The sequence below is a fragment of the Triticum aestivum genome, chromosome 5B, assembly GCF_018294505.1.
Source record: "Triticum aestivum cultivar Chinese Spring chromosome 5B, IWGSC CS RefSeq v2.1, whole genome shotgun sequence".
Taxonomy (NCBI): Eukaryota; Viridiplantae; Streptophyta; class Magnoliopsida; order Poales; family Poaceae; genus Triticum; species Triticum aestivum.
The window spans coordinates 83,427,465-83,498,964 of NC_057807.1; the positions used below are offsets into that span (position 1 = coordinate 83,427,465).

The 71,500-nt window shown below is 47.5% G+C and overlaps 4 protein-coding genes and 1 pseudogene across 6 annotated transcripts in view; all 5 read right to left on the reverse strand.

The window, feature by feature from the left end:
• The window catches only part of LOC123115741 (chaperone protein DnaJ), a 1,763-nt gene extending 1,229 nt beyond the window's left edge, over window positions 1–534 (reverse strand). The window contains exons 1-2 of the mRNA XM_044536839.1: window positions 159–534; window positions 1–2 (exon numbers count right to left, since the gene is read on the reverse strand). The exon at window positions 1–2 is cut by the window's left edge and continues 89 nt beyond it. Coding sequence (XP_044392774.1) covers window positions 1–2; window positions 159–272 — 116 coding nt within the window. The 5' untranslated portion in view covers window positions 273–534. The remainder of the gene's footprint in view (window positions 3–158) is intronic.
• A 21,039-nt stretch (window positions 535–21,573) lies between these two features.
• On the reverse strand, window positions 21,574–29,860 carry LOC123110529 (tRNA(His) guanylyltransferase 2). Of its 3 annotated transcripts, none has more exons than XM_044531068.1 (15): window positions 29,637–29,860; window positions 27,012–27,144; window positions 26,167–26,298; window positions 25,950–25,994; window positions 25,657–25,826; window positions 25,290–25,375; window positions 25,091–25,198; window positions 24,728–24,845; window positions 24,530–24,659; window positions 24,297–24,428; window positions 23,981–24,025; window positions 23,736–23,905; window positions 23,371–23,456; window positions 23,176–23,283; window positions 21,574–21,937 (listed from the first exon to the last, which is right to left on the reverse strand). In XM_044531068.1, the coding sequence occupies exons 2-15, from the start codon at window positions 27,116–27,118 to the stop codon at window positions 21,836–21,838; spliced, it is 1,539 nt and encodes a 512-aa protein (XP_044387003.1). In that variant the 5' UTR covers window positions 27,119–27,144; window positions 29,637–29,860; the 3' UTR covers window positions 21,574–21,835. The 3 variants fall into 3 exon arrangements, with proteins under 3 accessions (XP_044387003.1, XP_044387005.1, XP_044387004.1); XM_044531070.1 differs by having other exon boundaries at window positions 21,574–21,971; XM_044531069.1 differs by having other exon boundaries at window positions 27,012–27,168.
• On the reverse strand, window positions 28,160–28,663 carry LOC123114665 (uncharacterized; annotated as a pseudogene).
• Window positions 28,664–28,918, reverse strand: LOC123110530 (dehydration-responsive element-binding protein 1B-like). Its single transcript, XM_044531071.1, has one exon. The coding sequence runs from the start codon at window positions 28,916–28,918 to the stop codon at window positions 28,664–28,666; it is 255 nt and encodes an 84-aa protein (XP_044387006.1).
• Window positions 29,861–32,827: 2,967 nt separating the features above from the next.
• On the reverse strand, window positions 32,828–35,228 carry LOC123110531 (peroxisomal membrane protein PMP22). The gene is made up of 6 exons (XM_044531072.1): window positions 34,901–35,228; window positions 34,048–34,152; window positions 33,870–33,945; window positions 33,410–33,480; window positions 33,175–33,260; window positions 32,828–33,063 (listed from the first exon to the last, which is right to left on the reverse strand). The coding sequence occupies exons 1-6, from the start codon at window positions 35,069–35,071 to the stop codon at window positions 33,003–33,005; spliced, it is 570 nt and encodes a 189-aa protein (XP_044387007.1). The 5' UTR covers window positions 35,072–35,228; the 3' UTR covers window positions 32,828–33,002.
• Window positions 35,229–71,500: the final 36,272 nt, after the last annotated feature.

Here is a 71,500-nt window from a genome sequence, read left to right on the forward strand (position 1 = left end):
TTCTGTAACCCAGCACATTTATTTATCCAATTTAACCCGACAGTACGTCAAACAGAGGAGCCAAAAAACAGAGAAAAAAATATCATCTAGCATAGCAGAACAGAGGAGAGCAGAGCATATATAGGAGAGCAGAGGAGGAAAGAAGTCGACGAACGGACCATGGCCAGCTTCCTGTAGGCGCTGCGCAGCTCCGCGTCGGAGCAGTTGCTCGCAACGCCGAGCACGGCGTACAGGCCAACGCCGGCATCGCTCTTCTCTCCGCAGCCGGCCATTGCAAACCCTGGATGCTCAGTGCCTGCTTGTGTTGTGTGGGTGTGCCTCTCTCTCTCTCTCTCTCTCGCGGTTGCCTGCTGCAGCTAGCGCATGGCGGCTATCTTATAGGCACGACGAGGCAAGGGTGGCAGGTCGCCGACGGCGGGGGCCGGGGGGATGTATGTCTGTGTCTATGTCACCGTCCCGTCCGCCTCCTCACTTGCACCAGCAACCGAGCAGCAACTTGTGCTAGCCTAAGCTAGCCGCAGCTACAGTACCTCCGCCCCCCCCCCCCCCCCCCCCCCCCCCCCCCGGATATTTTCATCCGATGGCCTGGCCGATGGATGTGTGGCCTCGCTTACATCGGCATCGGCATCACTGCATCACCATGTGGCCATTGCTGTTTGTGGCTGTGGTGCGGTTGCTGTCGAGGAGCATCGAATGGTTCTATCTGGTGGGGGGACACCTGTTGCCGACTGGTTCGTCACTGCAGCTCAGTGATTTACTCAGGTGAGTGAGAGCGAGTGAGTGAGTGACCCGGTCCTAATTTGGGAACATGCAGCTGGCCCTCTTATGGAAAGAAGAATAAGATGGTAGTAGTATTTAAATTAGGTGAGCGGGGCGGGCACAAGTCAACGATGTCGGCATGGGGATGGGGGGTCCCTCCCTCCCTCCCAAGGTGCAACTGCAACGTATGGCAGGCCAGCACGTATGAATAGAAAACTACGATATACGTAGTTCAGGTTCACTGAACGTAGTGAGCGTACGTATGCATGCATGCATGTGTGTTGCGCCACCGACTTGCCCTCTTGGGCTCTTATCTTGGCTGCACTGCATATTAGTTTTACGTATTCTGACCGTGGGGGTACGTACGAGCATCTTCAACGAGCGCCTAAAAAGCTTCACATTCTAAAAAATCATTTTTTGGGTGCCGAACAGCTCCAGCAGAAAGATGTAGCACTATAAGTTTTTGGGCGCGCCCTGAAAAACGCTATCGCGCGCAGCATATTTTGGGCTCCGGATTGCGCGCGCTTCATAATTTGCACTGTGTGCTTTTTGGACGCACGTCTTTGGACGTCTGCTAAAGCAATGTTGGTCCCGGCGCACTAAAAGTGCTACAGTGACGCGCTATAACTTCTATTAGGCGCGGAATTTTTGTGCGGCCGTTGGAGATGCTCTAATATGTTTCTAATGAAGTACTAATGTCTAGGAAAAGTCATGAATCAGGTCAGGTACATAACTCGTATAGGTAAGGAGTTGATTAAGAAACACAAATCACCTCTTCACACTGAACCTGTGAGAGTGAACATCAGGGACGCACAGCCAGCCAGCAAATAAATACTCCCTCCGTCCGCAAATACTTGTCATCAAAATGAATAAAAGGAGATGTATCTAGATTTATTTTAGTTCTAGATACATCTCTTTTTATCCATCTTGATAACAAGTATTTTCGGATGGAGAGAGTACCAAACTGTAAGCAGCGATGCACAGGCGATCGAGGATGGAACAGTGCAGACGACAAGCAGCGCACCAGATAAGCAAAGAGGTTTAAATCCAGCACTCGAGTTGGGCCTAGGAGCCGTGAGATCGGGTAGTGGACCTGTGGGCCGTGTAATGGACTTGCGGTATATAAGCAAGCGTGTAAGCTGTGTTGAGCGACAAGTTTGAAATGAAAATATTCTAGCCTCCCGCTCTATTCTTATCCTCTCCTACTCTTTAACTCTCTCTTCCTCGTCTCCGATCCCTTGCTCCTCCACCTGCTGCTCCGGCTCGCCGCCGTCGAATACTGTCCGACCCTAGGTCGTGACAGTCTGGTATCAGAGCCGTCGCTCCTCTCCGCTGTGAATCGCCCGAGAAAAAAATTTCACCGACTCGTGCCCGGCAAATCCGAGGCGAAGGTTGCGGATCACCCCAGGGTTTGATCTGCGTAATCCCCGACCTGAGGTCGGCTGTTTCGGGGGAGATCGACCACGACGACATTCAAGCCAAATCCGCAATCGCGCTTCATCGCGGACGAGATGGGAGCGCTTCAGGAAAGGATGCTGAAGGAGTTTGCGGAGATTCGCGCTGCACAGGGCAAATTGGCCGCCGTCGACGGACTCAGCGCGCAGCTAGCGGCTCTCGACGCCAAGCTGACCGAGCAGTCCGCGCGTCTCGACTAGGTACAAGTCAAGGTCGATCTCTCCTGTAACACACTCAGACACGTGCGAAGCATTTTTCAGGCTATACCACATCCCAGACAGCTTCAAGGTCACATCCGCATCTCTGTACTTGTCAGATAATGCAACTCGTTGGTACCAAGCTTTCAAGCAGTCGGGTGAATTTCACACTTGGGGGCAGTTCTGTCAGGCAATACTGCTGGAATTCGATGTGGATGTGTACAGACAAAAGATGAAGGAGCTGATGCTGTTGAAACAAGTGGACACTGTCGAAGAGTACAAATAGAAGTTTCTACAGCTAGTTTACACAGTCAGGCTGTATGAGCCGACAATCAACGACACTTTTCTGGTTACTCACTTTGTGATGGGTCTCAAGGAGGAGCTCAGGGCAGCTGTGGAGTTTCAGATACCGGCTACGATTCAAGTGGTAGCGTTGTATGCTTCAGTGCAGGAGGGATTGCTACTTCGGTCAAAAAGTAACAAACCCAACTATACCAGAACGTCGTACAACAAGCCTGACACACGCTCTGGACTGGCAACTAGGGAATTGTGGAAAGCAAAGCAGTTAAAAGAGTATCACCATGCAAATGGCCTGTGCTACAAATGTGGTGATAAATTTGTGCCAGGACACACATGCAATCAGACAGAGACAAGGGGAGCACAGTTGAAGGCAGCAGAGCTAATTGACCCACATGAAATTATTTCTGATGCAGGGCTAGATGCTCTGGTTAGAGCAGATACAGAGGAATGTGCAATGATTTCAGCTACAGCACTGTCTGGTGCTGCCCACCCCAAAACAATTCAGCTTAGGGCACTGGTGGGCAACAAAGTGGTGTTGATTCTAGTGGACTCTGGCAGCACCCATACATTTGTGGACCAGACTCTGTTGGACAAGATTACTGTTACAGCAGAGAAGCTAGAACGTCCAAGACTAGTAAAAGTGGTTAATGGAGAGATCATCACCTGCACTGAAGTTGTGCCCCAGTTAACTTGGTGGATACAAGGCCACAGTTTCTGTAATTCCATGCAGCTATTACCATTAGGAGGCCATGACATTATATTAGGGACGGACTGGTTAGAACAGTGGGCCTAAAATGCCACTGGGCTGACAAATGGATTCAGTTCATGTATGAAGGACAGGAGGTCAAATTACAAGGGGTATTGCCCAAGAAACAAGACCAGATGAAGGAAATGAAGTGTGGGCTACAACACTGTTGAATCGCATAGTTATGGCACCTGTCACTGACATACCTCCTGTGGTACAACAAGTAATAGACAGAAACAAAGAGGTATTCCAGGAACCAAAGTCTCTCCCTCCTCACAGAGCCTTTGATCATACAATCAATCTGCTGCCAGATACAATACCTGTCAATTGCAGACCATAAAGATATTCCCCACAGTAGAAGGATGAAATAGAAAAGCAAGTCAAAGAGATGCTGGCTGCTGGACTAATAACACCAAGTATGAGTCCTTTTGCTGCTCCTGTGTTACTTTTCAAGAAGAAAGATGGCACATGGAGGTTTTGTGTAGATTACAGGAAGCTGAATGAGGTGACTATCAAAAAAAAGTTTCCTATGTCTGTCATTGATGAGATCTTGGATGGAGTAGGGGGAAGTAAACGGTTTTCTAAATTGGACCTCAAAGCTGGTTACCATTAAATAAGAATGAAGGAAGAGGATGAGTACAAAACAACTTTCAAGGCACAACATGGACAATTTCAGTTCAGGCTGGTCCCCTTTGGGTTAGCAACTACCCCAGGAACATTTCAGTGTGTAATGAACTTAATGTTTGCAGGGCCAAACAAGAAGTATGTGCTGGTGTTTATGGATGATATCCTGATATTCAGTCTCACACTAGAAGATCATTTGGAACATCTCAAGTCTGTATTTGACATTCTCAAGAAAAACCAGTTGTTTGTAAAAGAGTCTAAGTGTGTGTTTGCTCAACAATCCTTGGAATATTTGGGACACGTCATATCTGACAAAGGAGTTGCCACTGACCCCTCCAAGACTGAAGCAATGGTGCAGTGGCCTACACCCACCAATGTCACTGAATTAAGGGGTTTCCTAGGGCTGACTGGATATTGCAGGAATTTTGTGAGAAACTATGGCTTGCTGGCTAAGCCTCTCACTGCTCTTCTCAAAAAACAAGCATTTGCTTGGTCCATAGCAGCTCAACAGGCTTTCCAACAGCTAAAAGAGGCGATGGTCAACACTCCAGTTTTGGCATTGCCAAACGTTGAACTTGTACTATGGAAACAGATGCCTGCAACACTGGAGTGGGTGTTGTTTTATCTCAGGAAGGACACTGTGACGCCCCCGATTTAATCGTACACTAATCATGCACGCAAATGTGTACGATCAAGATCAGGGACTCACGGGAAGATATCACAACACAACTCTAAAACATAAATAAGTCATACAAGCATCATAATACAAGCCAGGGGCCTCGAGGGCTCGAATACAAGTGCTCGATCATAGACGAGTCAGCGGAAGCAACAATATCTGAGTACATACATAAGTTAAACAAGTTTGCCTTAAGAAGGCTAGCACAAACTGGGATACAGATCGAAAGAGGCGCAGGCCTCCTGCCTGGGATCCTCCTAAACTACTCCTGGTCGTCGTCAGCGGGCTGCACGTAGTAGTAGGCACCTCCAGTGTAGTAGGGGTCGTCGTCGACGGTGGCGTCTGGCTCCTGGACTCCAGCATCTGGTTGCGACAACCAGAAAGAAAGGAAAGGGGGAAAGGGGGGAAGAAAGCAACCGTGAGTACTCATCCAAAGTACTCGCAAGCAAGGAACTACACTACATATGCATGGGTATATGTGTAAGGAGGCCATATCAGTGGACTGAACTGCAGAATGCCAGAATAAGAGGGGGATAACTAATCCTATCGAAGACTACGCTTCTCGCAGCCACCGTCTTGCATCAAGTAGAAGAGAGTAGATTGAAGTCCTCCAAGTAGCATCTCCGAATAGCATCTCATAGCATAATCCTACCCGGCGATCCCCTCCTCATATCCCTGAGGTAGAGCGTCCACCGGTTGTATCTGGCACTTGGAAGGGTGTGTTTTATTAAGTATCCGGTTCTAGTTGTCATAAGGTCAAGGTACAACTCCAAGTCGTCCTGTTACCGAAGATCACGGCTATTCGAATAGATTAACTTCCCTGCAGGGGTGCACCACATAGCCCAACACGCTCGATCCCATTTGGCCGGACACACTTTCCTGGGTCATGCCCGGCCTCGGAAGATCAACACGTCGCAGCCCCACCTAGGCAAAACAGAGAGGCCAGCACGCCGGTCTAAACCTAAGCGCACAGGGGTCTGGGCCCATCGCCCTGAGCACACCTGCACGTTGCGAGGGCGGCCGAAAGCAGACCTAGCCTAGTGGCGTTCCAGTCCAATTCGGCGCGCGCCGCTCCGTCGCTGACGTCTGAAGTGCTTCGGCTGATACCACGACGTCGGGATACCCATAACTACTCCCACGTAGATGGTTAGTGCGTATAGGCTCGTAGCCGACTCAGATCAAATACCAAGATCTCGTTAAGCGTGTTAAGTATCCGCGAACGCCGAACAGGGCCAGGCCCACCTGTCTCCTAGGTGGTCTCAACCTGCCCTGTCGCTCCGCCACAAAGTAACAGTCGAGGGCCGTCGGGAACCCAGGCCCACCTCTACCGGGATGGAGCCACCTGTCCTTTCAGCCCCCTCGTCAGAATCACTTGCGGGTACTCAATGAGCTGACCCGACTTTAGTCACCATCTGTATAGTATGTATGTATGTACAGTATATACCCGTGATCACCTCCCAAGTGATCACGGCCCGATAGTATAGCAAGGCAGACTGACAAGAATGTAGGGCCAATGATGATAAACTAGCATCCTATACTAAGCATTTAGGATTGCAGGTAAGGTATCAACAGATGTAGCGACAATGTCAGGCTATGCATCAGAATAGGATTAACGAAAGCAGTAACATGCTACACTACTCTAATGCAAGCAGTATAGAGGATAATAGGCGATATCTGGTGATCAAGGGGGGGGGCTTGCCTGGTTGCTCTGGCAAGAAGGAGGGGTCGTCAACTCCGTAGTCGAACTGGGCAGCAGCAGCGTCGGTCTCGTAGTCTACCGGAGAGAAGAGGGGGAAGAAACAATGAATACAATGCAAACAAATGCATATCGATGCATGACATGACAAGTAACGATGCTAGGTGTGCCCAATCGCGGTAGTAGGTGATACCGACGAAGGGGGGAAACAGCCGGGAAAGTATTCCAGGTGTTTCGCGTTTTCGGACAGATGAACCGGAGGGGGAAAGTTGCGTGTTTGGTATGTTAGAGGTGTGTGGTGGACGAACGGGCTGCGTATCCGGGATCGTCTCGTCGTTCTGAGCAACTTTCATGTTGAAAATATTTTAATCCGAGTTACGGATTAAAAGATATGATTTTCTAAAGATTTTATTAATTTCTGGAATTTAATTAATTATTTAATTAATTCGAAAAATGGATTTATGACATTAGCATGATGTCATGCTGACATCAGCAGTCAACAGAGTTGACTTGGTCAACCTGACATGTGGGTCCAGGGGGGGACCCACCTGTCATCCTCTAATTAGGTTAATTAGGGTTTAGGTTAATCTAATTACAGTTTAATTAAACTTAACTAGTTAATTAAATTAATTAAACCGGATTAATTAACTTAATTAATCCATTAGTTAATTAATTAATTAATAATTAATTTTATTAATCATTTTTATTTTTATTTATTAATTTTATTTTTAATTCTCCTTTTCTTTTTCTTTTCTTTTTTTTCTTTCTGGGCTAGGGCCCCTTTGTCAGTGGGCCAAAGGCCTATGCGGGCGTGCGGGCGCCCCCGGTGCGGTTCGGGCGCACCCGCGCGGGGCCGAGCCCGACCGGGAAGGCGAGGCAAGGCGAGGCCACCGGGGAGCAGCGGCGCACCAGAGGCCGGTGAGGTAGAGGGGAGGGCCGGCCAGCTACGGCGAGCGGCGGGGCCGGGCCGGCGAGTGCCCTGCGGGCACAAGGCTGGACGCGAGCGGGGGGCTTCACGGCAGTCGCCGGATAGGGACGCCGACGGGAGGAGGGAAGGGCGGAGACGAGGCGCACCGGGACGCACGCGTGCCGTGGCCGCGGCGACGAGCGCCGGGCGCGCGCGGTGGTGCGTCGAGCAGGGGAGGGGAGGAGAGGTCGGGGGCGGGACGGCCCGGCGCGGCAGGGGGGAAGAGGCCCCGGCCGAACGGAGGAGGCGCGAGGGGAGGGGGCACGCGGGCGCGGCCGTGCGGAACGAGGCCGGCACGGGCACGGCCGCCCGGGGAGGGACCGGCGACGACTAGCGCGAGCGCGCGAGGGAGAGAGAGGGAGCGAGGCGGGGCTCACTGAGGCCGTAGGGGGAATGGCAGCGGGCTTGGGGACGGTCGGGGAGGACCGGCGAGGAGGAGGTCGAGGAGGCGGCGTTCGGCGGCGGTTGCGCGGGCTTCGGGCGGCGGCGCCCAATCGGTGAGGGGCGGCGCGGATCGACCCGGCGGCCTCGGGGTGGGTGACGGGACGAGGCGACGGCGGCGATGCGGGTGGGGGCCGGCGGAGCGCCGGTGTTGGGTGGTTCGGGGCGGGGGGGGAGGAACGGCGGTGGTCTCCTCTGGATCCCGATCCAGATCGGGCGAGAGGAGGGGGGCGAGTGGGTGGAGTGGGGTGTCGGTGGGGAGTGGGGGGGAGGTGAGTGGATAAGGGAGGGGAAGTGGGGGCCGACCTGGGCCGACCTGGTTGGCCCGATGGCCAGCTGGGCCGCGGTCCAGCAGGGGGGGGGCTTCCTTTCCTTTTGTTTTTTTGTTTCTGTTTGTATTTCTTCTTTATTTATTTGTTTAAGTTCCCTTTTATTACAGTTTTATAAAAATAAACACTAGCACCTAAATTTGTATTTATAAATATACTACTGCCACCTTGATTCTCAACCGAAAATAAAATAGTTTAATATTTTATAAAATTCAATAGGCATGTATTTAATTGTTTTAACTACTGTTTTAATTATCTTAGAGCCTTTAAACACTTTATCAAAGTTTGGTTTCTCCACCATAATTACCTATGCATTATTTAGTTCACTCCGAACATTTTAGTTTTAAAGTTTGGAAACTTTTGTTGTTTGCCTATGTTTTAAATTTGAATTTGAATCGGGTTCGAATCAACGGGAGTTTAATTACAGTAACGGAGGTGACGGGGCATCATTAGCTTGGGATTACTGTAGTCTAATTATCCGGGCATCACAATTCTCCTCCACTACAAGAAATCTTGTCCCGAGATTTAAGAGGGGAGTAAGGGGGAAAGGTGTGGTTACGAAATCCTAATGAATCTTCTCAGTCTTGGTTGCTCTTCTTGAAGAGGTCGATCCATTACCTTGACATCTTCATTTCTCTGCTACAGGTCATCATGGTGATGCCGCCCTTTTTCTCGGGAACTCCAACGTACTTACAAATAGGTAAGGGGGTATTCCGGCAGAACGAACCTCTGCAAGGTTGACTATCTGGTAGGTAACATCGGGGAAGGTGGCGGAAAGTAACTCTCGAACTGGAACTTAAGAAAATATCGAGAGCAAAGTAAGAAGGTACCATGAGAAGTTTCGAGCGGGTAGGCAATCATTCGATGCCTGAAATAAAGTGTAAAAGGGGTCCAGAGTAATGGTAATAATTTTTGTGTCTGATACCAGAATAGATTACTAGGAAGGTGACCCCGTGAATTACATACGAAGTCAAGCACGAGGAATAACTTGGGCAACAGGGGTGTACAGGAGAGTTAGGTTTCGATCCTGTGAAACTGTGGGTTATGGGCCCACCATGTGGTTAAAAGTAGGAAGGTCGTTGACATCTTGCACGATCATGTAAGCAAGGCATGTCAGAGGAGAGTCTGAGGGTCAAGTCGGCAACAACATAGGTACCAAGGGCGAGGGACGAAGAGAACCATTTTCCTGCTCGTTGAACGAGGCGGACCAATAGGCAAAGTTCTCGTCCATCGGCGGTTACCGGAAGTCATCAACAGTAGAAACAGGGTTACACCAGACAGGAAGGTACACCGAGGTGTTTACCTAAGCAGGGGATTACCACTGCTCGGTTAAGTAGTTTACAAGTAAGTTTGAACAAAACAACGGGAAGGAAAATGTGCTTAAACACGTATATCAGGGGTATATCCTTCCCAAGGACAAGCAGAGCAAGATATCCATGACAGGATATAAAGTAGAAAACCATTTAGGTAAGGGGGGAGGAATCTCATGATATTACCCATACAACGGTGTTAGGATAAATGATAATAAAATTTAGCATCGTGCTTCAAATGTTCCTGTTGCAAATCAGAGTACCATTGACATGCTTTGAGATAGCATTGACATGGTCTTCAGGTGAAGATCAGACTTTGGAAACATGAAGGATCCATCAGGAATAACTTGTAGAATAAGTCTTACAATTTCCTCATGGATGATTGGATAACCTTGCTGAAAAGGAATCTATAATGATAGGTCCTCCAGCTAGGGGGGGGGGGGTTCTAGGCATGACATCATGTTGCCGGGTCATCAAAGGACAAACAACATAACTCGTGGAAAGTTGTCCCAACCATCATATCTGACCGAGATTCAGATCCGATTGGTGTCATGATACCTCAGACTCAGGATGTCCGAGAAGAAAAGCTGCGGCACATAACGACGAAATGACATTGTAAGATTCTCGGGAAATGAACTATGAAGTGATTTCCGTTATCAAGAGTCCATCATTAACCCAAGGAGAGGACAAGGAGGTGTCTGGTGAACTAAACGGCAATTCACCGAGATTCCCAAAAGATGGATGTCCACAATTAAGTGAATAAGGAGATAACATTTGTCAGATCAAATGATATAAGGAAGTATGCTCGAGGAAAACATACGCAATTAAACATTGGTTGAAGGTGCGCCCGAAATATGGGTTGGGTTGGACGACCAATGTCAGAATGGTGATGCAATAATCAATAGCCTAAGAATGAACTTTCGACCATTAACTTCAAAGAGATAGGGTTGCTAGAAGGAAAGAATCCAAACAACACCGTTCACTTGTTGGAATTAACACAGTGACCAAGAAAGAATGGTGATGGTGAGAAGTATTTCTATGTCAAGAATTCTCAAGAGGTGGAACAAATCTCAGAACATCCTTGACATAAAGGATGGTAATACTCCAAGGTAAAGAAGAACAATTGCTGGATAGCAAGGAAACCAAGGTACAACACAAATTGTGAACAAGTTTGTGTTGGGGGGGGAGACAAGAATGTTGCCGATGATAACTCAAATCATCGAGGGACAAGGATGGTATTTCTCATCATGAATTCAATTGATATCCTGGAAGAACTCATAAGGTTGATGAGGATCACGACACATTTGTCGCGAGAGTTCATGAAGATGTAATCGATCAGCGACGACATCAAGTCTAGTAATGATGAAGTGAAAGGTTATTGGAACCAAGGGTACGACACAAACTCGAAACCAAGCTTGTTGTTCAAGACGAAATGATATGACGATGATGATCGACGTAAGGTTAGTTCCTCGTCGAAAATTGTGCTCCGGGAAGAAGGACCGGGTAGCACAGTTAAAATTAGCTCGATAATGATATAGCCGATCAGGCTAGGAATGACTTGAAGGATTAATAAATTTGTAAGCAGTGATGGGTTCAAATACTTGTTGAATCGCAATGCGAACTCGATTCAGTTATCGATGTCTTTGAGTGTTAAATAACTCAGAGCCCACGAAAAATTGTAATCAATGAGAATGTAGCACTTGATGAAGAACTCATAAGAAGTTATGCAGTTCCATGATAATCTTGAGATACCAGGGGGGTAATACTCGACGACAAATCAAAGTAGAGGTTGGACTGGAGTATTACTCCGCAGAAGACAAGTGCTTAAACTTGCACGAGAAATGGTACTTAAAGGAGAACATGGTCGGAACCACGATTGAAAAAGGCCAGATCCCAAATATAAGATGAACTTATACCAAAGGAATAATTAATTTAAGAGAAGCTTTAATGATAAGATCTACATCATGTCCATGGGCATGAACGCAAGGTTCAAGGTCGACTCCCACTTCTTCAATGCAATAACTTTCATTCACTGCTCTAGTTAAAAATGATTTCATTGTCAAAACCTACCTGGTGAATTACCAGAGGAGTATGACCCGTGAAAACTTTCGGGTTCACACATATTAAGAAAGGCATAGGTTCAACCCGTCAGGGCATCGTGGAAACATATACCACAAGCTTTGAGAGTAAAATATTACTAGCTCAAAAGCAGAGCATGGTTGGCAAAAGGAGAGGATACAAATTACCAAAGGCATTATGTATCGGAGAAAGAACTCACAAGGTGATTAATTATGAAGGACATTGTCGGATAATAATCCAACAGTGGATATGGTGATCCACAATGGAGCTGATGTGAGTATCGGTACTCTATCTGAGGAAGATGGAATGAAAGGGCATCAGATTATATAAACAACTGAGTATTTCAAATCTTAAATACAAAGGAATTATCATTTCCAAATCAAGGGATCAAAAGCCAACGCTCTCATTAAGAATGGATCAGTCGAATAGACTTAGGGGTACAATCGACGACAATTTGATTGGTCGATAACCAACTCATGTTCAAAATGACGTGTGAGCCAGAAGGATGAATCATTGGATCTGATTGAGGATGGTGAGCATTCACAACATTTTGAATCAACGGACTCAAAATGATAATGATAAGGGATGCCAATAAAATTATAGACTTATGGGATTAACCATAATGCAAGCAAGTAAGAACTTCAAGAGTAATAGGTTGCTGAGGATTTTCGGTAGACCGAATGGTATTTCGAAGAATTTTGTGAACTGCATGAATATCTGGGGATGAGCGGATACTCGATAAATGCGAGTAATTATCCGTAGTGGTATGCATGTGGCAAAGAACTGCAAGGCAGTAGGCACAAAGTATTCTCGGGGTATCTTATAATAACAAGATCGACTGGGAATAAAAGTAAGCACGACAGGTCTAAATACTTATCCATAGGGATATTTCGGTGGTAGGGAATTGCAAAAGCAATGGCATAAGGTTTCGGGAGAACATCAGAGAGTATTGTCAGAATCTTCTGTTGAAGCAGTCGATCATCCGAATGGGGCTCTCCGGGAGGAAGTATTTTCGAGAACCTAAAGTTAGATTTTAGTCAAATCATTTAACCCGAATAAAAGAGAGATCAGAGTCCCAGAGTAAGGATCGAGGAGTAAAAGATCCTAATACCACCCAGATGGCGACGTGGGCCCATGAGCCGCACAGCCATGTTAGAAAAACAGTTTTCATCGACTAGACTCAACTTCGGCCAAGGAGTTGGAAAGGGGATTCCTACAGGCAGTCGGCTCTGATACCAACTTGTGACGCCCCCGATTTAATCATACACTAATCATGCACGCAAATGTGTACGATCAAGATCAGGGACTCACGGGAAGATATCACAACACAACTCTAAAACATAAATAAGTCATACAAGCATCATAATACAAGCCAGGGGCCTCGAGGGCTCGAATACAAGTGCTCGATCATAGACGAGTCAGCGGAAGCAACAATATCTGAGTACAGACATAAGTTAAACAAGTTTGCCTTAAGAAGGCTAGCACAAACTGGGATACAGATCGAAAGAGGCGCAGGCCTCCTGCCTGGGATCCTCCTAACTACTCCTGGTCGTCGTCAGCGGGCTGCACGTAGTAGTAGGCACCTCCAGTGTAGTAGGGTCGTCGTCGACGGTGGCGTCTGGCTCCTGGACTCCAGCATCTGGTTGCGACAACCAGAAAGAAAGGAAAGGGGGAAAAGGGGGGAAGAAAGCAACCGTGAGTACTCATCCAAAGTACTCGCAAGCAAGGAACTACACTACATATGCATGGGTATATGTGTAAGGAGGCCATATCAGTGGACTGAACTGCAGAATGCCAGAATAAGAGGGGGATAACTAATCCTGTCGAAGACTACGCTTCTCGCAGCCACCGTCTTGCATCAAGTAGAAGAGAGTAGATTGAAGTCCTCCAAGTAGCATCTCCAATAGCATCTCATAGCATAATCCTACCCGGCGATCCCCTCCTCATATCCCTGAGGTAGAGCGACCACCGGTTGTATCTGGCACTTGGAAGGGTGTGTTTTATTAAGTATCCGGTTCTAGTTGTCATAAGGTCAAGGTACAACTCCAAGTCGTCCTGTTACCGAAGATCACGGCTATTCGAATAGATTAACTTCCCTGCAGGGGTGCACCACATAACCCAACACGCTCGATCCCATTTGGCCGGACACACTTTCCTGGGTCATGCCCGGCCTCGGAAGATCAACACGTCGCAGCCCCACCTAGGCACAACAGAGAGGCCAGCACGCCGGTCTAAACCTAAGCGCACAGGGGTCTGGGCCCATCGCCCATGAGCACACCTGCACGTTGCGAGGGCGGCCGAAAGCAGACCTAGCCTAGTGGCGTTCCAGTCCAATTCGGCGCGCGCCGCTCCGTCGCTGACGTCTGAAGTGCTTCGGCTGATACCACGACGTCGGGATACCCATAACTACTCCCACGTAGATGGTTAGTGCGTATAGGCTCGTAGCCGACTCAGATCAAATACCAAGATCTCGTTAAGCGTGTTAAGTATCCGCGAACGCCGAACAGGGCCAGGCCCACCTGTCTCCTAGGTGGTCTCAACCTGCCCTGTCGCTCCGCCACAAAGTAACAGTCGAGGGCCGTCGGGAACCCAGGCCCACCTCTACCGGGATGGAGCCACCTGTCCTTTCAGCCCCCTCGTCAGAATCACTTGCGGGTACTCAATGAGCTGACCCGACTTTAGTCACCATCTGTATAGTATGTATGTATGTACAGTATATACCCGTGATCACCTCCCAAGTGATCACGGCCCGATAGTATAGCAAGGCAGACTGACAAGAATGTAGGGCCAATGATGATAAACTAGCATCCTATACTAAGTATTTAGGATTGCAGGTAAGGTATCAACAAATGTAGCGACAATGTCAGGCTATGCATCAGAATAGGATTAACGAAAGCAGTAACATGCTACACTACTCTAATGCAAGCAGTATAGAGGAGAATAGGCGATATCTGGTGATCAAGGGGGGGGCTTGCCTGGTTGCTTAGGCAAGAAGGAGGGTCGTCGGTGACGTAGTTGATCACAGCGGCATCAGCGGCAGTCTCGGAGTCTACCGGAGAGAAGAAGGGGGAAGAAACAGTAAATACATAGCAAGCAAGAGCATAACAGGACAACAAACAGAGCTAGACGTGTTCTAACGCGGTGCTACACGTTACCGGCAAGGGGGGATAACATCCGAGAATGTTTCCCCAGGTTTAGCATTTTCGGACAGACGAATCGGAGGGGAAAAGTTCCATGTTCGCTATGCTAGGAGTGTTTGGCGGACGAACGGACCGCGTATCCGGATTCGTCTCGTCGTTCTGAGCAACTTTCATGTTGAAAATATTTTAATCCGAGTTACGGATTAAAAGATAAGATTTTCTAAAGATTTTATTAATTTCTGGAATTTAATTAATTATTTAATTAATTCGAAAAATGGATTTATGACATTAGCATGATGTCATGCTGACATCAGCAGTCAACAGAGTTGACTTGGTCAACCTGACATGTGGGTCCAGGGGGGGACCCACCTGTCATCCTCTAATTAGGTTAATTAGGGTTTAGGTTAATCTAATTACAATTTAATTAAACTTAACTAGTTAATTAAATTAATTAAACCGGATTAATTAACTTAATTAATCCATTAGTTAATTAATTGATTAATAATTAATTTTATTAATCATTTTTATTTTTATTTATTAATTTTATTTTTAATTCTCCTTTTCTTTTTCTTTTCTTTTTTTTCTTCTGGGGCTAGGGCCCCTTTGTCAGTGGGCCAAAGGCCTATGCGGGCGTGCGGGCGCCCCCGGTGCGGTTCGGGCGCACCCGCGCGGGGCCGAGCCCGACCGGGAAGGCGAGGCAAGGCGAGGCCACCGGGGAGCAGCGGCGCACCAGAGGCCGGTGAGGTAGAGGGGAGGGCCGGCCAGCTACGGCGAGCGGCGGGGCCGGGCCGGCGAGTGCCCTGCGGGCACAAGGCTGGACGCGAGCGGGGGGCTTCACGGCAGTCGCCGGATAGGGACGCCGACGGGAGGAGGGAAGGGCGGAGACGAGGCGCACCGGGACGCACGCGTGCCGTGGCCGCGGCGACGAGCGCCGGGCGCGCGCGGTGGTGCGTCGAGCAGGGGAGGGGAGGAGAGGTCGGGGGCGGGACGGCCCGGCGCGGCAGGGGGGAAGAGGCCCCGGCCGAACGGAGGAGGCGCGAGGGGAGGGGGCACGCGGGCGCGGCCGTGCGGAACGAGGCCGGCACGGGCATGGCCGCCCGGGGAGGGACCGGCGACGACTAGCGCGAGCGCGCGAGGGAGAGAGAGGGAGCGAGGCGGGGCTCACTGAGGCCGTAGGGGGAATGGCAGCGGGCTCGGGGACGGTCGGGGAGGACCGGCGAGGAGGAGGTTGAGGAGGCGGCGTTCGGCGGCGGTTGCGCGGGCTTCGGGCGGCGGCGCCCAATCGGTGAGGGGCGGCGCGGATCGACCCGGCGGCCTCGGGGTGGGTGACGGGACGAGGCGACGGCGGCGATGCGGGTGGGGGCCGGCGGAGCGCCGGTGTTGGGTGGTTCGGGGCGGGGGGGGAGGAACGGCGGTGGTCTCCTCTAGATCCCGATCCAGATCGGGCGAGAGGAGGGGGGGCGAGTGGGTGGAGTGGGGTGTCAGTGGGGAGTGGGGGGGAGGTGAGTGGATAAGGGGGGGGGGGTGAAGTGGGGGCCGACCTGGGCCGACCTGGTTGGCCCGATGGCCAGCTGGGCCGCGGTCCAGCAGGGGGGGGGGCTTCTTTTCCTTTTGTTTTTTTTTGTTTCTGTTTTGTATTTTCTTTCTTTATTTATTTTGTTTTAAGTTCCCTTTTATTACAGTTTTATAAAAATAAACACTAGCACCTAAATTTGTATTTATAAATATACTACTGCCACCTTGATTCTCAACCGAAAATAAAATAGTTTAATATTTTATAAAATTCAATAGGCATGTATTTAATTATTTTAACTACTGTTTTAATTATCTTAGAGCCTTTAAACACTTTATCAAAGTTTGGTTTCTCCACCATAATTACCTATGCATTATTTAGTTCACTCCGAACATTTTAGTTTTAAAGTTTGGAAACTTTTGTTGTTTGCCAGTGCCAGTGGACCTGTCAGCTCCAGGCGTAATCCCTGAAGAAATCATCGATCGTCACTTGGTCAAGAAGGGGAATGTAGCACATTTGCAAATCCTCGTTAAATGGGCGACAGTTCCCGCTTCATCGGCAACCTGGGAAGACTACGAGGTGCTAAAAGCTCGATTTCTGAGTGCACCAGCTTGGGGACACGCTGGTTCTTCAGGGGCGGGTACTGTAAGTAGCGGTGCACGGGCGATCGAGGATGGAACAGTGCAAACGACAAGCAGCGCGCGCCAGATAAGCAAAGAGGTTTAAATCCAACATTCGAGTTGGGCCTGGGAGCCGTGAGATCGGGTAGGGGGCCTATGGGCCGTGTAATGGACTTGCGGTATATAGGCAAGCGTGTAAGCTGTGTTGAGCGACAAGTTTGAAATGAAAATATTCTAGCCTCCTGCTCTGTTCTTATTCTCTCCTGCTCTTTAACTCTCTCTTCCTCGTCTCCGATCCCTTGCTCCTCCACCTGCTGCTCCGGCTCGCCGCCATCGAATACTGGCCAACCCTAGGTCGTGACAGTCTATAAGCAGCGGTGCACAGGCGATCGGGGATCGAACAGTGCTGACGAGAAGCAGCGCGCGCCAGATAAGCAAAGAGGTTTAAATCCAGCATTCGAGTTGGGCCTAGGAGCCGTGAGATCGGGTAGTGGGCATGTGGGCCGTGTAATGGACTTGCGGTATATAAGCAAGAGTGTAAGCTGTGTTGAGTGACAAGTTTGAAATGAAAATATTCTAGCCTCCCGTTTTGTTCTTATCCTCTCCTGCTCTTTAACTCTCTCTTTCTCGTCTCCGATCCCTTGCTCCTCCACCTCCTACTCCGACTTGCCGCCGTCGAATACTGGCCGACCCTAGGTCGTGATAGTCTGGTATCAGAGCCGTCGCTCCTCTCCGCTGCGGATCTCCTGAGAATTTTTTTTCATGACTCGTGCCCGACAAATCCGAGGCGAAGGTTGCGGATCACCCTAGGGTTCGATCTGCGTAATCCCCGACCTGAGGTGGGCTGTTTCGGGGGAGATCAGCGACCACGGCGACATTCAAGTCGAATCCGCAGTCACGCTTCATCGCAAACGAGATGGAAGCGCTTCAGGAAAGGATGTTGAAGGAGTTTGCGGAGATCCACGCTGCACAGGGCAAACTGGCCGCCGTCGACGGACTCAGCGCGCAGCTAGCGGCTCTCGATGCCAAGTTGACTGAGCAGTCCACGCGTCTCAACCAGGTACAAGTCAAGGTTGATCTCTCCTGTAACACACTCAGACAAGTGCAACAGAGTCAGTCCCATGCGGCGCAGATGTGTAAGCAGGAGGGAGTACCGGAGGCGTCGTCTCCGATGACTTCTGAGGTTTCCGATTTCATACTAGGAGCGAGACCACAACCGGTGGGACGTCCACCGCCGCGCCTTATCCAGATTCCTGAGGTATCATCTGTCCATCACCAGCAGGGACTTACAGTGGTGGATGAGAACATGGGTAAGCGGCAATGGATGGCGAAAATGGATTTCCCCAAGTTTGATGGCACATATGTTCGAAATTGGCTAGACAAGTGCGAGGCATTTTTCAGGCTATACCACATCCCAGACAGCTTCAAGGTTACATCTGCATCTCTGTACTTGTCAGATAATGCAGCTCGTTGGTACCAAGCTTTCAAGCAGTCGGGTGAATTTCACACTTGGGGGCAGTTCTGTCAGGCAATACTGATGGAATTCGATGTGGATGTGTACAAACAAAAGATGAAGGAGCTGATGCTGTTGAAACAAGTGGGCACTGTCGAAGAGTACAAACAGCAGTTTCTACAGCTAGTTTACACAGTCAGGTTGTATGAGCCGACAGCTCCTTAAGTGGGAAAAAGGAAATGAAGTGTGGGCTACTCATACAGCCTGGCTGTGTAAACTAGCTGTAGAAACTGTTGTTTGTACTCTTCGACAGTGTCCACTTGTTTCAACAGCATCAGCTCCTTCATATTTTGTCTGTACACATCCACATTGAATTCCAACAGTATTGCCTGACAGAACTGCCCCCAAGTGTGAATTCACCCGACTGCTTGAAAGCTTGGTACCAACGAGCTGCATTCTCTGACAAGTACAGAGATGCAGATGTAACCTTGAAGCTGTCTGGGATGTGGTATAGCCTGAAAAATGCCTCCCACTTGTCTAGCCAAATTCGAACATCTGTGCCATCAAACTTGGGGAAATCCATTTTCGGCATCCATTGCCGCTTGCCCATGTTCTCATCCATCACTGTAAGTCCTTGCTGGTGATGGACAGACGCTACCTCAGGAATCTGGATAGGGCGCGGCGGTGGACGTCCCACCGGTGGTGGTCTCGCTCCCAATATGCCATCGGAAACCTCAGAAGCTGTCGGAGACGACGCCTCCGGTACTCCCTGCTGCTTGCACATCTGCGCCGCATGGGCCTGACTGTGTTGCACTTGTTCGAGTGTGTTACAGGAGAGATCGACCTTGACTTGTACCTGGTCAAGACGCGCAGACTGCTCGGTCAGCTTGGCGTCGAGAGCCGCTAGCTGCGCGCTGAGTCCATCGACGGCGGCCAAATTTGCCCTGTGGAGCGCGGATCTCCGCAAACTCCTTCAGCATCCTTTCCTGAAGCGCTTCCATCTCGTCTGCGATGAAGCGCGACTGCGGATTCGGCTTGAATGTCACCGTGGTCGCCGATCTCCCCCGAAACAACCCACCTCAGGTCAGGGATTACGCAGATCGAACCCTAGGGTGATACGCAACCTTCGCCTCGGATTTGCCGGGCACGAGTCGAGGAAAAAAAATTCTCGAGCGATTCGCAGCAGAGAGGAGCGAAGGCTCTGATACCTTACTGGTCGACCCTAGGTCGTGACACAAACACAGCGAGCCTATCATTTCCAACTGTGACCATGGTCTTCAGGACAATACTCAAACTTTGCATTATAATTTCGCCATGGCCAAATGATCACAACCATTACTGCCTATACAGAACTCTGCTAGACTGCTACCTCTAAAAGGTTACATATATATCTACGAACTTTTGAATCACCCCGATGTGCTTAATGATTGCAATTTATTTTACTTCAAGAATTAGTTACTCTGAAATAATAATGGCCACATCTTGGTCTTCTGACGGAGCCCCCGGCGTGTTCCTGCAAATGGTCGGGTCGTGCAGCTTTGGTGCCGATTGGTGTAGGTAAGGCGGCGGCGGCCCCGGGAATCAGTGGTGTGTGTAGTGTTGCCGTCGAGGTTCCGCTGCTTGTGCGATTTTCAGCCCAGTTTTCCTCATAAACAGGGCATTTGTATGGTTTTTGGGCCATGCAAGTTTATTATGCAAACCAGGGGAGAACGAACTATTTCTCGCAATATCCAACTCCCATGCATGATGCACCTTTGCTTTTTCCGGTCTAGAATCTCTTTGTCTTTCAAGCAAGATACTCGCTTTGAGAAATTCTTTAGGCCCCGCTTGGATTCTCGTTTCCGGTCATATTTGGCCCTGTTTGGTTTGCCATTTTTTTTTCCAATGCACCTGTAAAAGATATGGACCTCGACTCGACGTTTTGTCTTCCGCTGAGAATTGCTAAGCTGCCGGTAAAATACAGGTGTAAAATAAACACCTCCGTATTTGATTACAACAAATCCAAGCGCAGCCTCGGCTGGTTTACGATACACGCGTGGACCAGTCGTTTCGTTTCCAGGCAAAAAAAAACAAGCTGTGACCGGTAATTTACATCTGTCAAATAAATACATGTGTAGAAATTTACACCCATTCCAAGCGGGCCTTACAAAGAATGCAACCATATACGCATCAGAGAAACGAGGAGGATAATCTGGCACACACTAAGGCCGCGCTTGGAATGTCGTATTCCAGGTACTTACACCTGTAAAATACACCCGCGTAAAAAAGGAACACTTGTAACGTGACGGCGCGCTTGGATCGTCGTTATTGGGCTGTAAAATTTACAGTGGTTTCCCGATTACACCTGTATTTGCCAGGTTTGTGAAACCCTCCTCAGCCCATCCGTTTTCTTTCCCCGTATTTCTCTCTCTCAAAAGCTAAACGCGAGGAAGTGGGCACGCGCCGCCGGAGCAAGGAGCGGCGTGAGGCACAAGCGGCAGAGGCTGCGACGGGGGTGAGGCGTCGACCGTGCTGGTGTATGTGACAAAGAAAGCGGTGAGGCGACGCCGACCGCTCCACGATAGGAGAAACTGCCGCCGACGGTAACCATGACCGGATCTAGGCGCCGCCGGCGGCCACTAGCTCGCTTCTCCTACAGTGAAGCGCCGTCGCTGTCCACTAGCTCGCTCCTCATCCTACAAGCGGCCGTCTCCAAGCATGGGAAATTCAATCACTGGGATCCACTGTCCACTATTTCTTGCAATATCCAACTCCCATGCATGATGCACCTTTGCTTTTTCCGGTCTAGAATCTCTTTGTCTTTCAAGCAGGATACTCGCTTTGAGAAATTCTTTAGGCCCCGCTTGGATTCTCGTTTCCGGTTATATTCGGCCCTGTTTGGTTGTCGTTTTCTTTTCCAATACACCTGTAAAAGATATGGACCTCAACTCGTTGTTTTGTCTTCCGCCGAGAATTGCTAGTCCCGATTGGATTGCCGGATATTTCCCACACCCGTAAACTTCTACACTTGCATATTACTGGTTCCCAAAGAAATACATGACACGGGTTGTATTTGTAAATCCGATGCGCTGAGGCATGTATCATATACCAGCCCATTACCGGTGTATTTGAGGAAACAGGCGTAATAATTACCATCGTGATACGACGTTCCAAGCGCCAGGTCGTCTTGTCCACCGGTTTTGTTTACGGGGCTGTATTTTACAAGTGTAACCGGCTGGAAAACGCTATTCCAAGCGCGGCCAGCTGCCGGTAAAATACAGGTGTAAAATAAACACCTTCGTATTTGATTACAACGAATCCAAGCGCAGCCTCAGCTGGTTTACGATACACGCCTGGACCGGTCGTTTCGTTTCCAGGCGAAAAAACAAACTGTGACTGGTAATTTACATCTGTCAAATAAATACTTGTGTAGAAATGTACACCCATTCCAAGCGGGGCCTTGCAAAGAATGCAACCATATACGCATCAGAGAAACGAGGAGGATAATCTGGCACACACTAAGCAAATCAACCTACTAAGAATACATAAGGATCATCTTCTGTCGAAAACATAAGAATGCTTTGCCCAAAAGTGTGGCCCCGTGTCTACGTGGGCCACCGCCACATCCCACCGCTCATCTTCACTGGCTTCCACCTGCACCCATTGAATTTTTGTCCAAAAAGACCACCTCCATAGTTGAATTGTCAAAAAAGACCACCTTTAAAACAGATTGACAAAAAGGACCAGCTGCAGCGTGGCGGCAGGTGCGCCAGCCGACACGTGGCAGCTGCCGCCACAGACGCCGGCGGCAGCACCCGCCGCCACGGGCGCAGGCGGCAGCCTAGGCTTAACAGGTTTTGCCGTCCGCGAGTCCAGCTGCAACGGGACGGACCGGAGCGGTGAGCCATGCCGCCACGCAGCAAGGCGGGCAGCTACTGAGGCTGCACGCACCGCGACAGGCTAGATGGGCCCTGCCGCCACGGCCCGAGGCGGCATCCGTTGCGTGGCAGCGGCGCCCTGTGCGCGGTGGTCATGCCACTTTGTTTAATCGGCGCCACTAGCGCAAGCGCAGGGCAGAGATACCGTCGGGCTGGGCTATTTTTTTTCTTTTTTGACGAACTGGGCTATTGTTCAGTGTAGCCGCGTACGTACGGCGGATTGACTCGAGTCATACGAACGGCCGGCTGGAAGAAAATAGCTCTATCCATTTACCCAAGTGCTAGTTTCTCCAAGTTGGTATATCCATTTACCGCAAGGCGGGCCGGAAGAAAATAGCTCTATCCATTTACCGCAGGGACTAGCTACAGTACGCACTAGCTGCCGCCTTTGGCAGTGGCGGCATGGCCCACCTGGTCTGTCTCGGCGCCCACGCAGCAGCAGTAGCTGCAGCCTTGCTGCGTGGCGGTCCGTTCCGTTGGAGTTGACGCGAGAAAACCGGTTAAGCCCGGGCTGCCGCCTGCGCCCGTGGGGGCAGGGGCTGCCGCCGGCGTCTGTGGCGGCAGGCGCCACGTGTCGGCTGGCGCACCTGCCGCCACGCTGCAGGTGGTCTTTTTTGTCAATGTGTTTCAGAGGTAGTCTTTTTTGACAATTCAACTTGATAGGTGGTCCTTTTGGACAAAAAATCGCACCCATTTGCACTCTAAGTCGTTAACACCGTGAGAATCACCTTCTAACCCAATGCGAAAATAAACAAATTAAAGACGTCTGCTCTCGGATGCACTTCTTCCGTGGGCGACATGGGATTGAGGTGCGAACGCGAGAGCATATTTCAGTTATATAATTACTGTAAAGTTACTTTGATCCTTTCGGGGATTTTAAATTGTAAGCATCTAAATTGCCACTTTCTGGCAGCACAAACAACATTATTGTTGAACATGATTCGGACCAAATACCTTTTGATGGTAAGCACACGAACCCTTTCGAAACATAGCCGGTTCATTGTTGTAGTTCATTTGAAATCGCTGAAAAAGTAACTCATTCTTGTCCTTTGGTAATGTGTCCTTCACAGAATAATACTAGAGTTACTAAAGAATTAACTGGAATAAGTAAAAAAAAAAACTACTCCTAAATGATGAAAGAAAGAAGACCTTCAGTATCTCCTTAGCTTTGTTTTCGCCTTCTCCAGATTTCACCAACATCCAAAAGCATGTAGTGTATTGATTTCTGTTGTGACCTGTGAATTAGCATGTAGAATGAGTCAGCTCATTTTCTTCTTATGATTTGTTCTAACTATGACAAGAGTCAAACCCCTTGCACCAGGATATCTTCAAAAAACAAGATACATGAAATGATAACACAGCATATATGTTATATAAGCACCAAATTTAATGCATCCATAGTTCCATACTGCTGCAGATGAATTCAGATATTACATACTGTACCACCATCGACAACTTCATAAATATTTCCAATTAGTTAAGGATATGGTCTTTAGGAGGGAGGAATAGCTCACATTCTGATTGCCTCCGGGACAAATAATCACAAACGATCCTTGGTTCTGGGTAACAGGAAACTTCTACTTGGAAGTGTGGTGGCTGCACTAGCTCTTTACTGGGGAAATATTCTTTCCACTTCATCATGTAAAAGGAAGTGAAACATGATGAACATGAAGAAATGATTAATCTGCAAAACAAGTTGCATATTTTATCAAAGGCTTGACCAGCATGTACTGTAGGAATTCATAAACCAAGTAACTACCTCTCATCTCTCTGATACAATTCAGTCTTCTCCTGGAACACAAAGCTGCGACAATAACAAATCATTAAAAATAAACATTTGTAACAAACATAAGACAGCCTGTAAGAACTGAAGAGTGCCGCATTTAAGCTTCGCTGGCCGCTTCACTTACAACTTCAACATGATCCCTTATATTGCCAATATATTCAATTCAAATTACTATTACTGATGAAAAGAGGCAAAACTGTGCCATGCGGAAACACATATTTTGTTTTTATCTGTCTTTTTTGTAGTCTTCTCCATGCAAACACAGCTATTCTCAAGGGGTAGATCATACCTGTACTCATTGTCAAAACCATAGCCAAAGATAATATCAGGAAATTGCTCCATCATCAATGAAGCACAGGCGTTCATCAATCTTAAAGCAGTCTCATCATTTGGCTTGTCAAATGAATGGACCAGTGAGAATCTGGGGGAAAAAATAATTCTCCATCTTGATAAGATGATATAATTATCTAAATGGTATTGTCACATGTGTTTAAATAAATAAGAGACCATAGAAGTCCTCACTGATCAAATTGGCAGGCGCTAATACGAACAATGGTCCAATTAGAATATGGAAGCCTATGGATGTTGTCAAACTTCTTCACATACTCATATCCATATTTTTCTTTCCCCCCAAGACACAGGTAGTCTGATGCTGTATATATCCAAAGTTGATAAGAGTTGGACTGGAAGCATACCTAAAACTAGAATGATTCAACTAACCTTCTCCAAGAATGTATTGATGGTTTTCCCAAAACTCAGGACCTATGAGATCAAAATTTGACACTGTAATTGCCTCACGGGTTCTTTTTATGGGATTCCCACAGTCATCTGTTTTGACCTACAGTAATATGTATGACTTTTTCAGTATGCGAAGTGAACCTAACTGGGTTAGTTGAACTTAACTAAATGTTGAGAAAAAATATGTCCACAAAATGAAATGCAGTAAGCAAAACCTTTCATGGTCACTGGTATACACCATGCAAACAATAATTGTATGAGAAAAATATGTAAATACTAAATACCTCACTGAGACTGAGCAGGGACATAAATAATGATGAACTTATGAATGCTTGATAGCATTACCTTATCTCGATAAACACTGGATCCTTTCCGAAACATAGCCGGTTCATCATTATAGTTGACTTGAAACTGTTGCAAAAGCAACTTGTTCTTGTCCTTAGAAAATGTTCCCTAAAAGAAAATAGACGGTTCACGAAAAAACAAAAAATGATTCATACCAATGCCACAAAAGACAAGTATAGCCCTAGATAATTTAGATGACCTTCAATGCTTGATGTGCCTCTTTTTCAGTTTTTCCGGACTTCACCAACGCCCAGAAGCATGTATTGTACTGATTATTTATATGACCTGAAAAAAACACAAAATTAAATATGTTAATCTTCATCCATTAAATCAAATAGAAAAGTAAGTAGCCAAGGAACCAGACACAGAAATCTCATTGACGTGACGCATAAAAAACTATATTTATTATATTAGTTAATGTTGATGAATATGTATAATTTCTTTTAAAGGGTAAATAACATACATAATATGATTTTATTGTCAAGGACATCAACACACATAATTACACTATATAAGTATCTTATTATTATATTACAGAAAAGTCGATTTTGGTTCAAGAAGCTTACAGTCCACTTGTCTCCATGTCAAATAATCACGAATAGTATTTATATTTGGATAGCATACAACTCGCCCATCAAAATATGGAGGCTCCTTCAAATCATTATTAGGAAAGAAATCTTTCCACTTCATATCGTACACAGATGTGAAGTGAGAAACACATACAGAGATAATTTTGCTGCATACATTTGTAGAGAGGTCAATAGCATGATGAGATTTTATAATTAAATTGTGCAAATAGATTTGGGTATGGCAATATCCTAAAATACCAAGTGAAGAAGTGAACAGATAAATAACGTGCCTTTCCCGCCTTTTATAGAATTCAGTTTTCTCTCTGAAAACAAAACTGCAAAACAAACAGAAATATAAGAAGCAGAGATTATATCCAAAGAATGAACAAAATGCTCTCAAAAAGTAAGAATGGAGCCCGTGCAATTCAAAACCATTTGCATATAATCTTTTTTATGAAAAATCTGCAAACAATTTCATAATTTAACTTTGATAAGAAGATGTTATACCTGTACTCATCACTAACACCATAAGCAAACACTATGTCAGGGAATTCCTCGAGCATAGAAGTGGCACATGCGTTCATCAATCGTAAGGCTCTCTCATCATTTGGTTTCTCAAAGGCATGCAACTCCGAGAATCTAACAAAAATAAAAATGAAATTAGTGGACACTGGAAAGAACAAATATAAACTATAGCTAAATACACGTGTGTTGCAACGGGACAACAGATAAATTTATATAGTTCGTGATATGAGCTAAACTGCAAAACCGCGAAGGATAAGGAACCTTCAATTTCTGTCTCCCGTGCGGTTCCCTACAGGGAGTAACTACCGTGGTCAGCACCACACAGGAAGCTTTTGTGCCCCCATGGTGAGGCGCCGACCAAGGAAAAAAATGGAGATGTAGCACGGCAGAGTGCTCCTCCACAACGCAAGGGGCCAAGCATGACGACGTGTATGGACGCTGCGACAGCCTATTCGCGCACTTCCAATCCAACAAACCGCTTTAGATCCGACGGTTCTGGTGTTATGGTGGATGAACGACCACCAATCCAAACTTAATGATTTGTATAATTTGGAGCATCAAGTTATCCTCATATTTGCATAGTGAAACTTTCTTTGCATGTTGTTAATCCTCACAAAAAGACACTGGTACACAAGGTAGCCTAATAGCTAGGATGGTTGATGCAGTTGCTTAACCAGTAGTAACCATGTCAGTGTAAAGCTAGGAAGTGAGCAGAATGTTAACGGTTAGAGACTATCCGATATTAGAAAGCAGCAATCACTCAACATGGCTGTGGAAACATTGAGTATTTCCATATTACCCATTTAGGAGGAAGAGATGAATTATACCGGTGGAAATGGCAGCCATCGATGCGGACGACGATCCAGTTGGAGGCCGGGAGGTGGCGGTGGAATTCGAACTCCCTCTTCACATACTCATACTTGCTATTGGCCATCACCACAAGACACCTCCCTCCTGTTCCTGGAGAGAATCATAGCAAAGGGTCTAGCACTTGGGTGAAATCTGACTTTATGCACTGCTGTCATATGACATATACTACACACATGAATTGAATTAGGAACATACAAACATGAATTTGACATAAAACATACAAACATGAATCATCCAACTCAAATCATTAGTTAGTTGTACATTTATCATGGCATAACACGAAAGGTGGAACCTGAAGATCAATCAGCTAGCAATGGAAAAGGAGAAACAGTCACTTCAAATTGAACTGCAAAAACGTCTTATATTCAGTTAGAAAGGTAGTAATATTTTAGGTTTGACTGTTAAAATCAACGACACAACGTAACAGTACCACTATATTCCCAATCAAAAACAAGGTTTGGGACATCTATTATGCCAACAAAACCACTAGTACTAATGTGTTAACCAATTTCGGCCAGTATAACCAAGACAAAGCTCCTGCTCTCTATAATTGCATGTTACTGCTAAACTTTGATTTCAGATCAAGACAGCGCAGATAAAACAACTTAATCTTTTCCTTTTCATATAACTTCAGTCATTGCATGTTTCACTGCTAAGGGCATTTCTAACCGATCCCCTATCCGGCGTTAGTGAAAGATAAATTGGATTTTACTCCCTTAGAGCATCTCCAGTAGCATGTGTATATTTGGATGTCTATATATTCATATAGACAATGGTCTAAAAAGATTCCCTCATATACACATCCAGTTTTGCATCAGAACATCTATATACAGGGACCATGACAGGTGGGCCGTTGCTGGGGAGAGGAAGAAATCATAACTACAGCTGAGTTTAGACAATGCCTTCACATTGTCCAGGCGTGGACATTGTCGAGGTCGATTTAGAGGATGTGTATATTTGGACAACCATATAGACAAGCTGTTGGACGCCTGTTTTAGACTCGCGTCGTGGAAAACGAGTATAGACATCCATATAGACAAGCTATTGGAGATGCTCTTATGCCGCACCTAGCCGATCCCCTAAAACGCATAAGAGAGGATAAAATTTACTCCGACCCGCACCAAAGGAGTAAATATACTCCACCGAGACGGGCTGAAGGATAAATTTCAGCTCCCTCTCGCCTCCTCCCTGCTGCTCCTGCACGCCGCTGCTGCGCTGCAGCAAGCGTACCCTGTGCCAAGCTCGCGTAGTACGACCCTGCGACTATGCCGCCAAACCACTGCTCCTCGTCGAGCTCTAACAGGTCACCGGAAGACATGTAAAACTCCGGCGCCAGTCACGCGACTAGAAGAATAATCTGCTGCTGCTGGAGCGCCACGATGGCCACGGTGACCGGAACCTGCAGCTGCTGGAGCGCCACGACGGCCACGGCGACCGGAACCTGCTTCTGCTGGAGCGCAACGACGGCGGCGGCGACCGGAACCTGCTGCTTCTGGAGCGCCACGACGGCGATGGTGACCGGAATCTCCTGCTGCTGGAGCGCCACGACGGCCACGGCGACCAGAACCTGCAGCCGCTGGAGCGCCACGACGGCCACGGCGACCAGAACCTACAGCCGCTGGAGCGCCACGACGGCGACGGCGACCAGAACCTGCTTCTGCTGGAGCGCAAGGACAGCCACGGCGACCGGAGCCTGCTGCTTCTGGAGCGCCACGACGGTGGCCTTGATCTCCCGCGCGCTGTCGAAGCTGAAGGAGCCGGCCGCGAGCACGGGCAGCATCCGCCAGGTGGGGTCGGCGAAGTTGAGGCAGGCGGTGTGGCCGGAGAGAGCGAGCACGGCGGCGTCGTGCGCGTGCGCCACCATCTCGGCAGTGTTGAAGGTGCTGAGCCAGAGCCTGGAGCCCTTGATCAAGGGAAGGAGGTGAGCAGCCCTGGCCCTTGCCTCCGTTTGTGCACGGACGCGCGGCCTCGTCGCACCCCTGCTCGCCCCCCTGCACCACCGACGAGCTGTATATGCAATTGTCCCGATTTTGTTTATGTCCGCCGACGAGCTGTCGTTTCTGTGGCCGACGAGCTGTTGTTTCTGATATCAACTCTGCCCACCAAGTGGTTGACAAAATGCATACCAAGTGTTCGACAAAATGCATAGTCAATTGTAAGTTTTACTCCGATATATAGGGGATCTGCTAGGTCCGGCCAAAACTTAGTGGAGTAAAAATACTTCACTAAGGGTTTACTCCGCCGGATCCTCCGTTATATACAAGGGATCGGTTAGAAATGCCTTAACATGTTTAAACCAAAACATTTGCTCATCCGAAAAAAAAAAATCAAACTACAATTTGTAAACATTTGCCCCTACTGGCATTATCACAAACACCTATCAAGCAAAATCCTTTCACATGTAAACTTGCATATGCACCGGAAAAATCTTGCAGCAAGCACTCATCAATAAATAATCATCATTATATTCTCACAATATGAAATCTACAGCAAGTGCTCATAAGATAAAAAAAAATCAGGAAAAACAAACAGAGGATGCAAGAGGAAGGAGGGGTGAGGAAGGACGAAGGAGCGGTGGCTACCTGCCTATGGACTGGTCGCCGGCGTAGCTCCGATCGGAGGCGTTGATGGGAGGAAGATGCTGTTGGTGGGAGCGGCTGCTCGACGGAGGGCTGCTGGGATCCTGTACCGGCGTTGGCGCAGCGGAGGATTCGGCCTGCTAGACGCAACGCGGCGGAGGGGCGGCGGCGGCTAGGAGTAGTCGCGCTCGGGAAGACTCTTAGCAACTCGAAAAGAAAATCCGATATTTGTTTAGGTTCAGTTTAAGATCAACGTATCGTTCGGCATACTGCAAACGTGCGCGATGAGCCCAATTCTGTTGTTTTTGGATACCGAGTACAACCAATATTTGGTCATTGTCTCAAGAAAAAACAATATTTGATCAACCTCAGATCAAAAGAAAATAGTACTGTATTTGGTAAACCTGTCGAACACGACATGTCTATTTATTTATTTATTTATATTTTTTGAAAAAAGGATTATCCTATTTATATTTATTTATTAAGAGCAAACATAATAAGACGATGTAAGCAGGCTATAAGGACACCTTCAGCGTGCAGCTACACAAAGTGTTGCGACGGCATCGGCACCTTAAGGATGCATGTGGCGATGTTACAATCGTGCACGTTGGAGCTGCAACCGGCATCTGTTTCGGTGAATGCCACAACCACGTATGCCGGAGCTACGACTCATCGTCGGCGATGCTACAACCATGTATGATGGAATTGTGACCCGTTGTCGGCGACGCTACAACCATGTGCACCAGAGCTGTGACCCGTTGTCGGTGATGCTACAATTTCATCGCCGGTGAGGCTGCAAGCACGCGAAGTTGCAACTAGCAGCGTCGTGCGCTGGGACCGGCGACAGTGTATGCTAGGACCAACAACGGTGTTTGCTGCAAGAAGCCATGTCTATCGCGTTAAGGCTGCAAATTGCAACTAGCAGCGTCGCCGGTGAGGGTGCAAGCACACGAAGTTGCAACTAGCAGCGTCATGCGCTGGGACCGGCGACGGTGTATGCTAGGATCAACAACGGTGTTTAATGCAAGAAGCCATGTCTGCCGCGTTAAGGCTACAAGCACTAGCACCCGGGAGCTGCAACTCACGATGGTGTATACAAGGACCAGGGGCGGTGTGTGCTTCAACAATAGTGGCGAGGCTGTGACCCCATAAGAGGGAGCATGTTAGGGAACTAGACGTCTCTCTCGATTACAAGCCCGAATTACAGTAGCTAGCCCTGGTTACAAGCACGAAATGGGATACAGGAAGAGGAAAGCGAGAGGAAGAAGAAGAGAGCCGCCGCCGCCGGGTTCGTGATCCTTCGCGGATGAGTTGGTCGTTGCTTCTGCCCACATACTTGTAGCTGCAGCGGCCAGAGGATTCCTAGCCGATTCCTCCGCGAACTAGTAGTAGTCTCACAGAGGGCTCAATCACAGTAGCTATTACAAGAATCTGGATACACGAATGAGATGAAGTGGAAGAGAGAGGAGCCGCCGCCGTTCCGTGCCGTGATCCACTGGATGGAGGGTAGTGGCGAGTCGTCCCGCTCCTGCACGCTGGTCTTGGGGCTGACGTTGTTGGTGGTTGGCACCAGGGTGACGATCTCGGCGGCAACCTCCTGGTGGATGAGATCGACCATGGGCTCAGGGTGGACGGTGGTGGTGGCGTCCTGGATCTCGTTGAGGCTGACGACGGTAGAGACTTGGGTCGAGCCATCCATCGAACAGTTGATGGGCGCCCTGACAATGTAGGCAGTGGACGCATCACAGATGACCTCGAGGACCTCCGTGGACTTGGTGGTGGAGGAGGAGACGCCGGGGATGGGCGCAGGTGAGGCATCCGTCGTGGTTGAGGCCGCCGGATCACCAAGCGAGGTGACCACGGGAGGGTCACCCACTCGTGCAATACCCAACGCTGAGCTCATCTCGTCTGCCTGAGCACATAACCTCTCGAGATACCACAACAACTGCTCCTTGGCAGACATGGCATCCCACTCAGGTGGTTTGACGGCGGGCATGGCATCGTCGCCGGTGGAACGGAGGAATCGGGTGTGGACAAAAAAAATTGGGGAAAATTGAGGGGTGGAAGGGTGGTGGCCTGGCTCTGTATACCAGATGTTAGGGAACTAGATGTCTCTCTCGATTACAAGCCCGAATTACAATAGCTAGCCCTGGTTACAAGCACGAAATGGGATACAGGAAGAGGGAAGCGAGAGGAAGAAGAAGAGAGCCGCCCCCGCCGGGTTCGTGATCCTTCGCGGATGAGTTGGTCGTTGCTTCTGCCCACATACTTGTAGCTGCAGCGGCCAGAGGATTCCTAGCCGGGCCAGGCCCATGTGATGTGCACAGGCAAGCCCACGCGCAAGTATGGGCTAGGGTTGGGCCCTGACAGAGCACGTATGCGGCAAGCCATGGTAGTGCGGATGGCGGTGCTGCAAGCTACAACGACAACGCTACGAGCCCGAGGCGGCAGGGCTGCTAGGGGCACGGTTGATGCGAGCGTGTGTGCAGAAGAGCGAAGGGGGCTAGTGATATTGCTGCGAGTGGAACGAAGCTATGGGCGGGAGGCAAGGGTGTGGGTCCCCCTGTTGCGGGGTGGTATTGGACGAGAGAAGACAACCAAATCAACGCTAGAGAAGATCGTGGACTTACATGCGCGTGGGATCCTACGGCCCGGGAGGCGGTCGGTCAGATGCTGCGCCGGTCAGTCGGCACCTAGCAGGGCCCATTTATCTATCACCTTCTGGCATCTCTACCTAGTTAAGAAGTTTGTTGCATCAAAGATTACTTGGAGCATCCAGACAACATTCTGTGCAATTTCGCTTAGGATTTCACGAGACATGAGGTTCACTTCTGCTTTCTATATTTAGATTCAGTTTTGCTAAAGCACATCTAGATGTGACATAAGTATTGCACATCTAAGTCCTATGTCATTGATCTTACGTCGAGATTTGTGTGGATATTTTCCTTTTCTTTTTTTTCCTCTTTATGTTTGATTCACTCACTTAGATGTGCAATAACTAAAGCCCATCTAGATGTGCCCTAGACACCCATTTAGATTCTACAAACCTCAGAGCATGTTCATTTATTTCCACGCGTCAGATCCCAGTAAAGTCCCTATTTTCCTCCCAAAGGAAAAACAAACATGGTACCTTCTAGAGGATAATTTTTGCTTTGTAGGTTTTTTTCCCAGTGGCAAGAAAGGGACTCTTCACATTGACATACTCACATACTTAGTTGAAACATTCACTCTAGGTTCTCGATGCTCGAGGGGTTCAAATAGAAACATAAATACAAACTGAGTGATAAAAATGAACTGAGAAAATCACTAGTGGATACTTAATTAGCTAGAAATACAATGTAGCACTAGCCCCTTCCTTCCATCCTTCTTTTATGCATTCTTACTAGTGCCGGCAATGGATCTTGCTGCTTTCAGGTTCAGAAACACTGCCCTGTAATTGCAGATCCAAACCGGCAGGATGAGTACATCAAGCATTACTGATAATCTTCCATTTAAAACTTCTAAAAGAAAAATCAAACAAGGAGATTAATCAGGGCCATACCAGCATGATGCAACGGAGCTGGCGAAAAGAACTCGGAGCTGGAGTGGCATGTACTCATAATTGATCCAGCTAACTATTGGCCAGAACTGCATGCAGCCACAGAAAGGTATATACACGCGTTATATATTGCTCATGTATTCAGTATTCTAAAGCTTTTCGAGGGGCAGAAAAAAGATAAGCAGACTAGAAATATCCACTACAAGCAAGACACAAACTAGGTGATGGATAGTGATACCTTCCAAGCTGTCAATTGGATGTTTGCAAAGTCCTTCTTGACCTTGCTCTTTACTTGCCCGAATGGCCTCCCTGAAATTTTTTAAAATTACTTTCCATGTTGCCGTTACTCGCTGAAAAAAGGAAGTTCAACAGAGAATGGATGAATACACTTGCAGTCCGATTAATGCACAAGACTTGGCCAGGGAAGTGCCTACAATCCTAAATAGCAATAAATGCATTTTTTCCTCGGCAAAATTCAAAACGGTAACCTACAGCCCCAGGAACTCACAACTGAACTGGCACTAGCATTTTTATTTTTATTTTGGAAAAGAAGGGACAGACCAAGTTGTAGTCATTTTGTAGAAATGAAATGACATCTGTACATATACATGAAAAGAGCTGCCAGCAAGATTTCTCTTGATATCTGTACATATAGAGGAGTTTGATGGAAAATAAAATATGCATTCAACTTAGAATACCTTCAACTACCAGACCGTAGTACATCATGAACATCATATTGTTCCATGGTGATACAGTTAGCTGCTCCACTATGACCTGCATATATAGTGCAAGAATACCAGTTAATTAATTGAGCTGCGAGAAAATGATGCATGGTCCATGAGTAAATGCCAAGATCAAAGATAGTTGCATGCATGCCTTCTTGGCTGTAGTTTCTTTTCCTTTCTTCTGTCCCTTGAAAATCTTGTCCATAAGCTTGTGGAAAAAATGACCGAATGGTCCTGCGTATGCAAATCCATAGAGCTGTTTGTTTGCCAATCACATAGTCATAATACAAGTTAGATAGTACTAATTACGACAGCATATATAATATCAAAAGAAGAGTAGAATGAATGGATTGCTTAAGCTCTTTGGTGCATGCAGTACTGAACTAAAAAGACAGACATTAAGCATAAGGTCAAGTCCTTCATCTACCATTAGTTTCTGCCCGATTCAAAAGTCAAAACACGTCACTCGCATCTATAAAATAAGAATGATAATATAATCTTCCACTCTAGAAAATCAGTAGATAAACTCATAAACTGCAGATTTTGTGCAAAAATATGACCTTTTGCATACTGTACAGAGAAAACATGAAAGGGAAAGTAGGATTAGTACATACACAAATTAGTCTTTTTGTACCGTTAAAAAATTATCATAATTTTGTATGGTTGTTTACAAGTGCTGCTAATAATACATATTGTACATCTATGGAAATTTACACAATTATTTGAAAACTCACAATATGTAATTTTTGTGGATTGCCGTTTTCTGAACTTAAACATAATACTAGTTGTTAGGTACTGCTGCTGAATTAGATTTGTGGAAATTAACAAGACAAGATTACTTCGTTGGTTAACCTTGATTCATCAAATAGACGGCAGTTGTACTAACACTGTATGCCTACTTTGCGGGGTAGGTGGCCGGTGGGGATGGATCAAGAGATGTAATGTATGGATCGGCAAATTGCAAACAAGCAAGAGAAATGAGAAAGCAGTGACAAGCTAGGTACCATTATGAGGAGGAGCCTCCTGAGCTGGAGCTTCTTGACGCCGGAGATCTTCTGGGCGACGGCGTCGCTGCAGCCGGCCAGCACCCCGGAGGTGATGGCCTTGGTGCGGAGCGGGTGCTTGGAGAGCTGTCTCATGTACGCCTGCCCCGCCGTCGCTGCCACCTCAGACATCGCGCGCGGAGAGATGGATCTGATCCCGGCGCTTTGTGCGAACGAATCAGCTGCTCCTCGATCTTCTTCCTCCCCCGACTCAGACCCCCACCGCGTGCAGCGTGCTGATTTATTATCGATCAATTCAGTCTGGTCAGTCTAGACGCGGGGTGGTTGGTGGGTAGGTCGGGCGAGTTAAGTGCTTGGTAATTGGAACGCTGTGACTCGCCACAAGCGAAGAAATCGAAAGGAAACGGGCAGAAGCCGGCGATTGAATAATCAACGGCCTGCAGCCAATCGGGCATCAGCTTAGCATATTCTTCTAATTTAACTTTTAGTTAGTCAAACTTAGTGACCACGTTTATAGGACTAAACGTCCTTTTTCCAGTCTAGCGAGAAACATAGAGGTGATGACGAATTTGGATGCTACTTTCTCTGAAATGAGAGTAAAAAGCATAAGCATCACTAGTGTGGTGGCAGCAGAAATTCATCACTTTTCTTATCGGAGTAGAATGCAACTTCAAACACTCACATAAAGCATTGTATGCGTGTGATCCCTTTTTGACGAAGGGCTCACGCCGTGGGGCATCACTCCCCTCTTGCTCCGTCCCGAGGCGTGCTCGCATGGCGGATGCAGAACCATGCGGCGGCATGTTCAGAGTAACCCATGTCGACACGGTAGGCGAGAAAGGGCTCAGTCCATGGTGCAATTACAGCCATGACTTCGTGAGCCGACGGTGTTTCTTCGAGTGCTGAACCTCCGATGGTTTCTTCGTCTGGTTCGATAATAGGAGGGATGATCTTTTCCGGACCATCGGTCTCCGCGTCCTTGCCACTATCTTGCCAGACCACGGATGGTTTAAAGAGTCGTTCCAAAAAGGTGTTCTGAGGGATAGAGTCGCGTCTAGCGCCCATCCGGGCAAGCACGCCGGCAGCTTGATTGCTGCCTCTAGAGACATGATGGAACTCCAACCCCTCGAACCGGGTGGATATTTTGAGGACGGCATTTCGATATGCTGTCATTTTTGGATCATTTGCGTCGAATTCGCTGTTGACTTGGGGGATAGCGAGGTTGGAGTCTCCCCGCACCTCGAGCCAATGTACACCCATTGATATTGCCATCCGAAGTCAATGCAACAAGGCCTCGTATTCGGCCGCATTGTTGGAATCGGTGTACATGATTTGAAGTACATGCCGAATATTATCGCCGGTGGGGGATGTAAGAATCACTCCAGCCCCCAATCCGGCAAGCATCTTGGAGCCGTCAAAGTACATCGTCCAATGTGAGTACGTACTGTATTCCCTGGGGAGTTTGGCTTCCGTCCATTCGGCAATAAAATCCGCCAACACATGCGATTTAGTAGCTCGGTGTGGTTTGTATGTAATTTCGAAAGGCAGGAGCTCAATAGCCCATTTGGCTACGCGGCCAGTGACAACCCTGTTGTTAATCATGTCGTTCAGTGGTAATTCAGATGTCACCGTGACCGAACACTCTTGAAAGTAGTGTTGGAGTTTTCGGGATGCCATGAAAACTGTATAGGCTATCTTTTGGTAATGCGGATACCTAGATTTGCACGGGGTGAGTACTTCTGATACGTAGTAGACCGGCTTTTGCACCCAGAACTTGTGACCCTCTGCTTCTCGTTCGACGATGGGAACTGCGTTGACCACCTAATTTGTGGTCAAGATGTATAACAGGATTGGCTCACCTACGCCGGGCGCTGCTAGTATGGGGTTGTGATACGTCTCCAACATATCTATAATTTTTGATTACTCCATGCTACTTTATCTACTGTTTTGGACTATATTGGACTTTATTTTCCACTTTTATATTATTTTTGGGACTAACCTATTAACTGGAGGCCCAACCCAGAATTGCTGTTTTTTTTGCCTATTTCAGTGTTTCGAAGAAACGGAATATCAAACGGAGTCCAAACGGAATGAAACCTTCGGGAACGTGATTTTCTCACCGAACGTGATCCAGGAGACTTGGAACCTACTCCAAGAAGTGCCAGAGGCGGTCACGAGGGTGGAGGGCACGCCCCCTGGGCGCGCCCCCTACCTCGTGCCCCCCTGTTGCTCCACCGACGTACTCCTTCCTCCTATATATACCTACGTACCCCCAAATGATCAGAACTGGAGCCAAAAACCTAATTCCACCGCCGCAACCTTTTGTATCCACGAGATCTCATCTTGGGGCCTGTTCCGGAGCTCCGCCGGAGGGAGCATCCACCATGGAGGGCTTCTACATCAACACCATAGCCCCTCCGATGAAGTGTGAGTAGTTTACTTCAGACCTTCGGGTCCATAGCTAGTAGCTAGATGGCTTCTTCTCTCTTTTTGGATCTCAATACAATGTTCTCTCCCTCTCTCGTGGAGATCTATTCGATGTAATCTTCTTCTTTTTGCGGTGTGTTTGTTGAGACCGATGAATTGTGGGTTTATGATCCAGTATTATCTATGGAAAATATTTGAATCTTCTCTGAATTCTTTTATGTATGATTGAGTTATCTTTGCAAGTCTCTTTGAATGATCCTTTTTGGTTTGGCCAACTAGATTGGTAGTTCTTGCAATGGGAGAAGTGCTTAGCTTTGGGTTCAATCTTGCGGTGACCTTTCCCAGTGACAGAAGGGGCAGCAAGGCACGTATTGTATTGTTGCCATCGAGGATAACAAGATGGGGTTTTTATCATATTGCATGAATTTATCCCTCTACATCATGTCATCTTGCTTAAAGCGTTACTCTGTTTTTAACTTAATACTCTAGATTCATGCTGGATAGCGGTTGATGAGTGGAGTAATACACTACGGGAAACTGCTTGTCGTGGTTCTAAGTCTGACAGTAGAATAGGGGGTAGGTATGGAGAGGCAAGATCCTAGCTATGGAGCAGTTGTAAACACAAGGGATGCACGAGTTCAGGCCCTTCTCGGAGGAAGTAACAGCCCTACGTCTTGGAGCCCTGAGGCGGTCGAGTGGATTATATGTGTATGGATTATAGGGGTGCGAACCCTTTACACTGAGGAGGGGGTGGCTTATATAGTGTCCGCCAGACCCCTCCGGCCCTCAGTAATGCAGGGTTTAAAGTACGTTGAAGCTAGGCGTTACTGGTAACGCCTTACATAAAGTGTCCTAAATGCCATAAAGACTACTTAATTACAGACCGTTTGGATGCAGTGGCTCTTGATCTCCTGGTGGTCGAGTGAGTCTTCATGGCCGAGTCCTTCGAGTCCGTCGAGTGAAGTCCCTCTTGGTCGACTGGAAGGCAGTTTCTTCTGAGAGTGTCCTTGGGAAGGGTACTTGGGTCAGGTCTATGACCCCACCCTAGGTACATGACTTCATCATTAGCCCCCGAATGGATCGAGGTTTGAGTGAGGAAGGAGTTGATAATATTTCCGACCTGCTTTTGTGTTCTGGGCATGCATCATCTTGGACCAATAATCTCTTCGTGGATAAGAGCAACTTTCCTTTCAGTCGCCTTGATCCATTCTTTCCTCTCGTCGAGTGAACTTTTGAACTTAGTAATTTCCGAGCGACGGGCCGCAGGAAATCTCTCGTCTGACAGATTGATCTGCTGTTAGCGGATTTTGTGGGATCCGAATTTTGGGGAAGCGCGCGAAGTGGGGTGGACCGCGGCGCTCGGATGGGATAGGGCATAGACGCCTCGATTCCCGCGACGTCTTTTTCGCCACGTATCGCGTACGCGCGACTGTTTCGGGATGTGATTGGATTGCCTGGGCCCACTTGTCATCCACTCGGAAGCGGCCCTACAAAATGCGCCCGGCGAGGGTTTTTGAACAGTACTCCCCACTTCTCCTTCTGTCCTCTCCGCCTCCGCCCACAGCGCCTGTTCTCGCCTCCGCCCAACCACTCCTCGTACACTTCACCGGCAACAATGGTGAAGGAGAAGACGGCGGCTCTGGAGCGCGCGAAGAAGGCGACGACGACGGGGAAGGCGAAAGGGAGAGCGACCAGTCGGGGCGGATCCTCGTCAAGGTCCCGCCTGCCGCACGGTTCGATTCAAGGGGATTGGATCCGCTCGACCATCACCGAGAGGGATCTCACTGAGATGGCCAACGAGGGTTTAATCCCCCACGGGGCGGCGAGGCTCCCGAGGAACGAGTGGCAACCGCAGCCGCAGGAGGGTGAGTGTGTTCTTCTGGCTACCCACGTTGACCGTGGGTTCTCCCTGCCTCCGAGTGTTTTCTTCCGTGGTTTCTTGAATTTCTTTGGGGCGCAACTCCACCATTTCAATCCGAATTCCATCGCCTACCTTGCTGCCTTCGTGTCCATGTGCGAGAACTTCCTGGGCTGCCGACCGCACTGGGGTCTGTTCAAGAACATATTCACTTGTCGTTCTTAGACAGTGAAAAAGGCGAGTCCAGATGATGATAAGACTAAGGTTATTCAGATGTGTGGGGGTCTGGGGATTCAGATGAGGAACAAGAGCACCTTTCCGGCCATGACCCTCCCTGAGTCGGTCAGAGGATGGCAGTCGACTTGGTTCTACTGCCAAGACGAGTCGACGCCGGGGCAGTCGAGTGGTCTCCCTCCGTTCTCCATGGACCGAGCGAACAAGCCCTCTTCTCTGAAGGTGCTCCCTGAGGAGAAAGCCCAAGTGAAGATGTTGATGGAGCGTGTAGTCCAGTTAGTTCGGGAAGGAGTGACGGGTATGGACCTTCTGGAGGTCTTCCTTAGGCGACGCATCCAGCCACTTCAGTACCGAGGCCATTGTATGTGGATGTACTGTGGAACCGAGGATGAAACTCGGGTCCATCCAGAAGCAGTCGACGACGCCACACTAGAGAGATGGATGGCCGCGATCACAGGGAATAAAGACAACCCTCGAGGAGCCAGGAGGATTCCGCCACTCGACCATTCTAGCACTCCAGACAAGGTATGCCCACTTTATCCCCAATTGTAATCTTGTCATACTTACTCTGCTTTCGCTGCAAATTGGTCGATTGATCTTTATTTTGCTATCTGTCAGGACACCACCGAACTATACTTGATGCCCAATGGAGCACAGACGCCGACTGAAGAGGAGGAAGGAAGTGGGGGCGAAAGTCAGGAGGAGTGGGACTCGGACGCTGCTGCTGCTGATGATGATGACGACTCTGATGGGGAGGAAGAAGAGGAGGAGGAGGAGGAAGTTGCACCGGCTCGCTCGGAAAGGCGCTCGGAGCTCGTCCATGACCCTGCAACCGAGCGTGGTAAGGGGGTCGCAACTGTCATTCAGTCAACCAAGCGCCCTCGAACCACTTCTCCGGCACTGACCGTGAAAGCTCCGAAGCAATCCAGGGTGGCACCGTCAAAGCCGGCCAAGGTCTTTCCGAAGATGAAGGTGGCGATCCCCACCATCTCAGGGTAATGACGCTACTTGAGTTTTTCTGTTCTCCATGAACTTATTCTTGGTCGACTTATGAATCATCCGACTGACTTCTGGAACTGCAGCGCTGCTACTTCTGATACCTCGGCCAGGGCTGACGATCATGAGATGGAAGACGCTGCCACTTCGAAACCTGGTACGACTTTCATCGTTCTATCTTCAGTCGATTGACTTTTTGTCTCTAATTTTTGATTCTTTTCTGTAGCTCCGCCTAACATCGTTATTACCCGTCCTGACGACGACGATGAGGAACCACTGAAGCAGAGGAGGAGCAAGAAGACGTCTGCTGGCAAGGCGACTCAGAACGTGCCGGCGCCCGAGACATTGGTCGTGGAGGGAGAGAACACCACTCGGCCCACCGTATCTTTTGCGGTGTCGTTGACGAGTGTTCACCCCACATCATCGAGTGCTGCACAGCCTTCACTTTTCTCGACCCACTACGCCCCAGAGGATCAAGCCAGTGCTGCGAAAGAAGCGATACGCCAGGCGGGAGTCATGATGGAGCAAGTGAAGGCCATCCGAGAAGCCAGCCAGGCAGCCTATGACGCCAGTTCCGCTCTTCAAAGTAACGTTCAGGTCAGTCGGTCATCGCCTGTTCTATTAGGATATGATATCGGAAAATTCTTTTTTCTGAAATCCGTAGTAATTGTCCTGCACCCACTGGGTGTGTCGATTGGAATTCCGGGTTAGTGGGGGCACGCTGAGTGCACCCACTGGGTGTAATCCCCAAGGCTATGGTGGACTGCTGGCAGTCGACCATAGGCTTTATAAGTTTTTCCTTCATTCGACTAGGTCGAATGGATTTCTCAAACCGGTGGGGGCACGCTGAGTGCACCCACTGGGTGTAGTCCCCGAGACTGTGGTCGACTGCTGGCAGTGGACTACAGTCTGAAGAGCAACTCCTGTTTTTTTTGTTGGTCGACTGGTCGACTCTTGACTTGATAGAACTAGTGGGGGCACGCTGAGTGCACCCACTGGATGTAGTCCCCGAGACTACGGTTGAATGTTTGCATTCAGTTGTAGTCTTAGAAACGTATGATTTTTCTTTAGTCACTCGGGAGTGACTTGTCTTTGACATCTGTCGATTGGTTCTTCGTAGAAATCCTGCGACCTTGCGGCTCGTTACACCGACCTTGCGGCTCGTTACACCGTAGAAATCCAACTCGAGCTTGATGTGAAGCTGGTCCAGGAGAATTTGGCGAAGGCAAAGGAAGAAGCTAAAGGTATGTTTGGTGAGGCCTTGACGACTGCTTTTGCCCCTCATTTGTTTCAAAGTCTGACCTTGCTGTAACTTTGCAGGCAAAGTGAAGGAGGCCCAGAAGAAGAAAGACCTTGAGCTAGCTGAGATGCAGAAGATAGATTTAGAGAAGACCAAGCTCGCAGACAAGAAGTTGGCTTCGGTCACCAAGCTTGAAGAAGAAAACACCAATCTGAAAGCTGCTCTTGATGTTGCCAACAAAGAAGTGAGTCGACTGAAAAGTGACAAGATTGCCCTGAATGACAAAGCCAGTGAGCTGGTGGGGAAGAAGAACGATCTGGAGGCTTATCTGGGTGGACTCGCCAAGAAGCTGTTCCTCATGCTCGAAGGTAATCTTTTGCACCAAACGGGTATTTCAACTGTGATCTTTCCATTCGACTGTTGTCTTGACTTGGTGGTTGTTTTGCAGAATTTTGCCAAAACTTTGAAGAGGAGACTCGTCGACTGGAGCCTAACCTGGACCCCATCAACTCTCCGGTGAATGATGAAGTCGCCATGAACGTGCTTCCGGCTCGAATCTCGTGTTGCTGTCGTCATCGATTATCTCGCAAGGCTGAAGGTCACCACTTCCCGCATCGATGCTACGCTCTGGCCCAGGGAGACGCTCCAGAATGACCTCGAGTCCCTAATGACTCGACTGAACACAGTCCCAGACCAAGTGCAGGAGTGGAAGAAGTCTTCTGCCAGGTGTGGCTACGATGTTGCCCTATCTTGGCCCGAGTCCATTGCAAGGATGCACGAGAAGACAAGTTGGCGGCTCTTCGAGTGGCTAACACCAAGAAGCACGATTTTCGGTCCTTCATTGAGACCTTCATCGTTGCTGCCACTCGGATTGCTGATGGAATCGACCTCGACGAGTTTGTTGCACCTTCCAGCCCTCCACAGGAGGGGTAAAAAACTTCTTGAGCTCGACACTTTGAATTTGCCTCGGTATGCCGAGTGATTTTGTAATGGACAAACCTTAACAGGCCTAGCGCCTGAGCACTTTTGGTTCCGTTAGGTATCTATCCAAACTTGGATTCGACGTTTGCATATGCTTGCATTTGGTTTGAGATATCTTTTGCAGGTTAAAGCGAGGTGCTTATTGCAATCGACTTGTTCCCCAATTCACTTAGGCAGGCACTGGGCCACGGCTAAGCCTCCGAGTGGGAGGCATGCTCTCCACTCGGTAGGATTTTCAAAACTTAGGCGAGCCCTGGGTCGCAGCTAAGCCTCCGAGTGGGAGGTGTGCTCTCCACTCGGTAGGATTTCCAAAACTTAGGCAAGCACTGGGCTGCAGCTAAGCCCCCGAGCGGGAGGTGTGCTCTCCACTCGGTAGGATTTTCAAAACTTAGGCGAACACTGGGCTGCAGCTAAGCCCCCGAGTGGGAGGTCTGCTCTCCACTCGGTAGGATTTTTATAACTTAGGTGAGCACTGGGCTGCAGCTAAGCCCTCGAGTGGGAGGTCTGCTCTCCAGTCTGTAGGATTTTCATAACTTAGGCGAGCACTGGGCTGCAACTAAGCCCCCGAGTGGGAGGTCTGCTCTCCACTCGGTAGGATTTTCACGTTGTGCTTGTGGCGAAGCTCGAAGGAGAGGGTCGCAGTCGACCTGCAACTCGTCCTTCTTGCGACCGCACGTTGTACTTGTGGCGTAGCTCGGAGGAGAGGGTTGTAGTCGACCTGCACCTCGTCCTACTTGCGACCGCACGTTGTACTTGTGGCGTAGCTCAGAGGAGAGGGCCGCAGTCGACCTGCACCTCGTCTTCCTTGCTACCGCACGTTGTACTCGTGGCGCAGCTCAGAGGAGAGGGTCGCAGTGGACCTGCACCTCGTCCTCTTCGCGACCGCACGTTGTACTTGTGGCGTAGCTCGAAGGAGAGGGTCACAGTCGACCTGCACCTCGTCCTTCTTGCGACCGCACGTTGTATTTGTGGCATAGCTCGGAGGAGAAGGTCGCAGTCGACCTGCACCTCGTCCTCCTTGCGAGCGCATGTTGAATTTGAACTTAGGCGAGTACTTGGACTGCAGCTAAGCCCCCGAGTGGGAGTCTGGCTCACCACTCGGTAGGATTTTATTGAAACTTAGGCGAGTACTTGGACTGCAGCTAAGCCCCCGAGTGGGAGTCTGGCTCACCACTCGGTAGGATTTTATTGAAACTTAGGCGAGTACTTGGACTGCAGCTAAGCCCCCGAGTGGGAGTCTGGCTCACCGCTCGGTAGGATTTTATAGAAACTTAGGCGAAACGGATTCTATCCGGATTGCTTACTACTGTGATCACATCATTAGACCCGGGCATCTTCAGCTTCATATACCCGTCATGGGGTATGGCATGAAATCTTGTAAATGTGTCTCTCCCTAATAGGGCATGATAACCACTATGAAAGGGCACAATGTGGAAGAGTAGTTCTTTGGTCCGGTAGTTCTCGGGAGTACCGAATATTACATCGAGAGTAACTCATCCTGAGCAACATGCCTCTTTCCCGGGGATAATCCCTCGAAAGGTAGTGTGGCTTTGCTCGATACGAGATCTGTCAAATTGCATTTTATCTAGAGTGTCTTCATAGATGAGGTTTAGGCCGTTGCCGCTGTCCATTAGTACCTTTTGGAGTCTAAATCCGTCGGCTATGGGGTCGAGGACAAGAGCGGCAGGTGTTTGGACAGGGCGGGCTCTCGGCTGGTCTTCCTCAGTGAAGGTGATGGATGTGCTTGTCCATGAATTCGTTGCTACCATCTGGTGGATTTGATTGAGCTTTCGAAGGGCTCTCTTCCTCTGATTTTTTTCAGGGGAACGGCCCGTAGATCGTTAGGATCTCTACGTTATTATCCGGGGGTGTTGCTGAATGTCTGCTTGTGGGTGGGACTCTGAGGATGGTCTCTCCACTCTTTGTGACTTGTCTAACTACCCAGCAAGCTCGAAGGCTGTGAGTTGGGTTTGTATTCAGTAGGACGGGGTGTATGGGACACGGCTTGCCCAATAGCTCGTGAAGGACAGTTCTGCATCCTCCAAGGGTTTTATTCTTTTTCTCGGCCGGCTCATGCTCGGCTAGCCGGCGTGGAGGCACGTGCTTCGTCCGAGCTCTTCTGGGCTTACTGGCATTGATTGACTCCATTTGCCCTTATTGAGCTGCTCTTGTTGAGCCTGCCAGGCGTTTTCCATGGTGCAATATTTGTGTACCAGATCTAACAGCTTGGCGAAGCTTTGAATGTGGCAGCAGGAGATGGCGTTCAGGATTCCTTCATCTCGGCAATTATGCCGGAAGGTCACTATGATTTCCTGATTGCCGCAGTGTGCCATCTTATTTTTGATAAGGAGGAATCTAGCCCAGAAGTGCTAGACCGTTTCTCTGGGATGTTTTTTTACGTACATTCGATCCCATATGTCGGGCTTCCCCGAGTTACTTGGAGAGTACTTGGTGTGAGGAGTGGGTGGGAAAAAACTTTGTATCCCAACAAATTATGAGTCTGGGGCTTTGGCGGCGATGTCCTGCGCCATCGCAGAATCCGGCGTGCCGGGTTCAGAATCCGGATTGTCAACCGGGCACCATTGCATGGAGTAGAGATCCTGCGTTGAATCATAGTTCGATCCTGGACTTTTTTCGGGGCTAGGGTTGGATTCCTAAACCCGATGATCGGAAATCCACACATAACCTGTTCCTAGCTCCGGTGGTCGTAAGGACGAGTCTTCGGCTAAGTCCTCAATGGTGGCGACCAAGTGTGTGATAGGTGGGATGTAGATTTCCCTGTCGTCGAGTTTGAGCCAGATCTAATCGTAGACCAAGGATTGGCCGTCGGAAATCCCCATAGCTTGGATCCAGTCTAGTAGTTCGTTTAACGATGAAAGATCTGTTGGGTCCGCGTTCCTGGAGTACTCAGGATCGATCTGCAGTACCGCTACTCCAGGAGGGTTCGAGATCGCGCTGGGGCAGTGTTCGTCTGAAGCTGCTCTGGGGGTATCCACTAGGTCTGGGCTCAAGGCCGGATCCAATGTGAAGGCAGTCCCAGTGGTGGAGTGCACTACGCCCGAAGTCGAGGCCTCGGGGTTTGTAGGTTTTTTATGTGAAGCTAAGAACCTCGTCAGAATAAGATCTCCCCGGGAGTCGGCGACGAACTCCGGGTTCCTGAACCTGATCTCCTGACCAGGGATGAAACTCCTGACTTGGCCGAGGCGGCCAGTCGGATCAGTGCGCAGCATGACGCTGCCGAACGCGAGGAGCTATCAGGGGACGAAGACTGATAGTCTCCAACGTATCTATAGTTTTTGATTGTTCCATGCTATTATATTATCAATCTTGGATGTTTTATATGCATTATTATGCTATTTTATATCATTTTTTGGGACTAACCTATTAACCTAGTGCCAGTTGCTGTTTTTCCTTTACAGAAAATCAATACCAAACGGAGTCCAAATGGAACGGAACTTCTTGATGATTTTTTTGGACCAGAAGACACCCTGGAAGCTTCGGGAGGAGGCCAGAAGGGCCACGAGATGGCCACAAGCTCGTAGGGCGCGCCCCCAAGCTTGTGGGCCCCCAATGGCACTTCCAACCCTAATTTTTCTTCTATAAATACCCAAATATTCCATGTAGACCAGAGGGCACACCAAAAATACTTTTGTGCCACTGCAAGCTTCTGTCCTCGTGAGATCCCATCTTGTGGCCCTTCCACCGGAGGGGGATTCGATCACGGAGGGCCTCTACATCAACCTTGCTGCCCTTCCAATGATGTGTGAGTAGTTTACCACAGACCTACGAGTCCATAGCTAGTAGCTAGATGGATTTTTCTCTCTCTTTGATCTTCAATACAATGTTCTCCTTGATGTTCTTGGAGATCTATTCGATGTAATCTTCTTTTGCGTTGTGTTTATTGAGATCTGATGAATTGTAGGTTTTGATCAGATTATCTATGAATATTATTTGAGTCTTTTCTAAACTCGTTTATGCATGATTTATATACTTTGTATTTATTACTAATCTATTGATTTGGTTTGGCCAACTTTGATTTTTCTTGCAATGGGAGAGGTGCTTTGTAATGAGTTCAATCTTGCGGTGCTCAATCCCAATGACAGAAGGGAACATGACAGGTGTTTGTATTGTTGCCATTAAGGACAAAAAGATGGGGTTTATTTGTTGGGGAACGTAGTAATTTCAAAATTTTCCTACGCACACACAAGATCATGGTGATGCATAGCAACGAGAGGGGAGAGTGTGTCCACGTACCCTCGTAGACCGAAAGCGGAAGCGTTTAGTTAACGCTGTTGATGTAGTCGAACGTCTTCGCGATCCAACCGATCCAAGCACCGAACGTACGGCTCCTCTGCGTTCAGCACATGTTCAGCTCGGAGACGTCCCTCGTACTCTTGATCCAGTTGAGGTTGAGGGAGACTTTCGTCAGCACGACGGTGTGGTGACGGTGATGATGAACTTACCAGCGCACGGCTTCGCCTAAGCACTACAATGATAAGACCGGGGTGTGTAACTGTGGAGGGGGCACCGCACATGGCTAAACAATTGTCAACTTGTGTGTCTATGGGGTGCCCCCTCCCCCGTATATAAAGGAGTTGAGGAGGGGAAGGGCCGGCCCTCTATGGTGCTCCCGAGGGGGGAGTCCTACTCCCAGCGGGAGTAGGATTCCCCTTCCCAAGTTGGAGTAGGAGAGGAAGGAAGGGGGAGAGAGAGGGAAGGAAAGGGGGCGCGCCCCCCACCCATTTCGGATTGAGCTTGGGGGGGGGGTGCCCTCCTTCCTAGCCGCCGCCTCCTCTCTCCCAGTATGGCCCAATAAGGCCCATACCACTCCCCGGGGGTTCCGATAACCCCCGGTACTCCGGTAAATGCCCGAACTCATCCGGAACCATTCCGATGTCCAAACATAGTCGTCCAATATATCAATCTTCATGTCTTGACCATTTCAAGACTCCTCGTCATGTCCGTGATCACATCCAGAACTCCGAACTACCTTCGGTACATCAAAACACATAAACTCATAATACAATCGTCATTGAACGTTAAGCGTGCGGACCCTACGGGTTCAAGAACTATGTAGACATGACCAAGACACATCTTCGGTCAATAACCAATAGCAGAACCTGGATGCTCATATTGGTTCCTACATATTCTACGAAGATCTTTATCTGTCAAACCGCATAACAACGTACGTTGTTCCCTTTGTCATCGGTATGTTACTTGCCCGAGATTCGATCGTCGGTATCTCAATACCTAGTTCAATCTCGTTGCCGGCAAGTCTCTTTACTCGTTCCGTAATACTTCATCCCGCAACTAACTCATTAGTCACAATGCTTGCAAGGCTATAGTGATGAGTATTACCGAGAGGGCCCAGAGATACCTCTCCAAAACACGGAGTGATAAATCCTAATCTCGATCTATGCCAAACCAACAAACACCTTTGTAGACACCTCTAGGGCACCTTTACAATCACCCATTTATGTTGTGAGTTTTGTAGAACACAAAGTGTTCCTCTGGTATTCGGGAGTTGCATAATCTCATAGTCTGAGGAACTTGTATAAGTCATGAAGAAAGCAGTATCAAGAAACTGACACGATCATAATGCTAAGCTAATGGATGGGTCATGTCCATCACATCATTCTCCTAATGATGTGATCCCGTTCATCAAATGACAACACATGTCTGTGGTTAGGAACATAATCATCTTTGATTAACGAGCTAGTCAGTAGAGGCATACCACTGACATTATGTTTGTCTATGTATTCACACGTGTACATTGTTTCTGGTTAATACAATTCTAGCATGAATAATAAACATTTATCATGATAAGGAAATAAATAATAACTTTATTATTGCCTCTAGGGCATATTTCCTTCAGTCTCTCACTTGCACTAGAGTCAATAACTAGATTACACAATAATGATTCTAACACCATGGAAGCCTTGGTGCTGATTATGTTTTGCTCGTGGAAGAGGCTTAGTCAATGGGTCTGCAACATTCAGATCCGTATTGCATCTTGCAAATCTCTATGTCTACCCACCTGGACTTGGTCCCGGATGGAATTGAAGCGTCTTTTGATGTTGCTTGGTCCTCTTGTGAAATCTGGATTCCTTTGCCAAGGCAATTGCACCAGTATTGTCACAGAACATCTTTCATTGGTCCCGTGCACTAGGTATGACACTAGATCGCGAAATGAACTCCTTCATCCAGACTCCTTCATTTGCTGCTCCAAGTGCATGTACTCGCTTCGCATGCAGATCAGACGTTTGCTTGAACTGCACTATGACAGCTCACCGTTCAATATATACACGTGGTAAATTTGAGTCTCTGGATCAGTGTCAAAGCTAGCATCGATGTAACTTTACGACGAGCTCTTTTTTCACCTCCATAACGAGAAACATTCCTTAGTCCTTTTCAGGTACTTCAGGATATTTTGACCGCTGTCCAGTGATCCACTCCTGGATTACTTTGTACCTCCTGCCAAACTTATGCAAGTTACATCAGGTCTGGTACACAGACATCATACATGATAGATCCTATGGCTGAGGCATAGGGAATGACACTTTCATTCTCTTCTCTATCTTCTGCTGTGGTCGGGCATTGAGTCTGACTCAATTTCACACCTTGTAATACAGGCAAGAACCCTTTCTTTGCTGATCCATTTTGACCTTTTTCAAAACTTATCAAGGTATGTGCTTTGTGAAAGTCCAATTAAGCGTCTTGATCTATCTCTATAGATCTTGATGCCTAATATGAAAGCAGCTTCACTGAGGTCTTTCTTTGAAAAATCTCCTTTCAAACTCTCCATTATGCTTTCCAGAAAATTCTACATTATTTCCGATCAACAATATGTCAATCACATATACTTATTAGAAAGGCTGTGGTGCTCCCACTCAGTTTCTTGTAAATACAGGCTTCACTACAAGTCTGTATAAAACTATATGCTTTGATCAACTCATCAAAGCGTATATTCCAACTCCGAGATGCTTGCACCAGTCCATAGATGGATCGCTGGAGCTTGGACACTTTGTTAGCACCCTTTGGATGACAAAACCTTCTGGTTGTATCATATACAACTCTTCATCCAGAAATCTATTCAGGAATGCAATTTTGACATCCATCTGCCAGATTTCATTAAATATGGCAACTGCTAACATGATTCGGACGGATTTAAGCATCGCTACAGTTGAGAAAATCTCATTGTAGTCAACACCTTGAACTTGTTGAAAACCTTTGTGACAAATCAAGCTTTGTAGATAGTAACACTACTATCAGTGTCCGTCTTCCTCTTGAAGATCCATTTATTAATATGGCTTTCCGATCATCAGGCAAGTCCACCAAAGTCCACACTTTGTTCTCATACATGGATCCCATCTCAGATTTCATGGCCTCAAGCCATTTCACGGAATCTGGGCTCATCATCGCTTCCTCATAGTATGTAGGTTCATCATGGTCTAAGTAACATGACTTCCAGAATAGGATTACCAGTACCACTCTGATGCAGATCGCACTCTGGAAGACCTACGAGATTCGGTAGTAACTTGATCTGAAGTTTCATGATCATCATCATTAGCTTCCTCACTGATTGGTGTAGGAATCACTGAACCGGTTTCTGTGATGAACTACTTTCCAATTCGGGAGAAGGTACAATTACCTCATCAAGTTCTACTTTCCTCCCACTCACTTCTTTCGAGAGAAACTCCTTCTCTAGAAAGGATCTAAATTTGGCAACAAAAGTCTTGCCTTCAGATCTGTGATAGAAGGTGTACTCAATAGTCTCTTTTGGGTATCCTATGAAGACACATTTCTCCGATTTGGGTTCGAGCTTATCTGGTTGAAGTTTCTTCAGATAAGCATCGCAGCCCCAAACTTTAAGAAATGACAACTTTGGTTTCTTGCCAAACCACAGTTCATAAGGTGTCGTCTTGACGGATTTTGATGGTGCCCTATTTAACGTGAATGCGGCCGTCTCTAAAGCATAACCCCAAAATGATAGCGATAAATCAGTAAGAGACATCATAGATCGCACCATATCTAGTAAAGTACGATTACGACGTTTGGACACACCATTACACTGTGGTGTTCCGAGTGGCGTGAGTTGCGAAAGTATTCCTCATTGTTTCAAATGTAAACCAAACTCGTAACTCAAATATTCTCCTCCACGATCAGATCGTAGAAACTTTATTTTCTTGTTATGATGATTTTCCACTTCACTCTAAAATTCTTTGAACTTTTCAAATGTTTCAGACTTGTGTTTCATTAAGTAGATATACCCATATTTGCTCAAATCATCTATGAAGGTGAGAAAATAACGATATCTACCGCGAGCCTCAATATTCATTGGACCACACACATCAGTATGTATGATTTCCAACAAATCAGTTGCTCGCTCCATAGTTCCGGAGAACGACATTTTAGTCATCTTGCCCATGAGGCATGGTTCGCAAGTACCAAGTGATTCATAATCAAGTGATTCAAGAAGTCCATCAATATGGAGTTTCTTCATGCGCTTTACACCAATATGACCCAAATGGCAGTGCCACAAATAAGTTGCACTATAATTATCAACTCTGCATCTTTTGGCTTCAACATTATGAATATGTGTATCACTACTATCGAGATTTAATAAAAATAGACCACTCTTCAAGGGTTCATGACCATAAAAGATATTACTCATATAAATAGAACAACCATTATTCTCTGATTTAAATGAATAACCGTCTTGCATTAAACAAGATCCAGATATAATGTTCATGCTTAACGCTGGCACCAAATAACAATTATTCAGGTCTAAAACTAATCCCGAACGTAGATGTAGAGGTAGCGTGCCGACCGCGATCACATCGACTTTGGAACCATTTCCCACGCGCATCGTCACCTCGTCCTTAGCCAATCTTCGCTTAATTAATAGTCCCTATTTCGAGTTGCAAATATTAGCAACAGAACCAGTATCAAATACCCAGGTGTTACTGCGAGCATTAGTAAGGTACACATCAATAACATGTATATCACATATACCTTTGTTCACCTTGCCATCCTTCTTATCCACCAAATACTTGGGGCGGTTCCGCTTCCAGTGACCAGTCTGTTTGCAGTAGAAGCACTCAGTCTCAGGATTAGGTCCAGATTTGAGTTTCTTCTCTTGAGCAGCAACTTGTTTGCTGTTCTTCTTGAAGTTCCCCTTCTTCTTCCCTTTACCCTTTTTCTTGAAACTGGTGGTCTTATTGACCATCAACACTTGATGCTCCTTCTTGATTTCTACCTCCGCGGCCTTTAGCATTGCGAAGAGCTCGGGAATAGTATTGTCCATCCCTTGCATATTATAGTTCATCACGAAGCTCTTGTAGCTTGGTGGCAGTGATTGAAGAATTCTATCAATGACACTATCATCAGGAAGATTAACTCCCAGTTGAATCAAGTGATTATTATACCCAGACATTTTGAGTATATGTTCACTGACAGAACTATTCTCTTCCATCTTGCAGCTATAGAATTTATTGGAGACTTCATATCTCTCAATACGGGCATTTGCTTGAAATATTAACTTCAACTCCTGGAACATCTCATATGCTCCATGACGTTCAAAACATCGTTGAAGTCCCGGTTCTAAGCTGTAAAGCATGGCACACTGAACTATCGAGTAGTCATCAGCTTTGCTCTACCAGACATTCTTAACGTCGTCAGTTGCATCTGCAGTAGGCCTGGCACCCAGCGGTGCTTCCAGGACGTAATTCTTTTGTGCAGCAATGAGGATAATCCTCAAGTTACGGACCCAGTCCGTGTAATTTCTACCATCATCTTTCAACTTAGCTTTCTCAAGGAACGCATTAAAATTCAACGGAACAACGGCACGAGCCATCTATCTACAACAAAATAGACAAGCAAAATACTATCAGGTACTAAGTTCATGATAAATTTAAGTTCAATTAATCATATTACTAAAGAACTCCCACTTAGACAGTCATCCCTCTAGTCATCTAAGTGATCACGTGATCCAAATCAACTAAACCATGTCCGATCATCACGTGAGATGGAGTAGTTTTCAATGGTGAACATCACTATGTTGATCATATCTACTATATGATTCACGTTCGACCTTTCGGTCTCCGTGTTCCGAGGCCATATCTGTATATGCTAGGCTCGTCAAGTTTAACCTAAGTATTCCGCGTGTGCAACTGTTTTGCACCCGTTGTATTTGAACGTAGAGCCTATCACATCCGATCATCACATGGTGTCTCAGCACGAAGAACTTTCACAACGATGCATACTCAGGGAGAACACTTCTTGATAATTAGTGAGAGATCATCTTATAATGCTACCATCAATCAAAGCAAAATAAGATGCATAAAGGATAAACATCACATGCAATCAATATAAGTGATATGATATGGCCATCATCATCTTGTGCTTGTGATCTCCATCTCCGAAGCACCGTCGTGATCACCATCGTCACCGGCTCGACACCTTGATCTCCATCGTAGCATCATTGTCGTTTCGCCACCTATTGCTTCTACGACTATCGCTACCGCTTAGTGATAAAGTAAAGCAATTACAGGGCATTTGTATTGCATACAATAAAGCGACAACCATATGGCCCCTGCCAGTTGCCGATAACTCAGTTACAAAACATGATCATCTCACACAATAAAATATAACATCACGTCTTGACCATATCACATCACAACATGCCCTGAAAAAACAAGTTAGACGTCCTCTACTTTGTTGTTGCAAATTTTACGTGGCTGCTACGGGCTGACCAAGAACCATTCTTACCTACGCATCAAAACCACAACGATAGTTCGTCAAGTTAGTGTTGTTTTAACCTTCGCAAGGATCGGGCGTAGCCACACTCGGTTCAATTAAAGTTGGAGAAACTGACACCCGCCAGCCACTTGTGTGCAAAGCACGTCGGTAGAACCAGTCTCGTGTAAGCGTACGCGTAATGTCGGTCCGGGCCGCTTCATCCAACAATCCCGCTGAACCAAAGTATGACATGTTGGTAAGCAATATGACTTGTATCGCCCACAACTCACTTGTGTTCTACTCGTGCATATAACATCTACGCATAAAACCATGCTCAGATGCCACTGTTGGGGAACGTAGTAATTTCAAAATTTTCCTACGCACACGCAAGATCATGGTGATGCATAGCACCTAGAGGGGAGAGTGTTGTCCACGTACCCTCGTAGACCGAAAGCGGAAGCGTTAGAACAACGCGGTTGATGTAGTCGTACGTCTTCATGGCCCGACCGATCAAGCACCGAAACTACATCACCTCCAAGTTCTAGCACACGTTCTGATCGATGACGTCCCTCGAACTCCGATCCAGTCGAGTGTCGAGGGAGAGTTCTGTCAGCATGACGGCGTGGTGACGATCTTGATGTTCTACCATCGCAGGGCTTCACCTAAGCACCGCTACAATATTATCGAGGACGACTATGGTGGAGGGGGGCACCACACACGGCTAAGAGTTCAAGAGATCAATTGTTATGTCTAGAGGTGCCCCCTGCCCCCGTATATAAAGAAGCAAGGGGGGAGGGGGCGGCCGACCAGGGAGGAGGCGCGCCAAGGGGAGTCCTACTCCCACCGGGAGTAGGACTCCCTCCTTCCTTGTTGGATTAGGAGAAGGGGGGAAAGAGGAGGGAGAGGGAGGAAGGAAGGGGGGGGGGCGCCGCCCCCCTCTCCTTGTCCTATTTGGACTAGGGGGGAGGGGCGCGCGGCCCTGCCCTGGCCTCCTCTCCTCTTCTCCACTAAGGCCCACTATGGCCCATTAAGCCCCCGGGGGGTTCCGGTAACCCCCAGTACTCCGGTAAAATCCCGATTTCACCCGGAACACTTCCGACATCCAAATTAGGCTTCCAATATATCAGTCTTCATGTCTCAACCATTTAGAGACTCCTCGTCATGTCCGTGATTACATCCGGGACTCCGAACAACCTTCGGTACAGCAAAACTCATAAACTCATAATATAACTGTCATCGAAACTTTAAGCGTGCGGACCCTACGGGTTCGGGAACTATGTAGACATGACCGAGATACGTTTCCGGTCAATAACCAATAGCGGAACCTGGATGCTCATATTGGCTCCTACATATTCTACGAAGATCTTTATCGGTCAAACCGCATAACAACATACGTTGTTCCCTTTGTCATCGGTATGTTACTTGCCCGAGATTCGATCGTCGGTATCCCAATACCTAGTCCAATCTCTTTACCGGCAAGTCTCTTTACTCGTTTATGTAATGCATCATTCCGTAACTAACTCATTAGCTACATTGCTTGCAAGGCTTATAGTGATGTGCATTACCGAGAGGGCCCAGAGATACCTCTCCGACAATCGGAGTGACAAAACCTAATCTCGAAATACGCCAACTCAACATGTACCTTTGGAGACACCTGTAGAGCTCCTTTATAATCACCCAGTTACGTTGTGACGTTTGGTAGCACACAAAGTGTTCCTCCGGTAAACGAGAGTTTCATAATCTCATAGTTGTAGGAACATGTATAAGTCATGAAGAGAGCAATAGCAACATACTAAACGATCAAGTGCTAAGCTAACGGAATGGGTCATGTCAATCACCCTCATTCTACTAATGATGTGATCTCATTAATCAAATAACAACTCATGTCTATGGTTAGGAAACATAACCATCTTTGATTAATGAGCTAGTAAAGTAGAGGCATACTAGTGACATTATGTTTGTGTATGTATTCACACATGTATCATGTTTCCGGTTAATACAATTCTAGCATGAATAATAAACATTTATCATGATATAAGGAAATAAAATAACTTTATTATTGCCTCTGGGCATATTTCCTTCATTATTCATATGGATTGGATCTATACCTCTGCATCATGTCATCTTGCTTAAGGCGTTACTCCGTTCTTGTTAACTTAATACACTAGATGCATGCTGGATAGCGGTCGATGTGTGGAGTAATAGTAGTAGATGCAGGCAGGAGTCGGTCTACTTGTCTCGGACGTGATGCCTATATACATGATCATTGCCTTGGATATCATGATAATTATTCGCTTTCCTATCAATTGCTCAATAGAAATTTGTTTACCCACCGTATGCTTTCTTTCAAGAGAGAAGCCTCTAGTGAAAACTATGGCCCTCGGGTCTATTTTTATCATATTGTTTTCAGATCTATAAAATCAAAACCCCCAAAATACCTTGCTACAATTTATTTAATTTTGTCTTGTTTTGCACTTCTACTTATCTTTTATATCCATCTCTATCAGATGTCATCCTTGCAAGTAACCGTGAAGGGATTGACAACTGAAGGGGAACACGGTAATTTCAAAATTTTCCTATGCACACGCAAGATCATGGTGATACATAGCAACGAGCGGGAGAGTGTTGTCCATGTACCCTCGTAGACCAAAAGTGGAAGCGTTATGACAACGCGGTTGATGTAATTGTATGTCTTCACGATCCGACCGATCCAAGTACCGAACGTATGACACCTCTGCGTTCAGCACACGTTCAGCTCGATGACGTCCCTTGTACTCTTGATATAGTTGAGGCCAAGGGTGAGTTCCGTCAGCACGATGGCGTGGTGACGGTGATGATGATGCTACCGGCGTAGGGCTTCGCCTAAGCTCTGCAATGGTATCACTACAAAAAAATACACTTCCATGATGATACGTGTTTGTCACAGTAGGTCGCGTTTTTTGTCATGCATGTACATCCATGAAAAATTTATGACAGAATCAAGATAGTCATACCTGTGCTGTCGTAGAAGTGTTTCATGACATTACCAAAATTATCATCACGGAAGTGTCCACTTCCATGACGATAAATCGCGCGTCATAGAAGTGCTTTCGTCAAGGGTGACCGACACGTGGCATCCACCATAACGGAACACCGTTAAGCTATCGGGTCGGGTTTTGGATCCGATAACCCGTTAACAGCCCTGACCAATGGGGATTTTCCACGTGTAAAATCATCATTGGCTGGAGGAGACACGTGTCAGGTCCGCGCTGGCACAGGTGTCACTCATCCAATGGGCGAGACGCGCCTATGATATGTTGACACGTGGACCGGCCCATCAAGTTTAAATGGGCCGGCCCAACTAAAGGCCCACAAGATTTTGCGGACCATAATGGGCCGGCCCAGCTAAAGGCCCACGAGATTTTGCGGGCCATAATGGGCTGGCCCAGCTAACGGCCCACAAGATTTCGCGGGCCATAATGGGCCGGCCCAGGTAAAGGCCCACAAGATTTTTGTTTGCCATAATGGGCCGGCCCAGGTAAAGGCCCACAAGATTCTTGCGGATCATAATGGGCCGGCCCGGCTAAAGGCCCACGAGATTTCGCCGACATTAACGGGCCGGCCCAGCTGTAGGCCCACAAGAATTTGAGGGCCCTAGTAGGCCGGCCCATTAACTGGCTGCCATGTTTTGGGCCAAATGCCGGCCCATATTTGATCCGGTCCATTAATGGCCTGCCACGTTCCGGGCCTAATAGTGGCCCATATGAGATCCGGCCCGTTAAAAGCCTACCACGTTCTGGGCCAAATTACGGCCCAGATCAGGTACGGCCCTTTAAGAGGCTATGGGCTCAATTATGGCCCATATCAGATTCGGCCCGTCAACTGGACACTATGCTTTTGGGCCCACTTGCTAGAGGCCCACTTAGTAATTCGGCCTGACATTAGTTTTGGCCTCTTAAGGACCCGTTTAACATTTCGGCCCTATATTAATTTCGGCCTGTTAAATGCCCGTCATATAGTTGGGCCTAACTACGGCCCGGTTTGCATCCGGCCTGCTCGCAGCCGATATCTGATTGGGCCAAACAAGGACCGAGACAATTTTGGCCTGTTAAAAGCCCGTGATTTGATTCGCACAATCATGGGCCGGGGTTCATTTCGGGCTGCTGCCGGCCCGTTAGCTGTTCGGCACGTTTCAGGCCCAACCTACATCGTGATTGCATGACGGCCCGATTATGTACCGTAATTTTACGGTTTGGCCGGTTTACTGCGAAGACAGTAAAATAACTGCAGCATCGTGAATAAGAAAAAACCTAGACTATACAATAAAGAAATTACAGCATATTACATCCACTGGGCATCAAAGTTCGCCACTATGATAATAAAGCACAAGCAGACAGCAGATTACATACACTGGGCATCAAAGATCGCCACCAGTGCAAATAAACACGCCGACAAAATAATATACAAAACCGACAGCACTTCAATAGAGTTCAAGAAAGGTTAGCCCTGCTGGGGAGCTGCAGCGCAAGCAGCTGAGCAAGATGATGAGACTGCGCTTGTTCAACACTTAAATCTTCCTCACTCTGAAAGATAAACAAGCAGACAGATGACAGGTTTTGCACATAAAAGTATCAGTGCTGACAATTCATCACATTTCTTACTGACGAATAAAGTGACACAGTTTAAAATTGCATTAACACAATATGGTATTGTTCAGGTCAAGACATGGCAGGAAATGACATTGTGAAGGAGTTGGCAGCTTCACGACACCACTGGATTACAGATCAAGAACTCATAAGTATCAATGGTTAGTGTGCTGTCAATTTATCCCATTTCAGATTGGCAAATAAAGAGACGGTTTAAATAATACTCCCTCCGTCCGGAATTACTTGTCATCAAAATGGATGTGTCTAGAACTAAAATACATCTAGATACATCCATTTCAATGACAAGTATTTTCGGACGGAGGGAGTAGTAGAATGATATGACATTGTTCATAGTTAAGACATTGCAGAATATGACATTGTGCTGTAGTGGGTAGGTTCACCACACCACTGGATTACGGATGAAGAACAGAAGCATACATGCAGTGCAAAAGAAGATCACTTGCTCTGTATACTTTAATTTACATGGTATGAATAAGGAACTTGGTTGTACAACTGAAAACTTAAATTGAGAAAGGACAAACTTTTGTTTATGAACTACTCCCTCCGTTCTAAAATAGATGACCCAACTTTATACTAACTTCAGTACAAAATTGGGTCATCTATTTTGGAACGGAGGGAGTACATAATAAACTTTAAACATGCAATTTGATGCAAACACCAAAAATAAACAGCTGTTGCAGTCATGCCTAACCAAATATATACAACAAAGTTTGAAGGCTTGAGATGGACAAACTTACATTATTGGTGAAGACAGGCTCTATAAAGGCCTTGTCCATGCTGATGGGGGGGGGCAATTCAAGAAGTTTACCACAGAATCTTCTTCATAAGCATTGCCTTTATTCTACATTTTGTTAAGAGTAAATATAGATGTGATAATATACGAAAAAATGGAGAATATTTAAGATAAGATGAAGAGTGATGCTACATAACCAAGTAGCTATAAATGTAAGTGCAGCGATACAGGCAAAAGGTACAGCCAAGAGCAATGCACAGCTAAACTTCTTCAGTACCAACCTTATGGTAAGAGTAAATATAGATCTGATGTGTAGAAAATGGAGGGCAAAGGAAAATAAGCTGCAGAGTGATGGTACATGAACAACTACCTGTCATTATAAGTACACTGATAAAGGACAGCATGTACTTACAAGAACAATGCAGAGCTAAAAAAACATTGGCATTGGATACTGAAGAATTTGGAGCGAACAATTGATAAGCAAGCTATCATGCATACTGCTGTCACATAATGAACCAGGTATGTATGCAAGTACAGTGATACAGGACAACAGGTACTAACAAGAGCAAAGCAGCGGGCAGCATATTTGCGATATCCTGTCGTTCTTTTCAAACCGGAATTCTTCTTCGAGCAGATTTCCTGCAAACAAGATCCGTAAGGCACATGCGGAAAAGTAGAAGTTCAAATTGTCATGTGATTTCATAGACAGTACCTCATCCTGGGAACGAGACCAGTGCATAACAATGTTTTTCCATTCAATGTCTTCTAAATTTAGCACAGGAGACTTCACCGGAAATTCGTTTATAGATTTGCCACCAAAGTGTGATTTCCTCAGGTAACACCGATACTGCTGCAATGCTTCCTTGAAAAGCACAAGCAAGCTTTCCTCGTCATGACTATCCAGATTGACCCTCGCCTAGTTACAACAATGTAATGTAAATCATTGATGTGTTCAATCAGCAGAAAACAGGAAAATAATAACCATGAATAATAGCACTTACACGTAAGTTGGACAGGAAGATGTGAAAATGGTGTTTGTCTTCACAATAATCTTCCCATGATGGGAATATATGCACGTAGTCCCTAACAACATTGAAAGCATTGTCTTTTAAACTGGGAATAAATGGAATGGGGTTCCAATCTGCAGGAATTGGCCGTCTCTGCAGTTGGGATAGGTCTTCGGCCGGTGGACTTGCTGTACTTTTTGCTGGAGTGGGATTTTTCTGTGGTACAGCTGGTGCTATGGCAAATGAAATCGGTATACCTTTTGCTGGAGTGCAGGTCCTGTGTGGTGGGGCTAGTGGTGTGGCCAGTGAAGTATGGGTACAGTCTGCTGGAGTCGGTCCTACGTTTTGTGTCACAGCTCTATCGAACATGGTAAAGAAGAGCAAGCAGATTTTGGATAATAAAATGTTGGTTGCGCAGTGCCCACACATGATGAACCAGAGCGCATTAAGAATGCAACTCCCAGCTGTCTCTCGACCATTTCAGGCGGTTGGATGAAGATCCTACGTCTCCTAACCCTTCTTCTTCCTCGTCTGTGATTCTTCCCATACAGAACACCGCACGGGCCGCCGGCCGGACCACCGGCCCCCACCGCCTGTGTTCCTCCGCCACCCCCACCCCCACCCGCGTCGAGTTTTCTTCGTTCGGCGAGGCCCCACAACCACCCGAGCCCCTTGGATCGCACCGGCGAACTCCGGCGAGCTCTGAAAAATCGACTGACCCAATTTTGAAATTTAGTCTACTGTGATTTAACTAGTGTGGAATATAAAAGGGGAAAACCATAAGCAGTGGGAGTATAGTGTTGAGCGTGCCATGGCGGATCTGAAGGTGCAAACCGGACAAAGGCAACTTCGCAACCAAGACAAGAAATCAGAGTAAAGCAGTGGCGATCTATTTTCTTGCTGTGATAAATAAGTTGAGCAGATACGAAAGAGTACCGCCTCTGGTGCGGCGCCGTGTACGCATCTGGTGAGAATTTGACGGTGCTGCGGTAGCGATGGCTGTCGGCGGCGTGGAAGCAGATCTAGGAGGGTAGACGGTGGCGGCGGGGCGCGGTGGACGAGACGGTCGTAGGAGCGGCGCCGGCAAGGTGGACGACGGCGGGGATGAAGCGAGAGGACGGGATGCAAGGATCCCGGTCCGAAGGCGTGGATGAGAGAGGTCGATCTCTTGTAATGGACGGCGGCGTCGGGGTATCAGCTCCGGCATGGTGGAGGAGGACGGCGGTGGATGGGGTGGCGGACGGCGGCGGACGGAGGAGGGTGGGGTGGAGAGGGTGTTTTGGCGCCCACGGAGTACGAATGGGGAAAAGGGAGGTAGAGAGGAAGGGGGAACCATGTAGTCAGGGCGCGCTTGTCTCAAATGCGAGGAAATTTACAAACTTAGCCCCCATTTCAAATTTCTACTACATCACAGCAACATTAGTCGGTTGGGGATAGGACGGTAATCTCGCATACACCGAATATTTGCCGACGAGAGTTTGTTTTTGGCGCCCACCGTGTATGAATATGAATCGGGGAGGGAGTCGATTTCGGCCGAGGGCACACTGTGTTTTGGCGCCCACCGTGTATGAATCCGGGTGAGAGGCGGTTACGTCACGTTTGGGTGAAATTACAAACCTACCCCTATCGAAACCTATAGAAATCCAGCAGATAGGCTTTGCGCGGCAGGGATAGGCAGTAGTGATTTCCATCTCGCAGATTTTGGTTTCGGGCGGTTACTGCGACTTTCCCCGCTTCGTTCAAATTTTGCACAGTGCACGTTTACCGTGCCAACTCAATTCGAATCCCGTTTGTATTCTACTATTTTTTTCGGGCGGGATCCATTTTCAATTGGAATTACATTCTATATACATCATTTTTTTACATATATACTTTCAAAAGCACAACAAAGAATTCTGCTCCTTTATATGTATAATATGATTTACAAATACAACGATCTCGAAATCTTAAGGTTGAATTCGAAAAAATTTAACCAAATTATGTTCTACTAAAATGTATGGATCAGTAATATCTACATATTAAATAACATAGATGTGCGTGAATTCATATGAGTATGCATGTTTGATAGATCAATTTTGGTTCGAGTATGGATTACATGTATCATCATCTCGAATTCAAATATTTGAATCCCTTTTTTGTTCACTCCTTTCACGCCCATCTCTCTCGCATGCATGCTCCTTCAGGTAGCCATCACTCTCTTTTCTCCAGCTCACCCGCACGCTCACTTCATGTTTCTCCTATCCTCGCAAACATGGTCTCTCGACGTCTCCCTTGAGAAGTGTCACACTCTCCCTATCATTATACATTACACGGTTTTCATTATCTCTCACGTCTCTACTGTTCTCTGGTATCACTCGGTACCTAAGCTTTCTTTTTCACTGCCACACACACAGTCTCCACTCGTCTTTCACTTTGTCTTTCTCTCTATGGGATTCTCTCACACACCCTATATGTCTCTACATATGACTCATACCACTAAAATTACTCTCTCTCTCTCCTGTAGACACAACATTTGTTGCGGTCTCCTTTTCGTCTCCATCCCAGACTGACACCGATCAGACAACCCCGACTACCGTCTCCTCTCTCTCTCTCTCTCACACACACACACACAACTCCTGCTTCCACCCCCTTCCCGACTACCGTCTCTCTCTCTCACACACACAAAACTCTCGCTTTCGCACCCCGACTCGTATTTCTCTCACAAGCATTTATCGACTAGCTAGCCTCTAGATAGGTTTATACACCCGCACACTCATGCTTCCACCATCGCATACATGTCTCTCTCTCGCTCCTTGTATCTATGTAGCTTTTTCTTCCCTTCTTGAGACACGCCCTCTCGATCGTGCACACACACACTATCGCCTCATTTTAAGCTGATACCTATCGCACACACACTACTTGTGTCTTTGTCACACATGCACTCCGTCCTCCTCCACTCTCCCTCTCTCTCACACACACATGGGCTTTTTGCAACAACTAGCAAGATGCCATGCGTTGCACGGAACATCAAGATGCATTTGTATGAGTAGTTTATCTTGTGGGGGAAAAGGATGAACGAGGGAAGACCTTATTTGCAAATGTGGAGAGGGGTGTGGGTATCTTTTTGCAAAATTGCCATAGTTTCCTTCCTATCCGTCAGATATAGATCGGACGGCCTATATTGCAGGATGGCAGGCACACGATCATCACCGACAATGCTTTTTATAAGAGTAGGGATAAAAAATAGAGTTGGTGATGATGGTGGGCCTGCCATCCTGCAATGTAGGTCGTCCGATTTATATCTGACGGATAGGAAGGAAAATATGGCAATTTACCCACACTCTTCACCACATTTGCAGATAAGGCCTTCCCTCGTTCATCCTTTTCTCCCACGAGATTTTGATGTTCCGTGCAACGCACGGGCATCTTGCTAGTAAGAGTAGAAATTAGACATATACCACTTCTCGAATCTTGAAACCAACAACATGCCTCCCTTATCTCATCAAAACCGCCAAAGGAATATATTTTGAGTGAAACATAACATATTTTTAGTGATATACGTATTTCAAAACTAGACTTTTTTTCTATCAAATCGGTGAATATGTATTAATCTACTTTGATCGTGTGGCAACGCATTGGCACATTGCTAGTAGTTATTATAATTTTTTGGACACCAGACAAACGGTGGAGTACATATACGAAGAGAAGAGGCGCACGCACGCAGTCGGCCTCTCGCTGTCTCGCACACATGAGTGTTACGTAAAGGCGACGTTAACAAATAAACCCTAAAACCCTAGGTGCATGATTGCTGCATTCGCGGGTACCGGGTACGTGGTGGAGCACCTTTGTAGGAGTTGATGGTCGGGACCACAGGTGAACGACTTGGAGCGCGGTGGCTCGCCAGTTGCCACAGACCGAGTAGCCACGTTTAAAATATCGTTTTTTAGCGGGGTTAAGAGTTCCGATTTTAAATGGCACGTTATAAGTAGTAAGTAGTTTTTAGAACGATTGGTATGGAGCGAAAATGGAATTCATAGTACTACGTACCTCCTTGGCGTATGGTTGTATGGGTTTATGTTACGAGATGTTGAACCTGGTAGTTCTAGGGCAAATACTATGGTTTAGATTTAGATGCTGGTTTTCAGTAATCGGAAGGGGAAACCCTTCTTTGATTAAAAAAACTACTACCTCCATTCTGGTTTACTAGTCCCCATCGTACTTTGGGTCAAAGTTTGTCCACGAATTTTACTTGTAAAATGTGAATGGAAAACGAGATTTTGTTATACCCAAACAAAAAAGGACTGGAGGGAGTGATTGCTCTGACACGGACGCGACCTCTCATAGCGCAGGCATTGAACCGGCGCGCCGGCCAAGAGGGCCGCACTCGCTGCAGGCCCGGCTGAGCACGCCTCCTCGCCGCGTGCAACCAGCTTAAGACTGCCCCGCCTGCCTTCATTGAATCCGCGCGTGTGCCGGCAACACGTCCTTCCGCGAGCCGGCAGGCATTTTAGAACACAAAAAATGACTAAAATATAATTAATTTACGCATGGTCTTGACTTGTTGTGCTCGCACTGGTAGCAGGAACTAGTAGAGGTTTTTCTTTATTTATAACTCTCCTCACATTTTTTTGGCTTTGAAGTGAATCATGGTTGTGGACATTATGTATGAATGTGCAGATATCTGTGAACATGAGTTTGATGTGGAAGTTGGACTTGGAATGTCGGGCTTGCGCGTGAACTATACCATGTCCAATGCTTCGTCTGTTATTGTTTGGAAAGTAATTGCTGTTATTACATGACCCAAAAAAACATTTTGTGCCACATCAGTAGATGCACAGACATCACAACAGGCATGCTGACTGGATAAACATTTGAACCTAGCTATTATGAAGGAAATTTTGTATTGACAACAGTTTTAGATAGCAGGAGACGCCTAGCCTGCTCTGCCTCTGCTAGCTTATTTCTGGCTTCTTCCATCTCTTCTTTGGCTTGGGTGAAGAGAGCATCTGATTGCTCTTTTCGCTTCTTCAGGAACTCAGCTACATTCTCAAGGGCTGCTGCACGCTTTCTTTCAGCCTTTACTAATGCCACGAGGACACGAACAGCTGACGACTCCACCTGGCTTGTGTGTAATCCAGCATCATCTGGGAATTTGCACCTTGTGTCTAATCCAGCATCATTAGGGAACTGGCACCTTGTGTGTAATCCAGCCTCATTTTGGAAACATGATCTCGAGGTTGACCATACTTCCCTCCTCGCAGGAACTGCATCCTGACATGAAGTTACTTCTTTTTTAGATCAATACTCAGAGAAACCTAGATCCATTTAGTAGAAGCCAGATAAACAGAACTCGGAGAAGTGAATTCAAAAGGAAAAGAAATATAAAAACAGACTACACGGTGAGAACACCCACTTCCTACATCAAGTTAAAAACGAAAGCATTAGGACGATTAAGACTCTTCTTATTACACATCGAAGAACACCACGCTTAAGAGAAACAGAAACTACAACATATACACATCGAAGAACACGAGGCTAAACGAAAGTAATTGAAAGGGTGTTACTTACCAAAGCTCGTTTTACAGGTTCGGTGCAGCTCCTCTTTAACTTGCCACGCTCCTTGAAGATGTCCCGAATATCCCGTGTTTGGTCTTCATTGCTCCTCTGCATGTTCACACTCGTGGTTTCAAAATCTCAACATGGCAAGAAAAATACTACTAGTAATACTTGTGCATCTTGTGGGCAACATTAAAGCACTCGTCTGCCATGTTAGAGCATCTCCAACAGAATCGCAATGTGCAGCGCTTTAAAAAAGCGTTTATAGTGCTGAGATCGAGAAGTAGATACTAGAGAGTAGAGGATAGTTCTCAGCATAGATAGATACAAAAAAGATAATTCAACTACTCCTCGTCGTCCGACTGCTCCTCGGTGATGTCCTCCTCCGACGTCTAACTGTAGGCGTGAAGATACCGATCGTCGTCGGATTCCCAGGGCGACGCTGCTCCTAGCCTCATGTTGAATTGAGCGTCCGCTTTTCGCCTACGCTTGTCCTCGCGATAGGCGGCTCGCTCCGCCCTCCTCTTATCCCTCTCCGCCTCCTTTGCGCGTAGAACTCGCGCTCGTTGATGATGTCCTACGGGAAGTGTTGGCGCCACAGAGTAATGGCTTCCTCGTCCATCTCGGCAATGCCGAGACGGTGCTACCGCCTCCGGTTGTCGCGACGATCCTCGTCGATGCTAAGCCGCGACAGAGGCGCGAGCTCCTGGGCCCGCTCCCGCGTCGGCACGTTGGGGAAGTTCAATGTTCTATGAGGCCAACGGAGGCGCCACGCCGCCACATCGTACGTGCGGGCGGCCTCGGTGGCGGTGTCGAAATTGCCGAGGCCGAGGTGCATCCCGCGGAACTGGATCTCGGCGGAGAAGCCGCCGGAGGGGCGCGCGCGGACGCCACGGTATCCCCAAGTTTCCCGGCGACGCGGCGGCATGGTGGCGCGGCGGCGGCGAGGCGAAAAAGAGCGGGGAGAGAGCGGTGGCGAGGCACAGAGCGGTGGCAAGCACAGAGCGGTGGGAGGGCGTTGGATTTTATAAAGCTCGCCGGACGCCGCGCGCCAAAACTAGCGCACGCCCGGCCGCTTTTTTCCGCGCGCGCGATCCTTTCCCGACGTCTCTGCTATCTCTACTCTCTTCTCTATGGTTATATTTATTTTATATTTTATATTTAATATTTATCTCTACTTCCTTTACTGTCTACTTTTTTTTCTCTATACTTTTTTTTCTTGTAATATAGGCCGTCCGATTTATATCTGACAGGTAGGAAGGAAACAAATGGGAATTTTGCAAAAAGATACCCATACCCCTCTCCAGATTTGCAAATAAGGCCTTCCCTCGTTCATCCTTTTCTCCCACAAGATAAACTACTCATACAAATGCATCTTGATGCGTGCAACGCATGGGCATCTTGCTAGTTCTAAAAACCTTTCCATCATTTGCCACACTGCTGGTTGCAGATGAAAAACCTACCCAAGCACAGCGTGATACAGGAGCGACGCACAATTACAAGCTGATATTCTGTTGGACAATGGAGGCTATAACCAATTACTTTTACGGGAACAATAGCACCCAGGAAAATTGAAGGGTAGGTATGAACAAAATTGGAACTGCACATGTACTACTAAGTGATTCAATACACACATTACCAATCGAGGAGGAGAACGATGGTCGTGGCGGCCTCTGTGAGTCATGGTCGGCAACGGGAGTCAGTTCATTGTCCACGACGGTGGTACTTCTGCGCTTGGCGTCGGCTTCCGGGAAGCAGATCCGAGACCGTGGAAGACGATGCCGGGGAAGAGGCTCCGTCTACGACGATGACGGTGGACCGACTCCAGTGCAGCATACGAGGTTGTCGATGAGGCAGATGCGCTGCGGTGGACGAGTGTGCCGATGTAAAGGGGAGGAGCACGAAGGCTGCGGTGCCGTGGAGAAGTCTATTTTGCGGTGGGGATAGAAAATGGGGAGTATTCAGGTGTACTACTCTAGGTGCCGGGGTGGGGCTGGCTGGGTAGGGTGAACCTGAAGTTACAAAAACAGCCCCTACCAAACATCGTACGTAGGCCTGTTCTGAAGGCTATGATGGTAACTTCCCACTGCTCGAATCAGGGTCGCGGGAGATTTTCCCGCCGACCTCAAAATTTTGTGACACTGGACTCCCCGTGTGGCGTGTTGAGTGATTCGGCTAAGCAACTAGCGAGTAGTAGTAGTAAACTCTGCATATTAGGTTTGACCGAAGTCAAACTTCCTAAAGTTTGACCAAGTTTATATAAAAATATAAACATTTACCATAACGAATATGTATGATGTGAAAGTACATTCAATAATGAATCTAATGGTATTTATTTGTTATTGTATATGTTAATATTTTTTGTTATAAGCTTTCTGAGAGTTTACAAAACTTGACTTTGACCAATGCTAATACGCGGACTTAAATAAAAACGGAGGGAGTACACATTTGTTTTCTTAGTTTGTAGTGAACTAATCATTTGTTGAAATTGTGAAATAAATATATTAGGCTATTGACTTCGAATGTAATGGTCTATACAATTCAATAGTTACAATCATTGTCGAATCCCAAGATGTATACAAGGTCTATAGTACTTCACAACATGCTCAAACTCACATAATCCCAGTCAAATGAGAATCTAAATGCATTTCATAGTTATTACTTTGTAGGATGCAACAAAAACAACCAAAACTCTACATCAGCCATTATAGAAGCAACATTTTGACATATCCCATTGTGTGAATGAAACGTGCAGAGAGAGCTTTTGAAGATGGAGCAGATAGGGCGGGAAAGATTGTATGTATGTGGACGAGAGAGTAGGAGACAAACCTAACGAGACACACACACACACACACACACACACAAAGAGAGAGAGAGAGAGAGGAAGAAGTTAGGTCTGTGAGAAAGATGGAGACATGTAATATACGTGATTCTGTATACGTGGAAGGAGAAGAGACAACATGTTTGATGAGAGAGCTGGAAAAACATGGACGAGAGGGGAAGAATCTCATGGGTTGAGGGATTGACAATTTTGTGCGGGGGAGAGAGGGAATGGTAATTTTGTGCAAGAGAGAGAGAGGGTGGGGGGGGGAGGAGTCAGTCACCCATCGTCACATCACCCTGCTTCCAAATGACCCCGCATTCTCTAGCGCGGTGTGGTCGTGCTCGATGCCCTCTTTGAAGATTGAGGTGTTGTGCATGTTGGGGGTGCAAAGAAGCACAAGCGAGAGTGGTCGCCGTATAACCTTGGATGGGGATGAATTGTGTGCTCGGGGGAGTGTGTGTGTGTTGTGTTGCGCGCGCGCGCGTGTGTGTGTGTGTGTGCGTGTGTGTGTGTGTCAGATATTGAGCGAAAACAAACCTAAGGAGAGAAATGGGTATTCACGAAGAGATTGCGCGGGCCCTTAGGTGGGCAGGGGCCGAGTGAGGATGTCAAAATGTGCGCGTTGATGCATATGTTGCATGCGATCGTGCGAGGGACGGACGAATCGAGAGAGATGGTTGTTGTGTTATGGATGCTCCTCTCTCTTTCTCTCTCTCTCACACACACACGCAAGTGAACTAGAAGACCGTTCTCTCATGTATACACAACGTATCGGCATTTGTCTATGTCTCACTCATGCATGATCGTTTGCACATTCACACCTCTCTATGTCTGTATCACATGCACACCGTCTCCACATTGCCCTTCCGCCACAACACACATATGGACACATACACACGTTCTCTCTCAGTCACACACACAAAATAAGTATTAAAAAAACTAGGGCGCACCTAAAACGTCCAAATCCAAATAAACACAAACTGGAGCTAAATTCAAATATATGGAAATATTGCAGCGGCAAGAACTTTCCTAGGAAAAAAAAGTTGAGTAATATTTGAGGATTGTTTTCACACACACAAAAAGGTTCGGTGGATGTCCTTCGAGCGCGACACGGTGACACACCGTTCGATCGACCGCGCGGCCGCGGTTCATGCGCTTGCACAGGATTCCGTATCGTGGTTGTGGTACTAACTTCAAAAATAAATAAATAATAAAAGCGCTGCCTAAGTCTAATGTTTACGTGTACTAGTACGGTTTTCTTTTAAGTTTGACCAACCTCATATAAAACTAAAGTAAGCTCCCATATGCGCACTCATCAATATGCCGTCGCCGCCGTTGCGCATGCCGGCGCCCGCCTGCTCGGCCAACAATTTCTTGCCCATCACCGCCGTGTTGCCGCCATCGCTGTGTCATGAAGCCGAAGGCTCGCCCGCTCACATCGTCTGCAGTCCCTCCTCGCCGTGCCGCCGCGCTGCCAAGCACGCGAGCAGCTGGTGGAGCCGCGTCTATGCACGCATCGTACGAAGAGGAGGATGAGCGCGTGCTCCAGCATGCCGGCGAGGAGGAACTAGTGTGTCATTGTCGTCTCCGCCCGCGCGGAGGAGGCGCGCATGGTGGCTATCACGGCAGAAGCCGGTCGCGCACGTGTCGAGCCTGCAAACCGGGTGTGGACGCGGAATCTACCTTCCGGACCTTGAATGCCACGTGGATCCTGCAATCTGAAGGAGCAATTTGGGTCAGTCGACTCATGTGAGCCGTTTGATGCAACATGGATGGCTAGAAGGGCTTATTCCACCTCTTCTGCCGTCTTCTTCCTTCGCTCCGTCGAACTTCTTTCACAAATCAGCTGACCCAAATTATACTACTAGTACGAACGTATTAAGTACAGTGGGAACACGAAGGTACGAGCAGTAGTACCAACTGCAAGAAGAACAGTAGTAAGACATAGTACTAGTACTACTCTACGTACTAAACAGTTCAAATAACGAGAAAGAACATAAACATAGTTCTGCTGGGGCCTCAGCACAACACACCCTTGAAAATAAACTAAGCAACTAGTCAGCTTGACACTGCAGTAGAACCAGCATGAGCGACGGCACTGCCACCTACTCGGAGTCCGAGTCCACGTCCTCGACTTCGTCCTCGTCCCTCTTCCTCTTCCTCTTCGCTGACGCTTCTTTGCTTGAACCGGACACTGGGCTCTGCTTCTTCATCCAACCCATGTAGATATTTAAACAAAGGTAGGCATCCATTGCTGCGTACAGGATGTGATCTTCATCTAATGTCTTCGACTCCCATGCATGATGAAACTCGTGATGAGGTTTCTTCAGTTTAGCGTACGAAGGATCAATCATGGCTGCTGCCAGGGTCAGCATTGAAGGTTGAGAGGAGGACACCAGGCTTGCCTTCTGGAGATCGAAGGGCTGGCCTACAACGAGACCTATCCGACGCAGGACTTCTTTGTCGTTCTTAAAGCCTACAGTAACGAATTTCACTCTTTTGTCCTTGAGGAAGTTCTTAAAATCCTGGCACTCAACGTCGGCATGGCATATGTGGTAGACCAAGCAAACGTTATGTACGCAAACCTGGATCACGGCGGGCTTCTTCCTCTCTTCGTCCTTTAGATCCTTCTCTCGTCCCAGGACTGTGGTGTACTCAACATCTAGCCCAGCGACCCACTCATCCGTTGAACTGTTGAACATGCGTAGGAAGCGAGCAAGCCATGCTTTCACCGTCGCGGATCCACGTGTGTAGATGACGATGAACTGATCGCCGGTGATGGCTCTAACCTGGTACTCAGCGGCGACCATGGAGATTTGGGAGGCCATGGATTTTGGAGGAGGGTTAGGAGAAGTTGAACTGTTGTACCCCGCAAAAACTGGGAGCGAACTAATGTGAAAGGACGGGACGACTGGGAGCGAACTGTTGTGAGGTAGAAGACGGGGACGAGTAGGGCGTGCGAACGGCGTGGGGTTGCTGGCTTGCCCGGTGGATAAACGGCTGCAAGCCCCCAAAGAGTTCTCGAGAACTATGCGGGACCCACTAGATGTCATGTCTACTAGACCCATATCGTAGGCCTGACGGTATAGCTTCTGCCTGTTCGCACGCCATGCCGGCGCGTGGATGTAACTTCACTTAATTCCGTCAACCGTCGCGCCTCCCACGACCTTCGCCTCCCTCGCGCGGTCGCGCCCTTTGAGACTTCGACCGGCTAAAAATGAGCAATTTTTTTGCCTACTCCGCATGCATGATACTCCCTCTGGTCCTTTTTACTCCCGTCAACCGTTTGCAAAGTGTTTGACCAAATATATACTTTTTTAAACACCACCTTATATTAATTAACCAGCCACACCAGTACACTCATTCGATACAATATTCA

Excerpts from the sequence above, each read along its gene's own strand:
- LOC123110530 (XM_044531071.1), bottom strand. The coding sequence starts at position 28,918 with ATGGTGGCGCACGCGCACGACGCCGCCGTGCTCGCTCTCTCCGGCCAC.
- LOC123110529 (XM_044531068.1), bottom strand. The coding sequence starts at position 27,118 with ATGGCCAATAGCAAGTATGAGTATGTGAAGAGGGAGTTCGAATTCCAC. Across the intron at positions 24,026-24,296 it reads GGTTTTGACAATGAGTACAG|CTTTGTGTTCCAGGAGAAGA; the intron begins GTATGATCTACC and ends TTATTGTCGCAG. Across the intron at positions 21,938-23,175 it reads CGTGTGCTTACCATCAAAAG|GTGGAAGCCAGTGAAGATGA; the intron begins GTATTTGGTCCG and ends CAATGGGTGCAG.
- LOC123110531 (XM_044531072.1), bottom strand. The coding sequence starts at position 35,071 with ATGTCTGAGGTGGCAGCGACGGCGGGGCAGGCGTACATGAGACAGCTC. Across the intron at positions 33,481-33,869 it reads CTACGGTCTGGTAGTTGAAG|GGAGGCCATTCGGGCAAGTA; the intron begins GTATTCTAAGTT and ends AAAAAATTTCAG. Across the intron at positions 33,064-33,174 it reads AGCTCCGTTGCATCATGCTG|GGCAGTGTTTCTGAACCTGA; the intron begins GTATGGCCCTGA and ends CTGCAATTACAG.